This window comes from Copadichromis virginalis, linkage group LG16 (genome assembly GCF_057382275.1).
Source record: "Copadichromis virginalis isolate Kocher_CV1m ecotype Utaka linkage group LG16, C_Virginalis_male_GT1.1, whole genome shotgun sequence".
In the NCBI taxonomy this organism is placed as follows: Eukaryota; Metazoa; Chordata; class Actinopteri; order Cichliformes; family Cichlidae; genus Copadichromis; species Copadichromis virginalis.
Genome location: NC_140633.1, coordinates 72,501 through 143,458, shown reverse-complemented (window position 1 = coordinate 143,458; position 70,958 = coordinate 72,501). Strand labels below are relative to the sequence as shown.

General features: G+C 45.8%; 2 protein-coding genes across 2 annotated transcripts; one reads left to right on the top strand and one right to left on the bottom strand.

The window, feature by feature from the left end:
* The first annotated feature begins 23,911 nt into the window (after positions 1-23,911).
* LOC146690004 (poly [ADP-ribose] polymerase tankyrase-2-like) lies at positions 23,912-43,362 on the top strand. Its single transcript, XM_085434707.1, has 29 exons — positions 23,912-24,143; positions 25,241-25,356; positions 25,478-25,586; positions 26,656-26,751; positions 27,611-27,647; positions 27,977-28,052; positions 28,530-28,624; positions 28,788-28,854; positions 28,953-29,030; positions 29,914-30,022; positions 30,111-30,232; positions 30,362-30,453; positions 30,553-30,631; positions 30,743-30,914; positions 31,284-31,363; positions 31,635-31,780; positions 31,892-32,057; positions 32,182-32,401; positions 34,096-34,205; positions 35,270-35,458; positions 35,554-35,914; positions 36,571-36,646; positions 37,809-37,930; positions 38,360-38,457; positions 38,723-38,797; positions 39,148-39,253; positions 41,390-41,576; positions 41,669-41,825; positions 42,787-43,362. The coding sequence occupies exons 1-29, from the start codon at positions 23,912-23,914 to the stop codon at positions 42,847-42,849; spliced, it is 3,636 nt and encodes a 1,211-aa protein (XP_085290833.1). The 3' UTR covers positions 42,850-43,362.
* A 22,460-nt stretch (positions 43,363-65,822) lies between these two features.
* LOC146690003 (D(1)-like dopamine receptor) lies at positions 65,823-67,148 on the bottom strand. Its single transcript, XM_085434915.1, has one exon. It carries the CDS (start codon positions 67,146-67,148, stop codon positions 65,823-65,825), a length of 1,326 nt encoding a protein of 441 aa, XP_085291041.1.
* Between the last annotated feature and the right edge of the window lie 3,810 nt (positions 67,149-70,958).

Here is a 70,958-nt window from a genome sequence, read left to right as displayed (position 1 = left end):
GACGTGTGGCTGTTGTGGGCGTATTCGATCCATGGAAGCTGTTCACTCCAGGTCGATTGGTTGTGCGAAGCGACACAGCGGAGGGCAGCTTCCAGCTCCTGGTTGGCCCGCTCCGATTGCCCGTTACTCTGTGGATGGAAACCGGAAGACAGACTGACCTTGGCCCCCAGTGCGGAGCAGAACTCCCTCCAAACACGGGACGTGAATTGCGGCCCTCTATCCGAGACGATGTCCTCGGGGATCCCGTGAAGATGGAACACATGGGAGGTGAGGAGCCGGGCCGTCTCCAAGGCAGAGGGGAGCTTCGGGAGGGCGACGAAGTGTGCAGCTTTGGAGAAACGATCGATAATGGTAAGTATGGCGGTGTTACCAGCGGAGGGCGGCAGCCCCGTGACAAAGTCCAAAGAAACATGGGACCACGGTCGGGCTGGTGTAGGGAGAGGCTGCAGAAGACCCGGTGGAGGGCGGTTCGAAAGCTTATTCCGGGCGCAGGTCGAACAGGCCGCTACGTACTCCTTGGCATCCCTAGCCATAGCAGGCCACCAGAAGTAACGTCGGAGGAACAAGCAGGTGCGGAGGACCCCAGGATGGCATGAAAAGCGGGCGGTGTGAGCCCACTGGAGAACCTGAGAGCGGACGGCTGAAGGAACGAAGAGGCGACCAGGTGGACCAGTGCCAGGATCCGGTTCGGTCTCCTGCGCCTCTTGGATGAGCCCCTCGATCTCCCAGGAGATGGCTCCAATTACGCAGGCGGCCGGGAGGACAGGCTCAGGGTCCGAGTCCTCCCCAGTGATGGAGAATTGCCTGGACAGGGCGTCTGGCTTTACGTTCCGTGTTCCTGGCCTGTAGGTGATAGTGAAGTCAAAACGAGCAAAAAACAGCGCCCACCTGGCTTGCCGGGAATTGAGACGTCTAGCCGAGCGCAGGTACTCCAGATTCTTGTGATCCGTCCAGACGATGAATGGTTGTGCCGCTCCCTCCAACCAATGTCTCCACTCCTCCAGGGCCAGCTTGACGGCCAGAAGCTCCCGGTCCCCGATGTCATAGTTACACTCTGCTGGGGAGAGACGGCGAGAATAAAAGGCACACGGGTGCAGCTTACCGTCCAGCTGTTGAGACAGAACTGCCCCAACCCCGGAGTCCGACGCGTCCACCTCCACAACGAACTGCCGTGTAAGGTCCGGTTGCCGGAGTATGGGAGCAGTGGTGAACCTGTCCTTGAGCAGGGCGAAGGCTCGCTGAGCGGCAGAATCCCACTGGAAGGGAACTTTGGGAGAGGTGAGTTTAGTGAGAGGGAGAGCGATTCTGCTGAAATCGCGAATGAACCGTCTGTAAAAGTTGGCGAATCCCAAAAAACGTTGCACTTGGCGGCGATCAGGAGGAGTAGGCCATTCCACCACAGCCCGCACTTTCTCCGGATCAGTCCGCAAGTCCCCCTTCTCGATAATGTGGCCCAGAAAACTCACTGACGCCACGTGGAAATCGCACTTCTCCCCCTTCACAAAGAGCCGGTTCTCCAGAAGGCGTAGCAGGACCTGCCGGACATGGACCTTGTGCTCTTCGAGTGTCTTAGAAAAGATCAAGATGTCATCCAAGTACACAAATACACAACGGTTAACAAAATCACGAAGGACATCATTAACCATCGCCTGAAACACTGCGGGGGCGTTAGTCAGCCCAAACGGCATCACGAGATACTCAAAGTGGCCCCGATGCGTATTGAACGCGGTCTTCCACTCATCCCCCTCCCTGATGCGCACCAGGTGGTAAGCGTTGCGCAGATCCAGCTTGGTAAAGACGGTCATGCCTTGAAGCAGTTCAAAGGCGGAGGAAAGCAACGGCAAAGGGTATTTGTTCTTAACAGTGATCTGATTAAGGCCCCGAAAGTCAATACACGGCCGCAGCGAACCATCCTTCTTATCCACGAAAAAAAACCCAGCCGCGACAGGGGAAGAGGAGGGGCGAATCAACCCTGCCGCCAGCGACTCCGAGATGTAACGCTCCATAGCATCCCTCTCAGGCCGGGAGAGGCTGTACAGGCGGCTAGACGGCAGCGGAGCTCCAGGAAGAAGATCGACGGCACAATCGTACGGGCGGTGCGGGGGAAGGGACCGCGCCCGATCCTTACAAAAAACATCCCGCAGATCATGATAAACCCGCGGAACCATCGAGAGGTCCGGGGCGTCCGACGGCGAGGCCGTGGGTGGGAGCGAAACGGGGGAAGCCGCAGCCCGGAGGCAGTTCATATGGCAGGCCACACTCCAACCTAGTACGGCACCCTTCTCCCAGTCGATATGCGGGTTGTGGAGGACAAGCCAGGGGTGACCCAGAACCAGCGGAGTGAGAGGAGCCTTAAGCGAAAAAAAACAAATCCTTTCTGCGTGATTGCCAGAGAGAGATAATGAAAGGAATTCAGAAACATGAGTGATGTCAGGCAGGCGCTGGCCCGACAGTGCGTGAACGCGGAGGGGGCGTGACAGAGGCTCCAAGGCGATGTTCAGTTTGGCGGCGAGTGAGGTGTCAATAAAGTTCTGCTCAGCCCCAGAGTCAATGAGAACGGAGAGAGAATGAGAAACAGTCCGAACACGCAGAGTAGCCGGCAAAAGAAGTCTGGGGAGAGGGCTTTCACTCGACAGATCGCCCACCAGCACCCTCACGATCACTGGTGAGCGCGCCCTTTTGCCAGCGTTGGGCAGGAGGAGACAGAGTGGCCTTTACGGCTGCAATAAACGCACTCACCGGAGGCAAGACGGCGCTGGCGCTCCGCGGGCGACAGCCGTGAGTGCCCAAGCTGCATGGGCTCTTCCCCATCCCCGGTGTCGGCGTCACACGACCCATGGGCTGCAGTAGGGGTCCCACAAAAGTCCAGCGGGGCATGCCCCGAACGCGCGCGTGCGCTCCGATGTGCGCGCACCTGATCGTCCACCCGCATACACAAAACCAGAAGCACATCCAGGGAGGAAGGCAGTTCACGGAGCATTAGTTCATTCTTTATTTCCTCATTAATATTAGTGAGCAATGCACTTTTAAGGGCCTCTTCCCCCCATCTCGCCTGTTCAGCCAAGGTAGAAAAGTCAATAGAAAAATCAGCCATGCTGCGTTTACCTTGTTTAAGCGCAAGCAAGCGCTGGCCGGCGGTGGCAGTTGTGGCTTTCCTGTCAAACACACCTTTAAACTTAGTAAGAAAGTCAGAAAAGGTGATGTCCGGCTCCGCCTGAAGCGCAGCTTGAGCCCAGGTTAGAGCACGGTCCTGGAGTAACTGGACGATATAAGCGATTTTTTTTTTTTTACTTCCGGCGCCCCCCGTGTGCGGCAGCCTGTTACAGCAGCTCTGCTCATTCTGAGTTTCTTTCTTTCTTATCTTTTTTCTCGTAATTTTTTTTATAACTAACGTATTAGTAATTAGACTCTGCAACCATGTTCTACCGTTTTGTGCTAGTCCTGGTCGTTTTTCTCAGTTTATTTCTACTTTTTTCACCCGTGTCTGGGGACCCAGAGCAGAGATCCTTTGTTTACAGTAAGGATCAGCTGTTAGCGCTGAGTCCTGCAGCGGTACTGCCGGCGGACAGACCCGATATTCCCAGCGAGCTGAGGAGGAAAAGACGGGGGTGTCGTGCTGGGAAGGAGCGCCGTCGCCCGAGAAGGAGACGTTATCGACCATCTCTTCCTTCTGTAATTATTGGAAACGTAAGATCTTTGCCCAATAAGATGGATGAGCTCATGTCGCTAACCTGGTCACAGAGGGAGTACCGGCAATGTAGCATCATGATGCTAACGGAGTTGTGGCTAACATCGCTAACTCCGGACACAAGCGTGACACTACCGGGATTCCAGCTGCTGCGAGCGGACAGGACCAGAGACAGCGGTAAGAGGAAAGGAGGGGGACTGGCAGTTTTTGTGAACGACAGATGGTGTAACCCTGGGCACATCACTGTAAAAGAGCAACTCTGCAGCAGAGACATTGAGCTGTTAGCCGTTAGCATGCGTCCGTACTACCTGCCCCGGGAGTTCTCGCATGTTATCGCGATAACAGCGTATGTCCCCCCCTCAGCCAACGCGGATGCAGCCTGTGACTCTCTCCACTCTGTGGTCAGCAGACTGCAAACACAATCACCGAGAGCCCTTCTCATAATATCAGGGGACTTCAATCATGCCTCACTGGACTCCACACTACCTTCACCCAGTATGTGACCTGCCCAACCAGAGTCAATAAAACACTGGACTTACTGTATGCCAATGCAGAAGAGGCATACAGTTCATCACCTCTCCCTCCCCTGGGCAGATCTGATCATAATCTGGTGCACCTTGTCCCTGTGTATGAGCCCTTAGTGCGCAGGGAGCCACCAGCCACCCGCACAGTACAGAGATGGTCAGAGGAGAGCGAGGAGGCTCTTAAGGATTGTTTTGAGTCGACTGTGTGGGAGGTGATTTGTGATGACCACGGTGAGGACATCGACAGCCTTACTACATGCATTACTGACTATATAAACTTCTGTGTGGATAACACTGTACCTACCAGGACTGTACGGTGTTTCTCCAACAACAAACCTTGGATTACCCCAGAAATTAAAACCGTCCTCAAGCAGAAGAGGAGGGCCTTCAAATCCAGAGACAAAGAGGAGTTGAAAAGGGTGCAGAGAGAGCTGAGGGGACTGATAAGGAATGGGAAGGAGAGCTACAGGCAGAAGATGGAGAACCAGCTTCAACAAAACAACGTTGGTGAAGTCTGGAGAGGCCTCAGAACCATCTCGGGCCACAAACAGCAGAACTCTCTGCCTGGGAGGGATGTGAGATGGGCAAATGAACTGAATCATTTCTTCAACAGATTTGACTCAGCCATGAGGCAGTCTGCAACATCGGCTGCAGACTCACCCACCCCCACTGCTGCTGTTCCACCTCAGACACTTCACACCTCCTCTATTCACCCTGCTCACTCCCCCCCACCCCCAACAACAGCATCCAATACACACTCAACACAAGGCTCCAGCCTGTCTCTCTCAACCACCCAGGTTAGGAGGGAACTGAGGAGGATTAATGGCAAGAAGGCAGCGGGTCCAGATGGCATCAGCTCGAGGGTCGTCAGGTCCTGCGCGGACCAACTGTGTGGGGTGATGGAGCACCTCTTCAACCTGAGCCTGAGGTTGGGAAGAGTCCCACAGCTCTGGAAAACCTCCTGTGTTGTACCAGTGCCAAAGACTTCACGCCCCAAGGACCTCAACAGCTACAGGCCGGTGGCTCTGACATCCCACCTGATGAAGACCCTGGAGCGGTTGGTCCTGGCTCAGCTTCGGCGCCTAATAAGCTCATCACTGGACCCACTTCAGTTTGCCTACCAGCCTGGCATTGGAGCGGATGATGCCGTCATTCACCTCCTACATCGTTCCCTCGCTCACCTGGAGACCGCTGGAAGCACTGTGAGAATCATGTTCTTTGATTTCTCCAGTGCCTTCAACACCATTCTTCCCTCGGTTCTGAAGGACAAGCTGGTGAACTCTGGAGTGGACCATCACCTCACTACCTGGATCCTGGACTACCTCACCGACCGACCACAGTATGTGAGGACTCAGGGCTGTGTGTCGGACAGGGTCGTCTGCAGTACGGGGGCCCCACAGGGAACGGTTCTGGCTCCGTTCCTCTTCACCATCTACACTGCAGACTTCTCCCACAATTCCACCCAGTGCTTCCTGCAGAAGTTCTCTGATGACTCTGCAATAGTCGGCCTCATCACTGATGGGGACGACAAGGAGTACAGAGGTCTGACCCAAGACTTTGTGGACTGGTGCCAGCTGAACTACCTCCAGATCAACGCCAGTAAAACCAAGGAACTGGTGGTAGACTTCCGCAGGCACAAGCATCCTCCACTGCAACCACTGAACATCCAAGGTATGGACATTGAGGCTGTGGACAGCTACAGGTACCTTGGTGTTCATCTGAACAATAGACTGGACTGGACTCATAACTCAGACGCCCTCTACAGGAAAGGGCAGAGCAGGCTGTACCTGCTGCGGAGACTCAGGTTGTTTGGGGTGGAGGGCCCACTCCTGAAGAAATTCTATGACTCTGTTGTGGCTTCTGCTATCTTTTATGGCGTGGTCTGCTGGGGCGGCAGCATCTCTGCTGGGGACAGGAAGAGACTGAACAGGGTGATCCGAAGGGCCAGCTCTGTTCTAGGATGCCCTCTGGACCCAGTGGAGGTGGTGAGTGACAGGAGAACGGCGGCTAAGCTGTCATCCCTGATGGACAACATCTCCCACCCCATGCAGCAGACTGTGACAGCACTGAGCAGCTCCTTCAGTGGGAGACTGCGGCACCCACGGTGTGGGACGGAGAGATTTCGCAGGTCTTTCCTCCCCACTGCTGTCAGACTCCATAATAAAGACTTTAACTGATCAAGCACACACATCCATACATATGCAATAATACTAAGTGCAATAATCCTTTCTGTCATCGTTGTATTTTTACTCAGTTGTATATAGTATTTGTATTTGTATTCTATTTTTATCTTATTGTATATTTATTTTATTTTATTCTACTGTATATAGTATTTTATTTTATTCTATTCTGTACAGTTGTGTACTGTATTTATTCTTATTGTATTCTAATTTTTGCCTCATAACTTTTGCACTGTCCACTTCCTGCTGTGACAAAACAAATTTCCCACGTGTGGGACTAATAAAGGTTATCTTATCTTATCTTATTTTCGCACCATCAGTAGAAAAGGCTTGCAGTTGCTGGCGAAACTGAAGGGCACACTGAGTGAGGAAACCAGCACATTTATCAATCTCTCCCGTGAAAGCCCTGGGAGTGGGGAGGAATCTGTCAACGTGAACAGGTGAGGGAGCAGGTGGCGCGACACTTACTGCTGGAGCTGGCGCCTCCGACGGAGGAGCGGCGACCAGTGGAGCGGCCGGTAGCGGTTTAGCCGGGCCACGGCCTGTGTGAGGTTCGCGAGCTCTGCTCGAAGGTGAATGAACATCTGCCCGTGGCGTGCCAGCATCGCGGCCAAAGTGGCGAGGGTGGGAGTCGAGACCACTGGATCTGCTGAATCCATTTCCGTGGCTGGATGATTCTGTCATGATCTGGTACAGGGATTCAAACGCAGAGCGATAAGGTATCTCCAAGGTGTAGTTTATTTACAGTGCCAGTGCAATATATGTACAGTGAAGGGATCCAAAACTCCGGGGGAATCACAGGGTAACTCGCTCACATCTTCTTCGCTCACACTCACACACGTTCCCGCAGCAGGGAGGTCGCAGGTCCCGGGGGGGGGGGGGGGGGGAGGGAGATCTGAGGCAGACGAGAAGGCAGGTCACCAACTAATCACAAATCACGAATATGAAGCACAAGAGCTGTGAGAACACTAACGTTAGGGGTACAATCATCCAGCGACGAGAGGATCTGTGTTCCAGCCTCAAATAGTGCTCCCGGTGATGATGGGTGAGTGTTGTTAGGTGTGTGTGTGGGCCAAGGGCAGGAGCCCACAGTGAGCTCCGCCCAGGCAGAGAGGGAGAGAACAGAAACAGCAATTGTAGCCTTGTGGGGCCGACCGGGCAGGCACGGAGACCATGACATCTACAGTCTGTTTTTAACAAATTTCAGTAAACCAGGTCTTTAAGACATTCCTGCAGTTTAACTAATTGATGTGCGTTCTCTGCTTTAGGCTACGTGCTTGAGAATTATACCACAGAGTCAAGTACTTCTGGTTTGAGGCCTTAGTTTTCACAGGAGCTACAGTATCCAGAGTTAAACACATTGAAGAAGTAAAATAGGAAACAAAAAACAAGATGGTTGACCAGTGGTTTACTGTCCATAAGGCAAAAATAGAGTCTGTACAGTGCTAATAAGCTTCAAAGTTATTATATGGTTTGAGCACCTTTATTCTTCAGCACTGTCCAAACTCTTTAGGAAAAGTTGTCCAGGCTTCTTGAAGGACATTCAGAGCTGTTTGTATGTTTCTGCCTTTAGATGATCCCATAGTGCTTCAGTAATGCTGAGGGCTGGGCTCTGTGGAGGCTGATCCATGACTGCCCGGCATTCGCAATCACGCCTGCAGAGTTAAAACATTGGGGTTTGTTGGGAGTTTTTGTGGTGTGATGTGCAGCTGAGAGACGAGAGCTGCAGCCAAAATAAATAAAGATGACCCAAAATTATGACCTCTGGACCCACCATGTCTCATTCACACCACAGTCTTCTTGGCAGTCACCCTTCTACTCAGAGCAGTTCTGATGAGGCTCTAGTGAGCAGTAGATCAATCAAATGAGACTTAAAAATATGAGATTTGTGTGTTGAATATCGTGTATAAATATGTTCATAGATATCAGAGTGACATCTATCAGTGACAATTAAAAACAAAAAGATGTTCAGTTCACAGTGAATTCTTCCACAGCATGTCTGTATCCTGTCTTCCTTCTCTCACCCCAACCAATCACAGCAGATGGCCCCGCCCCTTCCTGAGCCTGGTTCTGTCAGAGGTTTCTTTCTGTTAAAAGGGAGTTTTTCCCACTTTCACGAAAGTGCTTGCTCATAAAACGTTTGTCTGATTGTTGGGATTTTCTCTGTATTATTTGTATAATCTTTATGTGATATTCTAAGGTCATTAACTTACAATATAAAGAGCCTTAAAGCAACTGTTGTTTTGATTTGGCACAGTGTAAATGAAATAAAATCTAACTTCTTTTAGAAAGGTTTGAGTTACGCCAGTGGACAAGCAGTACGCTCACCTACCAGAAGAACCAAAGAGTAGCAGTTAGCAGTGGCTAGCATAAAATCAGCTAAAGCAACAAGAAATTGCCCTTGTGTCACTGTGAGAAAGCTGAGCTAGGTTAAGTGCTAAGCACTCCCCCGCCATATGCCTGATATAGAGAGTACTCGTAAAACAGTACAGCCTTCCTGACTTCATAACTCCCTACAACACCGGACACAGCTATGGAGCTGGTGGGTAACAGACGTCTCCGAAAAAGTCAGAGCACTTTTGCAAATATGTGATGTCTTGATAAACAGAGCAGATATTTGACATTTGCACAGCTACATTCTCACCTGAAAATATCTAAAAAGTTTATTTTGTGACGCAGAAAGAGTAAAAAGAGTAATATTAAAACTAAGTAGCTGCCACCATTGTTGGAAACTGGAATTGGCTGGACTGCGATATGAATTCTGGGATATGGTGGGCCACGAAGGACACACCCGACCCATCCTTCAAATTCGGGGAAAAGGAGGACGCATTTGTCGGTCGCATTCGGAGGAGTCTACGAATTTGGACAGCCTTTGTCGCGTCGCTGTGACGTAATCAGCCTAGTAATGCGTCCTCAGCCTATGAATTTGGACACCCCCATAACAAGTTCTTTTGCGGAGCACTTTACAACTTTTCTTCAATGGATATAATCAGACTCTTGCAGATTGAAAGTTGTTTGAACAAGAAGTTGTGTGGATTTACAAAGAATCCAAGACTGCTCCAGTCTGGTTAACCACTACCCCTCTCAAGTATACTTGTTAAACTAGTCCCTGACTCTGATGCAGATTTGAAATTAATCAGAGCTGGTGGACATTTGCATCACAGTGATTATCGAGGTGCAGAGTGTTAACTTCCTATCGTGCTGGTCGGTAATCATCCTGTCACTAAACTGCTCATCAAAGAGTTTGACAAAGAATCGCAGTCAAAAAAGTGTTTGAACTAACCAACCCTGAGAAATGATTTCATATACAAAACTCAAAGAAGTCATTATCAGTGAAGCAAAGCAGCAAGAAGTAAAAGCAGACTTAAAGATAAATCTGAACATTAATCAAATGATCAATCAGGAACATTTATTATAAAAACAGTAAATATTTAAAGTTAGAATCTACGGAAGCGTAGAGCTGCCACCCAGGCAAAAGAAAAATACAAATGTATCACGTTATAACGTGAAAAGTTTAGAATCAGAATCAGAATCAGAATGGGTTTATTGCCAGATGTTGAGGTTTACAACATTAGGAAATTGCTGCGGTGCTTCAGTGCAGACAATAAGAATTAGAGTGCTATGTAGAAAGAAAGATATGTGCATGAGATATACATGAGATATATACATGAGAATAAGAATTAAGAGTGATACGTAGAAAGATATATACATGAGTGCAGGTGGTGATCAGTGCCAAACATGAAATGATGCAGTGACACAGCGTAGGGTCATGTGTTAGTGGCGGGGACAATCATGTGGTTATTGTTCATGTGTCCAACAGCAGAGGGGAAGAAACTGTTCTTGTGGCGAGAGGTTCTGGTGCGAATGGACCGGAGCCTCCTGCCTGAGGGGAGCAGGTCAAACAGACTGTGTCCAGGGTGAGAAGGGTCAGCTGAGATCCGGGCTGCACGCCGCAGTGTCCTGGAGGTGTACAGGTCCTGCAGAGATGGGAGTCTGCAGCCAATCACCTTCTCAGCAGAGCGCACAACACGCTGCAGTCTCTGTTTGTCCCTGATAGTGGCTCCAGCGTACCACACGGTGATGGAGGAGGTGAGGATGGACTCGATGATTGCAGTGTAGAACTGCATCATCGTCCGTGTTGGCAGGTTGAATTTCTTCAGCTGCCTCAGGAAGTACATCCTCTGCTGGGCTTTCTTGATGACGGAGGTGATGGTGGGCTCCCACTTCAGGTCCTGGGTGATGGTGGTACCCAGGAAGCGGAATGAGTCCACAGAGGTGATGGGGGTGTCAGTCAGGATGATGGGGGGGAGTGGGGCTGTGTGCTTCCTGAAGTCCACAATAATCTCCACTGTCTTCTGGGCAATTAGCACCAGGTTGTTGTGGCTGCACCAAGACACCAGACATTCAACCTCTCTCCTGTAGGCAGACTCGTCCCCGTCCGAGATGAGCCCAATGACGGTGGTGTCGTCTGCGAACTTGATTAGCTTGACAGACTGGTGGGTGGAGGTGCAGCAGTTGGTGTACAGGGAGAAGAGCAGAGGAGAAAGAACACAGCCCTGAGGGGAGCCGGTGCTGATGGTCCGGGAGTCCGAGACATTCTTTCCCAGCCTCACGTGCTGCTTCCTGTCCGTCAGGAAGTCAGTGATCCACCGGCAGATGGGATCAGGCACATTCATCTGGGAAAGCTTGCCTCGGAGATGGTCTGGAAGGATGGTGTTGAAGGCAGAGCTGAAGTCCACAAACAGGATCCTGGCGTAGGTTCCTGGGGAGTCCAGATGCTGCAGGATGAAGTGTAGGGCCATGTTGATGGCGTCGTCTACAGACCTGTTGGCTCTATATGCAAACTGCAGGGGGTCCAGGAGGGGGGCCGTGAGGGTCTTGAGATGGGAGAGAACCAGGCGCTCAAATGACTTCATGACCACAGATGTCAGAGCCACGGGTCTGTAGTCATTTAGTCCAGTGATCCTAGGTTTCTTGGGGACAGGGATTATGGTAGAGGACTTGAAGCAGGCAGGCACATGACATGCCTGCAGTGAGGAGTTGAAGATGCCAGAAAACACTGGGGCCAGCTCGTTTGCACAGTGTCTGAGGGTGGCAGGAGACACACCGTCTGGGCCGGGAGCTTTCCGAGCATTCAGACTCTTAAACTGCTTCCTCACATCTGCTTCATGAATATGAAGAGTTGTGGTGGGAGGAGGTGGTGTGAAATCCTCTTTTGTGTGGGGTGAGGGGGCGGGTGTTGCAGGTGAACAGTTTGAAGGTGGTGATGGCTCTATGGAGGGGGGAGAGGTGGGGGAATGAGTGTCCAAAGTGCCTCTATTGTTGGGGTCGTTGGAGGTGTGAAGGCTGCCTGATGGCTCGTCAAAACGGCAGTAGAAGTTGTTGAGGGTGTTGGCTAAGAGCAAGTCATCAGTGGAGTGGGGGGTTTTAGGCTTGTAGTTTGTAATATTCCTAAAACCTTTCCACACAGAGGCCGAGTCATTCTCTGAGATCTGCTGCTGCATCTTCTCAGAGTGCTGATGTTTGGCAATGTCCACTTCCTTAGTGAACCTGTACTTGGCCTCTCTGTAGCAGTCCCTGTCTTATTGTTCTAACAAGATACTTTTCCTGTTTGTACAATATACTATCATGTTTGTACAATATACTTTTCACGTTTGAACAACATAATATCTTTTTTTTTTTTTTTTTTTTTAAACGTATCTCTTTATTTGAATTTTTTGATACAAAACAACAACAACAACAACAAACAACAAAAACAACACAATGTCATGGTTCTGGGTCAGTATTGACCCAGCATTCTGAGTTCTGGGGCCCGTTCTTCGTACCTCGCTAAGTAGGTTAGCTGGATTAGATTGTTGTTGTTGTTTTTTTTTTGTTGTTGTTTTTTTTGTTTTTTGTTTTTTACCCAAAAATATATGTGTAAAAATTCCCAAAGCCCAATTATATTTAGGTTTATAAGTCCTTCAGTATATAGGCTCTCAGGACGAGATACAGTTCAATGGATTCATCTGCTGTGCTTGGTGGAAGTAAGAAGTTCTCTGACATTATAAGGCAACACAAGCTGAAAACGGCTTCATCACAGGTATAAGGTCCTCTCTGTTGACATTCTTGCTTACAAGCATCCACTGCCTCCCGAGAAACCTCTTTCAGATGATCCTGTCCTCCAAAGAGGTGAGGGATGGTGTACATGAGAATCGGACGTCCACTTGGAGCAACTGCATTTCTGCTTCTGCGTATTATGTGGGTGTTCCACATATGTGCAACTTGCTGCAGCTCTTCCTATTAAATATTAAAAATTAAAAAATCTCATATCACTAAAAGAACACATTTCTCTTGGCTAAACATGTTACCCAAAACGGCGCTGGCACGGCTGGCAACCTTAACCCAATTTCCCTCGGGATGAATAAAGTACGAACGATCAATCAATCAATCAATCAATCAATCAATCAATCAATCAATCAATCAATCAATCAATCAATCAATCAAAAGCACCACACAGTGACAGTCGGAAAAACAGAGTTTATCAAAAATACTCAACAACAAGAATAACAGTGGTAGACACGTGATACTTTGGAAAATTTTAAGTAATTATTAAACGTGAATTGTTTTAGACATTTTATGTTTCTGGCCAGTGAAATATGCATTTTTTTCATATCCTGAACGCAGTGATAATAGGGATGGTGCATGGTAGGTGTTAAAGCAAACTTTTTATTCTCTCTCCGTGTCTCTCTTTCTCTCTAACACACACACACACACACACACACACACACACACACACACACACACAATGACTCATTAAAAGAATATAAACATGGTTACATATCTCGATGACGTTCAGGCACGTAAACAATATGAGCTGCTTGTCCAAAAAACATCCAGAAAAGCAGTCATGGTCTTTTAGTTCCTGGAGACGATTTATCCAGTGCTGAGCATGATGTCGTCTCAGAAAGGCCCACCAGCCTTCAATACGCTGATTGTGATTGCTGGATCCAGTAATAAAACAGTTTCTGACGTTCGGATCCATAGTCCAGCGCAAGAATCGTTGCATCTCGGCCATTATGACATTTTCTGTTCCCAAATCAGAGTGAATCCTAGCAGGTGTTCCCATCCTCTTTTCAACTTCTGCTATGAAATATCCAGCAATGACTTTGGGATCATTGTTTGTTGAATAGGCATGAAGCCAAATCATAACTCTCGAAAAGCCATCAATAGCTCCATTTATACAGATTCCAAAAGGCTTCAGTTTGTCATAGGAGTCAACATGCCACATGAAATTTGGTCCAGGATTTACATACGTGCGTCGCATTAGGCGATTTCTGCGTCGTTGCTCAACACCGTAAGGGTCAAGATATTTCAGTAAATGTCTCACAGTACTCTGCGTGACAACATAACCTGCCTGAATGCAGTTCAGGTGGTGTAGTTTGTATCCATGGAGCCTCCCATGTCCCTCCAGTTGATCAATAAGAAATCGTGCCACCTCAATCGGATTGGACTCATTCTTTCTCCTGTACAGTCCCATGCGTTTTAGGTTTCTTCTAAGTGTCCGCATGCTTATCACAATACTGTCCAAACTGCTCAATAACAGCAAAATCTCCCCATGCCTAAATCCAAGCATAAAATAGAACTTAATTAATTCCAATAAACGAGCCATTTTCTCGCACTCTGATCTGCACTGTCACCCACTTCACTATGTTTTACACTTCCGTATCTTTACGGCAATATATCATGCTCGAACAATAAAATATATGTTATAACGTGAAAACTTTATTGTTCAAACAATATAATTATCACGTTCGTACAATATAATATTTATATTGTACGAACGTGATAATTATGTATATTGTAATAACGTGATATTATGTTGTTCAAACGTGAAAAGTATATTGTACAAACATGATAGTATATTGTACAAACAGGAAAAGTATCTTGTTAGAACAATAAACTTTTCACGTTATAACGTGATACACTTGTATTTTTCTTTTGCCTGGGTGGCAGCTCTACGCTTCTGTCAGAATCAACTCCAAGATTCAAATGAAACAAAAGCGCTTCAAATGTTTCAATGAATGCTTATTGATTATCAAATGCAAAAAGTTGGAATGAAAACATTAGAAAATGATTTTTAGATCCACTTGGACTCTAATCTCACATCAGCTGGAAGAAAATAATACAAAGAAAAATCATCACAAGATTAAAGCGTAAATGATTAAATTGTGAACAAATTAAAGTGTTTTTATTAGGATTAAACTGCAGGATCAGTGAAGGCATGAATGACAAAAAGAGCCAAAAGAAAAGTTTTACACACATCTGAATGTTATAGTTTTTCTTCATGTGTAAGATCATCCGCTCTGCTGCGGTACCTGTCTGTGTTTGTGATTGGTCAGATGTCATGTGAACACGCCCCCTAGCCTGATAAACCCTGGGATCACTTACAGTATTGATAGATACCTTCATGTCAGCACTTTGATTGATTACTGATATTAGGTGAAGTTAAACCAGATAACAGAAAGATATCCTGGATATGTTGACCTCACTTTGTAGGTCAGGCTTACAGACACAGTGACATGTAGGAGTTTTTATTTAAGTAGAATCCTGAGTAAACAGGCTCAGAGAATTTGGTTTTGAAGGTGTGAATGTGTCTCAGTTTGTGAGCTGACACTTCATAGCAGGACAAAGTCCCTGCAGGCCAGTCCAGAAACACTCCCAGTCGGGAGCAGCCAGGAGTTGGACTGGTATTTGACTTGGTCTCCTTACTTTGCTGCCCTGCATCGTAAGTTGGTTCTGTGTCCCATTTGAAGCCAACGCACCAGGAGATGTTGTTCCACCCAAAAGCAGATGGATAACCGTCCCCTTTCCGCTGTATTCCTCTGTAGCAAACAGCAGCAGCATGCGCTCCTTTGTTTGTGGCTAACTCCCAGTAACGTTATGTAAAGTATCGAATCTCTCAGGATGGTCAGGATACGACTGCTGTTGCCTTCTTGTTTCCTTCAGACAGGATGAGGTTGAAGTGCGCTGTGTTTGGATCCAGGGTGAGCTCACAGGCATCTGATGGAGAGAACGAGACCTGATCAAGTTCATAATTGATGATAATGTTCTAGACTCCTTCTTAATCTGTCCACTGCAGATCTACAGTCTGTTTTTAACACATGTCAGATCTCTGTGCTCAAACCTCAGCTTGTCTTTTTAAACTCTGATCAAATGAAGAACAACTATGAAGGGAAGATCTGGGTTCTCTCCTGTTAGTTGTTATGATCTTTGTACAAACTGCAGATTCTGTATTTGACAGTGTGCTGTTATCTTAGACAGAAACACTGGATGTCTGTCTTTAACTGCTGGTAATGACTGTAAGTACCATAAATAATAGATCGTACTCAGTGCTCTATTCAACTTTAAATACACAAATATATAAACTGAATTCTTGAAGTTTTAGAGCACCCAGATTCCTCCAGATTTTTATTGACACTCGTGTTTTCAAGCATACGTTCTTGCTCTTTGTTTCTAAGGTAGTTCTGCTTTAGCTTGGGCTTGGTCGTTTTTTCTTTGTTTATTTTTCTGCTGCTGGATGAACCTCAGAATAACCAGGTGGAGAACGCCATGGAGGGCATTTCAAATCTTCCAGGATGTCCCTTACTCTGTTTAACTCACCAACCCAGGATCCAGCAAAACAGCTTCAGTCCATCATGCTTCCTCCTACATGTTTCACAGTTGGTGCCACACACTGAGCCATGTACAAAAATCCTGTGTGATGAACCAAAGATTCAGGTTTTGATTCATCAGTCCATGACAGCATCTTCCAGTCTTCAGTAGTCCTTTGGTTTCAAGACCCAGGCAGGCCTTTTCTTTCTTTTTCTGATTTGTTAGCAGTCTTGTTATCAGTGGCTTTCTTGCTGCATCTCATCCCATCAAACCTGCAACTCTAAGTCTTCTCTTTACACTTGAAACTGAGACTTACAATGATCACTATTAAACTGTGCTTGAAGCTGTGGTACTGTGAGCTGCTATCTCAGAAACGTATCTCCTGATTCTCTTGCGGCTCGTGTTGCGGTGGGAACACACAACAGTGGGAAGGAAAAACTCCCTTTTAACAGGAAGAAACCAGGGTCACAGAGACACAGTCATCTGCAGTGATTGGTTGGTGGTGAAGCGAGGAAGACAGGACAAAAGATATGCTGTGGAAGAGAGCCAGGGATTAATAATAACTAATGATTCAGAGAACTGTATAAACACCCAGTGCATCATGGGAATCCCCAGCAGCCTACGCCTATTGCAGCATAACTAAGGGAGGATTCAGGGTCACCTGGTCCAGCCCTAACTATATGCTTTAGCAAAAAGGAAAGTTTGAAGCCTAATTTTAAAAGTAGAGATAGTGTCTGTCTCCTGAATCCAAACTGGAAGCTGGTTCCACACAAACACAAAGCTGCTCCTGAAGAGTTCCCTTAGGATCCTGTGATGATGATGATGATGATGATGATGATGGATGGGAATTAAAAACATTGCTTGTGAACACTCACATATTTGGCAGGTGACCTTTGTGTAACAATTTAATATTTTTACATGTTTAAAGCTGGAACTGAATCACTTTTATGTTATTGTCCCAACAAAACAGAAGCCTGTCCAAATAAAACAGAAAACTGAAGCACCTGAATGCACCATGAGGCCTCTGTGGCGTGTTGCATTCAAGTTCCTCAGGTTGCAGATAATCAGCTCGCGCGCGCGCAGACTGCCGCACAACACAAACTCCGTGTGCAGAGGCTGGGGACGCTCGATTTAAACCCCTGCGTTGCACGAGTGAGCGGGGTTTCCCCCACAGAGGACAGTTTATTTCAAGAAAACTTTGATTTAAATTAGATTCGAGAACTGGAGCAGCTTTAAAACTGATCTGATTTTCTCCTGAAGAACAAATGTGTGGTAAACCTGCAGGACAAAGTTTCTTAGCCTATCGATTACTCGATTTTGCCCTCTGTGAGGATAAAATCATACAGTGAGACAATGAAACTATACGAGGTTTTTTAAAAAATATAAAAAAATCTTTGAAAGCCCAAACTGTAAAACTCAAATTACTCTGATGTCCTGATTGGTGGGACAGATTGTCTGTGGGCGGGGCTAGAACCAAACAGGAAATCAAGGACCTGAGATGAACTGAAGTTAGTTTGTAGTGCTGTGCGTTGCTGCAAATGTTTACCTGATACCAAAGAAATACCAGGCCAGTATTGCCCATTCCAACAACTTGAGCTCAGTCATCATCATTTTTTTTACATTCCACACAAATCAAATCAATGTGACAGTGAACACAAGAAAGGCTCAGGTATTTTCCAGAGTGGATATTTGAAGCTGGACTTAGAGGATAGAAAGTACTCCAATATCAGTCTGACACCAGTCCCAGTGCTGGTATCATTTGGGTCGAGTTGTCCACCTCTAGTCATTTTTATCAGGAAGTCAAAGCTAACGCTGCATGGAGCACAGGACTGCAACATACATTAAGACCTTGTTCTGAGCACATCAGCCCTTAGTAAATACCTCAGGAAGCAGAAACCCTGAAAAAGAAGAGCAGCAAGGAGATGGTCGACCATCATGGAAGGGCCCTGCATGGTACGTGCCACCGGCAGGTAGAGGAAGCTGACTTCCAGAAGTCCTACCAGAGCTGGACTGAAAGACAATCCTGACTAATCTAAGAACAAGATCGATAGAGGCTGGGGTCTACCACACCAGGTGAGATCCCAGGCTGTGTAAAGATGCCCCTGAGACAATCAGCACATAACAGCAAGATGCTAGCAGGCAGGACAGACATGGAACTCCATGATATACGTTTCTGTTTAAACAAACCTTCTGTTGAGGTTTTGTTCTAATCTCAAACTTTCATTTACATTTAACCTTTTTGTATCGTCCATATTGTCTGTTTTGGTTCCTAACTTCTTGTTTATTGTAACCTTTGTGTACAGCGCTTTGTGACTGCCTGTCTATGAAAAGCACTCAATCAATATAACCTTCATTCCACCTTAAACAAACACATAACATGTTCAGTATTACATACATATATCACGTTCTGATCCTTTAAGTGCTGGAAAAGATCATTATTATTATTATTATTATTATTATTATTGGTGCATTGAGACAGTAGCTCCGCTCGCTCGGCGGAGCCTGGTAGAAAATTTAAGCTCTTCTTTGTTCTGGTTGGGGGGGGTCTGCTGTCGGTGCTTGAGCTGCGGGGTTCACGGCGTTTGTAGCGGCTCTGCTTCTCTCTGCATCCACACACCGCGCTTCCGGAGGCGGAGGAGGATGGAGGAGTCTTCCTGTAAGCCGCTGAGGGGAGCTTCATCCTGCCGTGAGCAGCTCTCACATCCCGGAACATCAACGTGAGCGCGCAGGGTGAGTGCTCGGAGATCTTTTTAAAATGTGTTTGTTAGAAGCGTCTTCGTGAAAATCCCCGCGTGGATGGATGTGGAGGGTCGGTCCCGCTCGGTTCTGTCTCCGCCTCTGAGCATCTCTCGGTCTCACCGACGCTCGTGCTTCTTTCCTTTCTTAAAAGCCAGGATTATTCCAACCTTTCGGGTCACGTGACCCACTTTGTTCTTCAGGTCCGTTTGTACACGCAGAAATCCCTCCACGCGCCTTTGATGCTTTCAGCGGCTTATATTACGCAACCCCCGTGTCATTGTTCTCCTGCTGTCCTAGCGTCAGTGAGCAGGTGAGGACTTCTCAGAAGATGTTTGACATGAAAAATGTTTAATGCACTATCCGCCCCACGTGATCATCAGTGGGTAGTGAAAAACATCAGTGCATCGTGGATGCTCCTAAAAGCCTGTTTAATATTAATGTGAGAAAACGCGCCATAAATGATCTTCCAGCTTTTCCCTTTTTTCAGTCATAGTTTGGAAAAGTGTGTTTTTGCACATTCAGATGTTCAGACTGATTCCAGGAGAATGTTTGTGCAGAAAGTCTGAGTCAGTGTGCAACACTTCAACTGAACTATGCAAGTCCAGAGGAAGTTTGGTTTCACAGGATCTGTCGTCTGTGACTTTAGGGCGATCGTGGCTCAAGAGTTGGGAGTTCGCCTTGTAATCGGAAGGTTGCTGGTTCGAGCCCCGGCTTGGACAGTCTTGGTCGTTGTGTCCTTGGGCAAGACACTTCACCCTCTCCTCAGGAGCTCTCTCTGCAGGAGGGGGAGATACAGGAGAGGTGGAGGAAGATCTCAGCCTGGGTGTTTATTGTCTTATGTAGTCTGGAAGATGAGTGGATGGTGGGGTGGGTGCAGTTTTCTCTGTGGTGGGGTTGGGTGGACTGTCCTGGGCTCTGTGGGGCCGGGAGGCGCTGCTGCACTGGGCCCCGGTCTGGATGGGCCTGGGCCCCCTTTCCCTGGCGGGTCGCAGAGTATGGGGGTGCCTACTGGGGTCAGCGGGGGAGCTGGCCCCAGGGAGGGGTCACTTGCCCCTCCCTTCCTTCCCTCCCCATCTCCAGCTGCCTCCCTCTTCCCGCTCCACCACAACCACCCACACATGCAGGACCTTGGAGTAGGGGTATGTCACCAGGGTGCAGAGGAGGCTACCCCCCCCCCCCCCCTTCTGGCTACCTCTGCCTCAGTTTTATCCCACAACTTAGACATTCACATTACTCACACTCTCATTACACATACATATAGGATCTTGGGGGTGGGCACGATACACGGAATCCAAAGTACCATCAGGGTGTACACCTCACCCCTGGCGTCGTTGCCCACCTCTCAATGTTAAATACACGTAGACATTGAGGGCTAGCAGGAGGGACCATGCGCTTACCTGCTGCTCTCTGACAGGTAGCTCCATGCCCTCCTGGGTTGTAAATGCACCTTAGAACACACATGCATCAACACTACAATGAGCGAGTGGAGGGAGGTTTGGAGTCTTTTCTCACCCCCATTCTCTGCGACCTGCTGGAGCGGGGGGGCTAGGAGGAGGAGTTGGCCGTCCGACTGCGGTCTGGAGTGTGGGGCCTCCCTGCTGCTGCGGAGTCGGGGCGGTCTGCCTCCCCCCACCGCAGGGAAAAGGGTAACACCACCTGGGTCTGGGTGCAGTTCCCCCCTCCAGGGGCAAGGGTACCTAGACCCGGTTCGTAGAGTACGCTTGGGGAGTGTGATCGTGTGTACAGCGTCTCTTTATGTCTGTCTCCACGTTGGTTGAGTGTGGAGTAAGTGCATATGAGAGCATGAGGGTGGGAATGGATGTTTGTTCAAGGTTCAAGGTTCAAGGTTCTTTATTTGTCACATGCATAGTTATACAAGTATAACACACAGTGAAATGTAGCCTGACACGCTCCTCGACATGTGCAAAAAAAAATTGGGGGGGGGGGTGTAGAGGAAAAACATTATATATATATATATATATATATATATATATGTATATATATATATATATATATATATATATATATATATATATATATATACACTCAACAAAAATATAAACGCAACACCTTTGTTACTGCTCCCATTCCCCATGGGATGGACGTAGAGACCTAAAATTCATTCCAGATACACAATATAACCATCCCTCCCAAACAGTGGTCACAAATCAGTCCAAATGTGTGGTAGTGGGCACATCTGCTATATTGAGATAATCCATCCCACCTCACAGGTGTGCCACATCAGGATGCTGATCTGACATCATGAGTAGTGCACAGGTGTACCTCAGACTGCCCACAACAAAAGGCCACCCTGGAATGTGCAGTTTTGTCTCACAGCAGAATGCCACAGATGCCACAAGCAATGAGGGAGCGTGCAACTGGCATGCTGACAGCAGGAATGTCAACCAGATCTGTCGCCCGTGCATTGAATGTTCATTTCTCAACCATAAGCCGTCTCCACAGGCGTTTCAGAGAATATGGCAGCACATCCAACCTGCCTCACAACCGCAGACCTCGTGTAACCACACCAGCCCAGGACCTCCACATCCAGCAGGTTCACCTCCAAGATCGTCTGAGACCAGCCACCCAGACAGCTGCTGGAACAATTGGTTTGCACAACCAAACAATTTCTGCACAAACTGTCAGAAACCGTCTCAGGGACGCTCAACTGCATGCCCGTTGTTCTCATCGGGGTCTTGACCTGACTCCAGCTCGTCGCCGTAACAGACTTGTGTGGGCAAATGCTCACATTCGATGGCGTCTGGCACGTTGGAGAGGTGTGCGCTTCACGGATGAATCATGGTTCACATTGTTCAGGGCAGATGGCAGCTGAGAATGTCCCAGTTCTTGCATGGCCAGCATACTCACCGGACATGTCACCCATTGAGCATGTTCGGGATGTGCTTGACCGGCGTATACAACAGCGTGTACCAGTTCCCACGAATATCCAACAACCTCGCACAGCCATTGAAGTGGAGTGGACCAACATTCCACAGGCCACAATTGACAATCTGATAGACTCCATGCGACGATGTGTTGCACTGCATGAGGCAAATGGTGGTCACACCAGATACTGACCGGTTCTGGGTCCCCAGACCCCCAATAGCGCAAAAAACTGCACATTCCAGGGTGGCCTTTTGTTGTGGGCAGTCTGAGGTACACCTGTGCACTACTCATGATGTCAGATCAGCATCCTGATGTGGCACACCTGTGAGGTGGGATGGATTATCTCAATATAGCAGATGTGCCCACTACCACACATTTGGACTGATTTGTGACCACTGTTTGGGAGGGATGGTTATATTGTGTATCTGGAATGAATTTTAGGTCTCTACGTCCATCCCATGGGGAATGGGAGCAGTAACAAAGGTGTTGCGTTTATATTTTTGTTGAGTGTATATATGTATATATATGTATATGTAGTATATACATTGGGTGAATGTGCAGTAGTAGCAGCAAGCAGGTGAATTCTGTACATTAATATGAATAGACATCTCACAATTTTACAGGATAGACAATATAAGCATATTTAAAATTAAAGGAATTGAAATGTACATTGTGCCTTGGTTTGTATATGTGTGTGCCTGTATTTCTGTGTCTATATGTCAGGTTGGGTGTCAGACGCCACCTCTCTGGGGACATCTTAGGCCCTCCAAGGTTTGGAGGCCTATCTCCCCCTACCACAACTTCCCCTGCCAGTGGCGGACTCCCTCAGGCATCGGTGCGTTGGTGGTTCTTTGTGTCTGAGGATGGGCGTCCGGGTACACGCCGGCTCACTCCTTGGCGGCCGCATATCGGGGCCTGGAGCCTGGGGCTCGCTCGGGCCACTTCGGAGGTGGGGTGCCCCCGGCCTCTCGGCAACTCCCCCGGGCTTCTGCTCCGCGGCTGCTGAGTGAGCCCTCATCTGGGACTCTCCTCAGCTCTTTCTGGAACAGTGGCGCAGCTGCCCCTCTGTTGGTCTTCCTTGGTCTCTTGTGTTCTGGGGGCCTCTGGATGTCTGGAGTTTTGATCTCCTCCATACCTGCTTCATGCCCTGGAGGACGGGGCTGTGGCCCCCCCCACACCCTCTAGCAGATCATTACATGAAGGAACCTTTTAAAAAAACAAAAAACAAAACAAGCGCGTCCATGCTCACAGGTGTACACACGGGTGATCACACCCACAAACTACACCCTTTTTGGCTCCTACCTCAAAGCACACTGTGTTCTGTTGATCTTATGTGCTGCACAATAATGTTTAATATTTAGTATTTACTGTCATATTCCCATATATCATTGTGATGCTGTTTATTCTATTACTCTTGTTCTCTTCTGCTTGTTTTCTTTTTTCTTTCTCAGCAGGTGATCCAGGTGATTGATATATGCATTTTTTTTCTTTTTTCTTTTTCTGCTCATTCTGTTGGTTTTTGTCTTTTGCCCTTCTCCCCCGTCCCTCTTCTCAGCTGTTTCTCTTTCCCTCTTTCTTTCTCCCCTTCTTTCCCCCAGTCAAGTCTGTCCTGTATTCAGTAAGTGAAAATAAAATAAACAATAAAAGGTGAATCAAATGGACCATTACGGCAAGGCTGGGATGGTCAATTTGGTAAAGTAAATCCATTGGGCATCTTTCTTTGCCTTTAGACAACAATTCTGATGGCAAAAGAGCCAAACGGGACAGGCAAAAAAAAAAAAAAAAAGACACTTCACCTGTTGCCTACTGGTGGTGGTCAGAGGGCCCGGTGGCGCCAGTGTCCGGCAGCCTCGCCTCTGTCAGTGCGCCCCAGGGTGGCTGTGGCTACAATGTAGCTGCCATCACCAGTGTGTGAATGGGTGGATGACTGGATATGTAAAGCGCTTTGGGGTCCTTAGGAACTAGTAAAGCGCTATATACAGTAAATAAAGGCCATTTTAAAGTAAAACCGGTGAAGTCGTGACAGAAAAAGATTTCTCAGCTTCTTGGTTGTGTTTATTAATTCTAACTCCATCTGCTGCACAGACGCTGAAGCAGTTCTTCATGGTTTCCTGGGTTTGGGGCCTTTCAGGTACCAGGACTCGTCGTGCTGCATGGCCTCGGTGGCTGCGAGGTTCTGGGGTCCGTCCGTTTGCTGCTCGCAATCCAAACTCTCAGGAACTAGCAGCTTGAAACTGGGAAGAGGCCGCTCTCCTCCGCCCATGTCGTCTGGCCGGAGATGTTCAGGAGTGTTGGGTCTCGGGGGCGGAGCCGTGTCTCCGGGGCCCGTGGTGGTGGAGGTGGCAGAGCCGGGTACCGGTGAGGGCCACAGGGAGCTGTTCGAGGCCTGTCGGAGCGGAGACCTGGAGCGGGTTCGGAAACTGGTGACGGCCGAGAACGTGAACAGCAGAGACACGGCGGGCCGGAAATCCACGCCGCTGCACTTCGCTGCAGGTGAGACGCTCAGGCTTGATTAACCTGTCAGATAACAGCATGTCTGCCATCTTCTTTTTACAGTGTTATGGTCTTTTCCAGATTTCAAAATAAAAAAAAAACATAATATTAATAATAATTATCTCATTATATACTGATGACGTCCTCGTGTTTCTGCCAGACGCTAACACGACTTCACATTCATAAGTAGCATGAATGGTTTAAAGCATATAATAATAATAATGGATTGGATTTATATAGCGCTTTTCAAGGCACCCAAAGCGCTTTACAATGCCACTATTCATTCACTCTCGCATTCATACACTGGTGGAGGCAAGCTACGGTTGTAGCCACAGCTGCCCTGGGGCAGACTGACAGAAGCGAGGCTGCCATTTCGCGCCATCGGCCCCTCTGGCCAACACCAGTAGGCGGTAGGGTAAAGTGTCTTGCCCAAGGACACAACGACCAGGACAGAGAGCCCAGGGATCGAACCGGCGACCTTCCGGTTACAGATACGCTTCCCAACCCCCTGAGCCACGGTCGCCCCGTAAATATGTAATGTTATTGTATGTCTAATTGGTTTAAAACAATATAAACAGCTGTTAGCACACAGAGAGCACAAACCCAGGCAGCTCAGTCTCCTTGTGATCTTCATCATTTCTGTATATTCATGTTGTTTTCTTTGTTCTTTTGAAATGTACTTTAAGAAGTTTGTACTGCAATAAAAAGAAGTGCAAGTTTTATGCTGTTGTTATTTTCCCCAGACTTGGGTGGAGGGAAGCCGGATCTGTGTGGATGGTTATCATGACCTCGCTCTGCAGCTCTGCAGAGTTTCATCAGCGTTCATTTAAAACTTGGAGCGGTTGTGTTTTTCTTTGTCAAACTGACTGCAGTGATGTTTCCGCTCACAAAACTCTCCGTGCATCTCTTCTCCCTTGTGATGATGATGATGATGATGATGAAGCTGCCTCCTCCCTGTACAGCCCCGTTAGCTCGTTGCCGCCTCGCTCTGAATAATTTATGGTTGTAGAATGAGAGGAGTCACAGAGGTGTTCAAGGGCTCAGGCAGCAGAGGAATAATGAGCCTCGTTCATTCGTGTCGCTCTCTGCGTCTCCAGGCTTTGGCCGTAAAGACGTGGTGGACTTCCTCCTCCAGAACGGCGCCAACGTCCATGCCAGGGATGATGGCGGTCTGATATCGCTCCACAACGCCTGCTCCTTCGGCCACGCCGAGGTACATCCATGTGTTCCGTATCCAGAGCTGGAAAGTGGAGACTTTTCCCCTGAAACTTCAGAAACTCTGCAGCCTTGTGTGTTTTTTTTTTTTTTTTGTGTGTGTGTGTGTGTGTGCGTAGGTTGTGAGTCTGCTGCTTCACCACGGGGCGGACGCCAATGCCAGAGACAACTGGAACTACACCCCGCTCCACGAGGCAGCCATCAAGGGCAAGATCGATGTGTGCATAGGTACAAAAGCACCCAGATGTTCAAACATCTGCAGGACACAGAGTTACTGCACACACACACACACACACACTGACACACAAAAGGTTTCATTTGAATTCAAACCAAATTTGACTTCAGGCAAACAAAACGTTGCTGAAATGATGTTTTGTGTTAGAGATAATTCGGGAAATATGTTGTAATGAATGAATTATCAGCAGCTTTGATACTTTTTATGTGACTCGCTCTGGTAACTGAAGCTAACCTGTGATGCAGTTTGGTTTGTTCGCGTGTGTTGTGAGTTGCTTGTGTTGTTTCTGTGTTTGTCTTCCTCCTTGTCTTGTGTACATGTCAGTTCCTCTTGTGTTCCCGTGTCTGATGTTATGTTTGCTGTGAGTCGTCTTGTCGTGGTGTTTTTGGTTACTTCCTGCTTTGGTTCACCTTCCTTTGCATCATCGTCATCGTTTGCTCCGCCCTCTTTGTCTCCTCCTGCTGTCAGGTGCTCTCACCTGTGTCCTGTTCCCCTCCTGGTTTGTTTGCTGTCCTGATTTTGCTCTCCGTGCTCTTTGTTCTTACTTTTGTATTTCTGCTTGCTCCCTAATCCCTAATAAAGTTTTGCATTTTGTTCATTTCTGTCGTCTTCTGTGTCTGCATTTGGCTCCTGCTGCTCCTGTCCTGGAAAACTATTTGTGGCCATATACTGTATATAAAAGATGGACATAGCCACAGTAAATAAGCTTTGACTTCTGAGTTTTTGAAACCAAACATATTGAATATAATGAGGCAGCTGCACCCTGCACCAGCTTTACTGTACTAGAGGCCGAGACCATGAAGTCACCAGGAAGCTGTCACTGAGCTCAGAGCAGCAGGACACACATCACACAGTTCCTGCAGTGTCAGTAGATCATGTTGCCCAATCAAAAAAATTCTAATTTATTAAAATAAAAACTGAGGAGCTCTTTTTGTTGGTTATTGCTCTATGTAAGATTTGAGTCACCTGCCTCACTAAAGAGCACCTGAGTCACCGCGTCCTGTTAAACTCTGGACGCATTAATTAATTAAAGTGTGTGTGTGTGTGTGTGTGTGTGTGTAGTGTTGTTGCAGCACGATGCTGAGCCGACCATCAGGAACACCGATGGTCGAACCGCTCTAGATCTCGCTGATGCGTCCGCCAAAGCAGTCCTGACAGGTGAGCTGGACCTCACGGGGACATTTGCAGGTGTTAGAGCTCACCTGTTTGTGACGAAGTTTGGACGAGGCGGTCACACCCCCGTCTCGATAAATTCGGTTTATTCAGCTGTGACCATGAACGTGTATCAATAATCACACTTTCAGCACATCATGTCCTTTCCTCTGATTTTAGTCCGTCTCACTCTTCTGCAAACACACATGAAACAGTAAATCTGTCTTTTTATGGTTTTTATATGGTTTCATGCAGTTATGTGGTTTTGTTTCCTGGTTTTTGTCATATTCCTAAAAATGTTGTTTGTGGTGTTGATAGATTTTTGCTTTTGACACTTTTTAATCTTTGTTTAAAGTTTGCTTATTTGTCTGACATATGATCTCACTGTGTTGGATGATCAAATGAAACCTCTCCGTCAGCCCATCACTTAGCCCACAGTGATGCGCTGACTGTAATTCCTGAGGGAGAAACCCTCACATTGCTCCGTTTACTCAGTTTCTGCAGATCTTTGCTACGATTACGATGAGCTGACATCAAACTCACTTTACGATAAATAAGATAAATCAGGCAAAGCTTCTCTAGTCGAGACTCTGCACAGAAACAAAGACAATGAGCAGAATAGTTTCGTTTGGTATTTATGGCAAATACACTCAGAAAAAGGTAAACATAGCTGCTAAACATTAGCATGTTAGCAAATTGTTAATTTCATTGAGCTTTGTTTTACTTTTTTTTCACATTAGCCTTTACTTTGGTTGTGGTTCATATTAAGACTGAAAGAAAAAGAGGTCAGAGGTCAAGTTTAGAGAAACATTTTATCAGCTTCTTCCTGTGTTTTTTGTTTTTTTCTGTTTTCTTTTGTTTGCAGGTGAATACAGAAAAGATGAGCTTCTGGAAAGTGCCAGGTACAGTACTCTGTAATTCTGTATCACCTTGTTTGGTTGAAGCATAAATGTTTAGATGTTACAGCTGAACTGAACAAGTGTCATTTTTAAAATTAAAAATCCCCAAATTTCTCTTTTCTAGCTGCTTAAATGTGAAGTTTTGGATTTTTGATTCATTTCTCAGAAACATAGGAAGTGAGAGTCTGTCAGCGCTTGCTCTCGTTTCAGTAGATTCTGACATTCATGAGAAAACACATCAGCAGATTTTTCTGAAATTGACGCCTTGAATATAATTCATTAAACTCAATTAAACTCCAGCTTGGTTGAACGTGATGCCGATGTCTCCACAGGAGCGGGAACGAACAGAAGCTGATGGCTCTGCTGACGCCGCTCAACGTCAACTGTCACGCCAGTGATGGGCGAAAGGTAACGAGGAGGGTCTGAATTTATATCAGACTGAGCTGAACGCTTTTTTCTAAGAAGTGTGTGATGCCTAATCAGTTTAATCACATTTTGGGGCACATGGGAACCACAGGTGCCCCCCCATTTAGCTCCGCCCCTGATAACTGGTTAAAGTAAACTGAAAGTTATTGAGTTAAATATAAAGAACAGATACATGGTTTAAATATTGCTAACCAGCACAAATAATGCAGAAATGAATGAAATGGTTAAAATAACAGTAAAATATCTAAAAAATAAATGGAGACAGAACCTAAAAATCGTGGATCTAGCTCCTTGTGTTTAATGGATTAGTGGTGGGTCATTGGTGAGTGTGGCTCACATGAATAGACTCATGTAGAGAAACTCTCCGTGCCGGTCATAACTCTGACAGCAGGGTGGAGGCTTGTGTCGGTGTGTCCCTGTGTTGTAACACACCACTGGGTGTTGTTGTTGTTGTTTCAGTCAACGCCGCTACACCTCGCCGCTGGTTACAACCGTGTGAAGACGGTGCAGCTGTTACTGCAGCACGGTGCTGACGTACACGCCAAGGATAAGGGGTAAGTGCTTGTGTGGAGCTTCCTTGCCCTTTCCTTTGTCTGTAAGGCTCAACAGAGGCCTGCAGTCTGTGGATGGTTTTCTTTAACACGCAGTGCTCCACCTCGGCTGTGACGTGTTAAACGCAGCAGCAGTTTTGACCGCTCGCTGTTGTGTTTGTTTCAGGGACCTGGTTCCTCTTCATAACGCCTGTTCGTACGGCCACTACGAGGTCATCGAGCTGCTGGTGAAGGTATCTGTCACTTTATCAGGCTCGAGCAGAACGGGCACTGTGCACATGGTGGGGGTGGGGGTCATACCCATACTAATCCGTCCCGTCTCCGTGTGCAGCACGGCGCCTGCGTGAACGCCATGGACCTGTGGCAGTTCACGCCTCTGCATGAAGCTGCTTCCAAGAACCGCGTTGAGGTAAAACACACACAAAACTCACTACAGCCAATCACAGCGCACCCTGGAGCTCAACACCTGCAGGACACCATTCATCAACAGAATTTTCAGGATGGAAAAACTGAAGATTTGCATTTTAATTAAAATGCAAAGTTTTTTCCTTAATGCAGCTCTTACACTCAGAGCATCCTCGAGGTTGCGGTTTTTTTTATTTGGTCACTAGATGGCGCTGCAGTGTGTCGGATATTTGCGCCTTCATTAAACATGTTTTCTCCCTGTTGTTCCCGACGAAACCTCACTGTGATGCCAGTTAGGCTTCTGAAATGACACCGTGTACGCTCTTTCTCCTTAAAACAGCTGCTTCATCCAAATAACCAATAAATATGAAGCAGATTATTGCGGGCCACACACAGACTGCTTTGATCTTAAGTGCTGGTGAAAAAGTTTAACTGCACATTTAATCCCTGAGAAATCTCAATGTAAGAAAAAGAAGTGCTGCTGCGGAGATCTGTCAGCTCCACTCTTTGGACTTAATCTAAAAAAATAAATGTGTAAAAGTCAACACAAAATAGAAACATATATTTCTACTGCACATTTAATTGTCTATTACTTTATAACTCTGCGTTTACTTTATACTATGGCTCTGTCTTTATCAGCAGGACAAGCTATGAAAATCAAGTTAAAGTCCATAATCTGTGTCGTCTTTTAACTTTTCCAAAAATGTCCAGTAGGCCAGATTGGAGTCTTTGCCGGGTTGATTCTGGCCCTCAGGCCTTATGTTTGACACAGTAACTCTGAACAGTCACACAGAGCACAGCATCATGGGCACCGGAACTACTTTCTGCTGTAGAAATAGTCCCTCCTCCCCCGTTCTTACTCAGGTGGCCTTCGTGTGTTTGCACAGGTGTGCTCTCTGCTGCTGAGCTACGGCGCCGACCCCACCTTCCTGAACTGTTACAATAAAAGCTCCATCGACCTCGCTCCAACCGCACAGCTGAAGGAGCGGCTCGCCTGTACGTCCTGTTTCCCTGTTTGTAAGAAAATAAGTCAAACAGTCATTAGCAGATTAGCGTGCACATCGAGGATTTTCTGTTTTCTCAGATGAGTTCAGAGGTCACAGCCTGCTGCAGGCAGCGAGGGACGCCGACATGGTTCAAGTGAAGAAGCATCTGAGCGTGGAGACCATCAGCTTCAAACACCCGCACACTCAGGAGACGGCGCTGGTGAGGCGCCGTGTTCAGACCTGTGCAGTCGCCCCGAGTTACTCACGCAGATTTTAATGGATTGACAATTTTCAGTGTTAAAAACAAGCGTGTGTGTGTGTGTGTGTGTGTGTGTGTGTGCGCTCTCAGCATTGTGCGTCTGCCTCTCGGTACCCAAAGAGGAAGCAAGTATGTGAAGTTCTGCTGAGGAAGGGTGCCAACGTCAACGAGAAGACTAAAGAGTGAGTCCCGAGGTGTCAGAGCGTTTTACTTCCTGTTTAAGTGATGTTTGTGATGTCACACAGTTCCTGATCTTTTTGTGAGGTCACTGTTTCCCTCAGCCTGCAGACCCCGCTCCACGTGGCGTCAGAGAAAGCCCACAACGATGTCATTGAGGTTCTGGTGAAACATGAAGCGAAGGTGAGCGAACGGCAGCTGAAATGTGTGGTTAATCCCAAGCACGTTCATTAGAAAGTGTCGCTGCAGCATCAGAAACACCTGAGACGAATCCCGCCTGTCGTTTCCGTCCAGGTGAACACGGTAGATCATCTTGGCCAAACGGCGCTGCATCGAGCCGCTCGCTGCGGCCACCTGCAGACCTGCAGGCTGCTGCTGACCGCCGGCTGCGACCCGCTGCTCACGTCGCTGCAGGGATTGTCACCATCACAGCTGGGCAACGAGAGCGTGCAGGAGATACTGCAAGGTGACGGAAATCATCACGCCTGCTTTTAATAGTCAGTTTTTTAACTGGAAGAAGGAAAGCTGGTATTAGAAACACTGCTGCACCAAACACGTGGATGTTTGGAATACAGTCATGTTTTTCCATTTATTTAACCTTTAACTTGGTCCTAACTGCGTCCTATTTTTAAAATCCATAAACTGAAATGAAAGGTGGGTGTGGCTTAAGTGCCTTAAACCTGCTGTCATTCTAATTACCAGCAGAGGGCGACGTCTCTTGTTCTAAAACCAAGTCATGAGAAAATGAGCCGCCTGCTCACTTGTTTTGCCACTTTCACGTCACTAGTTTTAAACCTTTGTTGCTCATCTGTGTTTCATTTGTTTGTCTCTGCAGAAGGATTTCTGATCGGGAACTCTGAAGTCGACCGACAGCTGCTAGAAGCGTCCAAATCTGGAGATGTGGACGTCGTCAAGGTTAGCCATGTTAGAGGACCAGTCTGATTTCTAAAGCCAGGAACACATTCACGCCATCAAAATGTTCAGTGCCTGCAGTTCACTAGCAAAAGCTAGGAGCTACAGCTGCATGACTCACTGCTGGAGCCCCTGCTGGACATTAGAGGAACTGCAGGTTCTGTTGGTCCAGATGTTGCTTCATTGTTGAACTTAAAGTTACTGAACAAATTAACTCTTTCCCTTTTTCTCTGCTTTCTTTGTCTCTGCACACCATATTCATCGGCATCTGCAGAGGCTCTGCACAGCACAGAACGTGAACTGCAGGGACGTGGAGGGTCGGCAGTCCACGCCGCTGCATTTTGCTGCCGGCTACAACCGTCTGGCAGTCGTCCAGTTCCTGCTGCAGCACGGAGCCGACGTCCACGCCAAGGATAAAGGGTGAGGAGGAGGACTGCGTGTCTTCAGACTGGAGCAGAAGAAATGTGTCAGACTTCATCTCTGTGTGGTGGAAAAATGTGCGCTGAAGTCGTGGTTCTGTCTCTGCTGCAGCGGTTTGGTTCCTCTCCATAACGCCTGTTCCTACGGTCATTATGAAGTCGCAGAGCTGCTCGTTCTTCACGGCGCTGTGGTCAACGTGGCTGACCTCTGGAAGTTCACACCGCTGCACGAAGCTGCCGCCAAAGGCAAATACGATATCTGCAAACTCCTGCTGCAGGTACACACAGACACACACACATGTTTTAAATGAATAAACACTTTAAGGATAGAAGCAGCAGCACCACACAGCTCACTGAACATCAGAGTCGAACTGCCAGTTTCTGGTTATTTCCTGGCTCCAGCATGGCGCCGACCCAACCCGGAAAAACCGGGACGGTAACACCCCTCTGGATCTGGTGAAAGATGCCGACACGGACATCCAGGACCTCCTGCGGGGTGACGCCGCCCTGCAGGACGCCGCCAAGAAAGGCTGCCTGGCTCGAGTGAAGAAACTCTGTACTCGAGACAACGTTAACTGTCGAGACCAACACGGGAGGCACTCCACGCCGCTGCACTTGGCCGGTACATAAATACACACACCTGAAACACCAGCGCCTACATTATTCATGCAGGTGTAGTCTTAAAGGACAGTCCGTGTTACCTCCACTGTGCAGCGCCCCCTGGTGTGGAGCTGTTTATGTGGATAGTTTTGTTACATTTGTAACAAGTTAGTAACAAATTAAAGGATCCAAAACATTTTTGCAGCTTATCAGCTGCACATATATATTAGAAGTTTGCATGCAGTAGAGACGCCCCCTGCTGGCCAAAGAATGCAGGTTTAAGTGGTTTCACTTTAAGATCCTGTTTATATAATAGTATTTACAGTCATGACTAGCGATGGGTACCGGTGTCCGGTGCCATGATAGCACCGGTTCTGACATAAACGGTAGTAACCAGACCGAAAAGCAGCGCACATTTCGGTGCTTTATTTCGGTGCTCTTTTTTCCTGAGCTGTGATACACTTTAGATTCTAGCCAATCATTTTACGTTTCCGAGGATAGTAGGCGGGGCCAGGTACGTACGTTCTGTTAGAGCAGAGCTACAGATTAAAAATGACCAAGGCAAAGCGGTCAAAAGTCTGGCTGTACTTCACAGCAAAATATGCAAACTCAGCAGCAACAAGTGCTTTAAGCTGATACTGTGATACTGTCAAAGGAGGTAACACCTCGAATCCGATGAAACACCTGGAGACGTATAGCGTTTTTTTTAAAAGCAGAGAAATGCGCCGTATTTGATAGCTTGCTGCGAGACCTCACACCGAGCGCATCTACTGCCGGTGTGGTGCCTGTTATCGGAGTTAGCAACATCCCCAAAAACCCAAAGAGGAGAGTCCTGGCCCCTAGCCCTGCCAGTGTAGCAGAAATGATGAGGATGATGATGCAGCAGCAGCCGTTCTTCTCTGCGTGAGTAGCTTCATGTTGTTCGTGTGTAATTTACGTTGAGTAGGCTAACCACGTGATTACATTAATGCATGTAAGGTGAACTAGCAAACATCATCATAGCTACATGCGGCTGTCCTCTTGTTTGATGGCAGATACTCCCTTCACCCTGGCCAAAAAGGCTAAAATGACCAAAGAAAAAGAGGGAAACAGCTAAACATGAGAGGTTTTTGGACAAAGTTTGTGTTTTTTCCATTGTTTAAGCACTGCTTCCAGCCAAGAGTGATACCATATATGCCCCATAGCTGCAGAAAAGGCTAACATTGTTATCTTTTTACAAAAAAAACAGCTGAACATGAGAGGTTTAGGACAAAGTTTGTGTTTTTTCCATTGTTTAAGCACTGCTTCCAGCCAAGAGTGATACCATATATGCCCCATAGCTGCAGAAAAGGCTAACATTGTTATCTTTTTACAAAAAACAGCTGAACATGAGAGGTTTTTGGACCAATTTTGTGTTCTCCATTCTTTAAGCACCGGTTTGAGCACTGTTTGAGCACCGGCACCGTTTCAAAAGTACCGATTTGGCACCGGTATCAGATAAAACCTAAACGATACCCATCCCTAGTCATGACAAAGTGACGCCTGAATGCTCGATGGCAAAGAGGACTTGTTTTTGTGATATCTAGTTTCACATATTTGATTCCACATTTAATTTATATTTTACATCCTGCTAAAGTTGAAATATTCTATTAAATGTTAAATTATTCTCTTGCATTATTAATTTCTCCAACATGCTGTCATACATATGTATACGCATATTTTTCTTTGTGTGTATAGCGGGCTATAATAACTTGGAGGTGGCAGAGTACCTTTTGCAGCACGGAGCTGAGGTCAACTCTCAGGACAAAGGTGGACTGATCCCTCTGCACAATGCTGCCTCGTACGGGGTGAGTCGGGGATAACATTCACATACATCGTTAGCTCTGAACCTAAAACTGACTCCTAAAACCACGTCTGAACTCGGCCAGAGGGGCTGATGGTGCGATATGGCAGCCTCGCTTCTGTCAGTCTGCCCCAGGGCAGCTGTGGCTACAACTGTAGCTGCCTCCACCAGTGTGTGAATGTGAGAGTAAATAAATAGTGGCATTGTAAAGCACTTTGGGTGCCTTGAAAAGCGCTATATAAATCCATTTTTTTATTATTATTATTATTATTATTATTATTATTATTATTATTGTTGTTGTTGTTGTTATGAACTCGAAACCAGCTGAAGCTTTGCCCTGTGATGAGGAACAAAAGTCCTCACTTTCCACAAATGTCTTTGCTAGATACAAGAAAAAGATTGGTCCTCACAAAGATAGACAGACAGGTACACACACACACCTAATCCAGCTTAGGACTCTAACCTTAAACACAGTCTTTATGCTAACATGTAATTATCTCCCCGAGGAGGAAAAAAAGAGAGAAAGTGCCGGTGTAAACAGATTTCTCTCCACAACATCAGAATCGCGAAGACAGACACACACCTGACAAAGCAAACAAAAAGTGTGCGTCTGAGAGATGTTTCAGTGTGATTGCTGAAAGGTTTCTTTAGTTGAAATCACAGGAGAGCCTGAAACAGGCTGATAAACTACACCATTGTAGTTTTTTAACTGACCACATGGTGGTGCCATTGTGTCTAATGTGGCCTTATTGTGCTCTATTGTGTGTGGCAGTAATAAAGGCTTTAACTGAGCTTTTGTTTTTTCCCCTGTGGCGCCCCCTGTTGGTTTAAGTGCACCAAAACACACAGACTGGTGAGCTGGAGATGGAGTGTGAACAAACACACTTCAGTGAGGAGGAGGGAAATGACACAGTTAGCGTGCGCGTGTGTGTGTGTGTGTGTGTGTGTGTGTGTGTGTGTGTGTGTCTTCACATCTCACAAACACGATTATCAGAGGACATAAATCAGTTTTTATTTCCTTTCACAATAAAAGCCTGCTGAGTGTGAACATTGTGCCATCTCTTCTAGCACGTGGATGTGGCGGCTCTCCTTATCAAGTACGACGCCTGTGTTAACGGCACTGATAAGTGGGCGTTCACGCCACTGCACGAGGCCGCTCAGAAGGGACGCACGCAGCTTTGTGTTCTCCTATTGGCTCACGGCGCTGACCCGACCCTGCGGAACCAGGAAGGACAGTCGCCTCTGGACCTGGTCACAGTCAGTCTCACACTGAGTTAAAGGGACAGTCCACCATAAAACAGCTTGTGGTTATAAAACATATTGATAAGCTCCTCCTCCTCTTCCTCCTGCAGGCTGATGATGTCCGGGCCTTGCTAACAGCGGCGATGCCTCCCTCTGCTCTCCCTGGCTGTTACAAACCTCAGGTCATCAGCGTAGCGGTGTCTGCCTCCGGTGCTCCACCTGTCACCGCCATCCCACCACTCCTCTCCTCCAACCCTTCCTCGTCATCCGCCTGCCCCACACCTTCTCTCCTCCTGTCTTCTTCCCCTTCCACCTCTTCCTCCTCCACATCTGCAGCAGCGACCAGTAACACAGCCGCTGCTGCAAGCCTCTCGTCTTCGCCACCGCCATCATCATCCTCACCATTTCCTGAGATGTCGGCCCTGCTGTTGGCTGTGGAGGGATCCCCAGGCACAGAGAAAAAAGATGAAGGTCAGTGAGTAAAAAAAACCTGATGTGAAATCAACAGCTAACCTGCGCTGAAGGTCTGACAAGTGAGGCCCGAGCTGAAGAGCCCTAAACTGGCCAGCAGGGGGCGACTCCTGAAGTCCAGGAGATAAAAAGCTTCCTCTTGCTTTCTTTTTACTACTTTATTATTTTATTATGACTGAATAAAACATGATCTTCATTTTGGAAGTTTTGGTCCTGTTAGAGTCAGAGTTTAGGGTGAGGCTAACTTTTCAGCCACTACAGGGAGCATGACATATGGTTTCAGAAAGCTAAGGTGCTAAGGGCAAAAATGCTCAGTTCTACATCAATCCCAGGATCACTGTAGTATCAGTTAAATATCTTCCGTGAGGTTTGAACTACAGCGAGCCAAACGCATCACCAAAGAAGACGCCACCAATCCGATCAAGCTGTGACAACCAGGACGTATCCTGCCCGAGTGTTAGCTGCAGGGATAGTTGGGTTTCTGTCACAGACGGTGTGAACCGTCCAGTTTGGTAACAGGCCGAGCGATGTTCTACTTAATTGCTTTTTTCCTTTTCCCACTGCGGTCAGTCGTATTCCTGTGGATCGCGTGCCGAGAGCCTCTGGATGAACGCCGTCTTGTTTTGGTTTCTGAACTGATTGTGTTTGTTGTTCAGGGACTGAGCTCAGCATCTGTCAGTTCTTGGAGAACCTGGGGTTGGAGCATCTTCTGGAGATCTTTGACAGGGAGCAGGTGAGAACTTTGACACCGGCAAACTACTGGCAGGTTTCCCGTGTGTAAGGAAACAGTGTCGGCAGGTACAAGAGCATTAGCTGCACCGACTTTCATTGAAGAATTTCTTTATTTAAATATGAGGAAACTTTCCATCCATTGAAAGGACTGATGAACAACAATTATTCCTGCTGTTACTGTGGAGAGACTTGAAGATCACAGATATCCAGTGATATCAACAGGAAGTGCTAACACATGATTCAGCTGCTGTTAACACCTTTAATTTGGCTAAAATTGTAAAAAAAAAAAATCAGAGCTTTGTTTTCTTTGTCTTCTTGGCTCATAAACTACTTATTGGCATTAACATGTTCCCATTTCAGCACACAGGGCTGATTTTCACTTTAAAAGATTTACTTTAAAAACTGGGACATGAAAGTGGAAGTGAGTTAAATTACAGCTCATTTTCCTGACAAATGTGAGCTCACTCCAGGAGTGGAGATGGTGAAAACTGACTACCATCCTCTGCAGATGGGACTAAAACCACTGACCAGCACAGGTAACATTGAAATCACCACCTCTCACACAGTCACAATGTGCTGCTGTGCTTAATGGACGAACACGTCCACTTCAGTCTCGCCTGTCCAAAGGACGTTGTCCCAGGAGTCTTTGGGTTTGTTCAGGTGCTGCTGTGCCGCCATGTTGTTTCAGAGAGAGGCGGCTTTCTGCTGCAGCCCTCCCAAACAGCCAATGAACTCTGACCTTTAACATGCTAACTGAGACCTGTAGAGTCTGCCTAAACTTTTATATTCACGTGTTGATCATCAGTTTATCAAAAGCCTCTGATTAGCAGCACCTGGCAGTTGCGCATAATGTTTCACATGAATGCTGATAAACCTCCTAAATGAATGAAAAGTAAAACCGCTCTGCAGCAGCTGTGAGAAGCTGTAATGACCTTTGCTTGGTTAGTTTGGGTGACAGCCGTCGCGCTTCATAAACGATCTGTTTCAGAGTCATTTAGTTTCAGTGCAAATAAAAGAATCAAGCAAAGGCCTGCAGATGGTTTCTGACTCAGTTTTAAGCTTCTGGTTCGTTTTTCTTTGGACCCAAGAAATAGGTTGTGTCACTGAGTGTCACTGAGTGACACACACAGTAAACGTGTGTGTGTGTGTGTGTGTGTGTGTGGATCACTCTAGACGTTCTGGTGGAGATGGGTCATCGCGAGCTGAAGGAGATCGGCATCAACGCCTACGGACACAGACACAAGATCATCAAAGGAGTGGAGAGGCTCATCAGTGGGCCGCAGAGTGAGGACACACACACACACACATTTAAACTGGAGTTATTCTGCTCATTGTGCGCTCTAGATTTGTATCATTGGACTCTATCAGAGCAGCTTTGTATGATTCCCAACACTAAATAATCTTTATTTCTCTGATCTGAGCATGATTTCTTAGCTCCTCCCCCTTTAAGGCCCCTTGTTTTGTTTGACAGGACCCCCTCCTCTTACTGATGAGGTTCACGAGAGCCAGGGGTTAGGTCTCCTCCACCTAATGACTGAAACACATTCCAATCATTTCATGAGCTTTAATGAATGAAGAGAAAACACATGTTATACCAGCAGGTGGACCGAGGCAGGTAACCACGATGACTTCGACTGTTTGGGTCGGGGTTGGCATGCTTTAAGCTTTTTTCCATCGTATCTGAGAAACTCCTGATTTGTGTGTTTGTGACAGGTCTGAATCCGTATCTGACGCTGAACACAGCCAACAGTGGGACGATCTTAATCGACCTCTCGGCCGACGACAAGGAGTTCCAGTCGGTGGAGGAGGAGGTACTGACTCATACCTGATGATGAGACCTGCAGGTTAACTCTGAAACTCTTGATTTAATTCATCGCTGTGAAAGAGCCAGCTGTGAGCGATGCTTATTTCAGGACACACAAACGTGTCGTGTGCACAGAATAAAGTACACGTACAGTGAAAGTGTGGAGAAGCTAAAGCAGGTGGCAGTGAACACAGAGAGGACGTTTGCTGAGATTAAAGGCCTAACAGCCTACCAGGCCGCGGTCCTAATGTGGTTTTGTTTGTGTTGGTCAGATGCAGAGCACCATCAGAGAGCACCGAGACGGCGGCCACGCTGGAGGAGTCTTCAACAGATACAACCTGGTCAAGGTAACTCGCTGCGAAGACTTGGAGGGCTGCGTCTTTGCTGCTGCTGGGTCATTTTCTGAGCTGCGGGCTGATTTGCTTTCATAGATGAAGAATCTGAAGCCGCCCTCTCTCACGTGTAGCACATGACAGGAGATCATTTTCATCATACGAGTTCTGTTTTGTTTGGTTTAGATGAGAATGCAGGTCTTACACACGGCCGCCATCACAGACTTGGTGCTAAGATGCAGGACGTTGTGACCCAGCTCCACGGGACGTTGTTATTCTCACATGAACATCTGTTGGGCACGATGGTGGTGGGGTCAGAGGTTAGAGGAGGTCACTGTGTTGACTCTCAGCTGATTGTGTTTCAGATCCAGAAGGTCTGCAACAAGAAGCTGTGGGAGAGGTACAGCCACCGCAGGAAGGAAGTGTCTGAGGAAAACCACAACCACTCCAATGAGCGCATGCTGTTTCACGGTCAGAACACCAAAGATCATGATATAGGAACAAGCAGCAGAAGTGTTGTGATGGTAGCAGGAGAACAGTCAACAGATCTAACCTCTATAATATCAGGTGTACCAGTGTAGAGCAGTGGGGGAAGACTTGCATGATTTAAACTTGGCCACGTACATCGCTGGTTTTCAGCACAGCTGCCATTCTTAGATCCCTCGGTGGAAGTGCGGCTGTTTCCCCTTCTCCTCTAAACCTCCTCGGGTGTGTCGAAACACTGATGCTTCAACACCATCCATCCATCTTCATCAGCTTTGTCCGGGTCCGGGTCGCGGGGGCAGCAGCCTAAGCAAAGAGGCCCAGACCTCCCTCTCCCCAGCCACCTCCTCCAGCTTATCCGGGGGAATACCAAGGCGTTCCCAGGCCAGCCGAGAGATATAATCTCTCCAGCGTGTCCTGGGTCTGCCCCGGGGCCTCCTCCCGGTGGGACATGCCTGGAACACCTCACCCAGGAGGCGCCCAGGAGGCATCCTTGTCAGATGCCCGAACCACCTCAGCTGGCTCCTTTCGATGTGGAGCAGCAGCGGCTCTACTCTGAGCCCCTCCCGGATGGCCGAACTTCTCACCCTATCTCTAAGGGAGAGGCCAGCCACCCTTCGGAGGAAGCTCATTTCTGCCGCTCGTATCCGCGATCTCGTTCTTTCGGTCACTACCCACAGCTCGTGGCCATAGGTGAGGGTAGGGACGTAGATCGACCGGTAAATTGAGAGCTTCGCTTTTACACTCAGCTCCCTTTTCACCACGACGGACCGGTGCAGCGTCCGCATTACTGCAGCTGCAGCCCCAATCCGTCTGTCGATCTCCGGCTCCCTTCTCCCATCACTCGCGAACAAGACCCCGAGATACTTGAACTCCTCCACTTGGGGCAGGAACTCATCCCCGACCCGGAGTGGGCACTCCACCCTTTTCCGGCTGAGAACCATGGCCTCAGATTTGGAGGTGCTGATCCTCATTCCCGCTGCTTCACACTCGGCTGCGAACCGTTCCAATGCGAGCTGGAGGCCCTCACCCGATGAAGCCAACAGAACCACATTATCTGCAAAAATCAGAGATGAGATTCTGAGGCCACCAAGGCGAAAGCCCTCCGCCACTTGGCTGCGCCTAGAAATCCTGTCCATAAAAATTATGAACAGAACCGGAGACAAAGGGCAGCCCGGCGGAGCCCATCACCCACCGGGAACGAGTTCGACTTATTGCCGGCAATGCGAACCAAGCTCTTGCAACGGTTGTATAGGGATCGAATGGCCCGTAGCAATGGGCCAGACACCCCATATTCCCGCAACACCTCCCACAGGACACCCCGAGGGACACGGTCGAATGCCTTCTCCAAGTCCACAAAACACATGTAGACTGGTTGGGCAAACTCCCATGCACCCTCAAGTATCCTGGAGAGGATAAAGAGCTGGTCCAGTGTTCCACGGCCAGGACGAAAACCGCATTGTTCCTCCTGTATCCGAGGTTCGACACGATTTTGATTTTCAGGAAGTGTCACAAGTGAAGATGTGTTGGTGTGGCTCAAAAACTCAAAGCCAGCATGAGATGGCATCTGCTATGTCTTCTGCTCTGATGTTTGCCTGTGAACGGTGGACTGTAGACGGACACCCAGCTCTCATCGCCGGCGACGATCCAACAAACACAAATTCAGGTCAAAGTCATAGAGTTGTCTGTGATCGGGGTGATCTCGCAGTGCAAGGCCTGGAGTTTATTTTCACGAGTCTGCCGCGTTCTGAGTGACGGTCCGTGCACGTCTGCATGCCTGCCTGCTTCATGTGACCACGTGGACTCATCTCCAACCACACATGCGCCCAACATGGCTGTGAAGCAGATCATAAAGAAGTACGACAGGACTGAAAACTCAGCCGTCAGGTCTGCAGCTGTTTGCCCTCTCGAGGCTTTAGAGGACATGAGACGTTCAGGGACAGATGTAAAAATGGCAGCTGTCCTGGGATCTGTGCAGATGTGCTCAGAGCTTTGTTGGTCACCTCTCACAGGTAGATAGTGAAGTAGAGACTTGTTGGGACAGAAGCGTGAATCATACGAATCATGACATGAAACAGTAATGTTAACGTGGGCGTTGATCGTACTGCATCGATTTCCTCTCAGGCTCGCCGTTTGTCAACGCCATCATCCATAAAGGCTTCGATGAACGCCACGCGTACATCGGGGGGATGTTCGGCGCCGGGATTTACTTTGCAGAGAACTCGTCAAAGAGTAACCAGTACGTCTACGGCATCGGAGGAGGGACGGGCTGTCCGCTCCACAAAGACCGCTCCTGCTATGTCTGCCACAGGTACACCACCTGACCTCCACCCTCCACCCCCAAACACACCTGTGCTCAGACTACAGTGGAGCACCACTCTCACGCTTCTTTGTTCCTCGCAGGCACCTGTTGTTCTGCAGGGTGATTCTGGGTAAATCCTTCCTGCAGTTCAGCGCCATGAAGATGGCTCATTCGCCGCCGGGTCACCACTCCGTCACCGGCAGGCCGAGCGTTAACGGCCTCGCTCTGGCCGAGTACGTCATCTACAGAGGAGAGCAGGTCAGAAACACCTCGTCATCCTTAGAACTTTATTTTTGGATAAAGTCTGTGGTTTGGAGTCTTAGAAACATCAAATATTTTGGGTTAATTAAGAGTTTTGAAGAAATAATCATGAATTTTATTAAAGGTTTAACACAAAAACTCGAGCGTGCTAAATACCGATCTCTGTGGAGCTTTGTTTAAATCTGCAGCACGGCCGTGTTGGCTTCAGCTTTCCTCTGAAGGGCGGACGCGTCTCCTACACAAACAGCCAGATGACAGATAATCGTTGAATAAGTGAAGAGAGCGGCTCGTGCTCAGACAGTTGGACATTTTCTAATGTCTTGTGCCAAAACCAATATCTTCTCAGAAGTGGCACTTCACAAAGCGGCATGAATACATGTCCACTCGAGCAATCAGCCACATTACAAGTGTGTCGCATTACATGCAGAGGTCTGCTTTAGTGCTGAAAGCAGCAGCCTGAGAGGACGAGAAGGAAGTGGGGACGTTAAAGTGTCAGAGTGTCACATTTACTGTCGTCTTCCTGCAAATGCAAACAAGCAGAGAGGTGCCTGTGGGCTCGCGTTGAAACATCTCTCATTGTTTTGAGTTTAAATTCAGTTCCAGGCCGACCAGCAGCTCCTCACAACAAACTGAGTGAGAACGAACTGAGCTCAGAGCTAGTTTGGGGGGTTAACTCGGTGTTGTTTCAAGAGAAATCTGTTTTCATCAGCCTCGTGTGCATGAAAAGGTTTCAAAGCTTTCTGTGAATATAAATGGAGTTGGTGATGAACAGCTGCAGAGTTTCTGTGAGTGTGAAATCGTCATGAAACCTTTTATGAATAGCACGTTTCATATACACCAGCTCAAAGTGATTGTAGAAAAAAATGTAAATGAAAGAATCAGTTTTTAGTTCGGTGTAACTGGGGAAGGTTGAGTGTCTGTTACAGAGTGTCAGTGAACGCCTCTCTGCCGCCCACAGGCCTACCCCGAGTACCTGATCACCTACCAGATCATAAAGCCTGAAGCCTCCGCAGACGGATGAAGATGGAGTCAGGGAAGGAAAACACGAAGAAACGCCAGAATCTTCACTAACTGCATGCACAGAGAAAACTTTATTTATACCATGTATAAAACATGTAGGTTTTTATCAGATGACTGTTTTTTTGTGGTTTTATGCACTTTATTGTCTTCCGTCCTGATGTGATGTGACTGTTGATTTCATCTTCTTGTCGTTAAAAATGTGTTGTTCACATATTTCAGGTCATTTTTCAAAAACCAAATCCATGTACTTGACCCACGCGACATGTTGTTGATGTTTGAACCCATGTGATGGGAAGTTGCTGTAATTGGCAGATAAATGGGTTCATTGCTCCCCGTCTTTGAAAACGGCAACGTAACGGTGAACGGTTGCTCGCTGCAGACAGAACAGTCAAAACAACCCTACATGTTGCCTGGCAACCACCTGACGAGATGAAGAACTGGATTGGTTTCATGGAGATGTTACGTGTATATTTATTTTTTGTACAAGCATGTCAGTTTATTAATATTTATGAAGTGAAAATATCGTGTTGGTTTTTAAACACCAGGTTTTCTCTGAATCAGCCTGAACGAGCTGCAGTCTCTGATTGGCTGGAGTTATCACACAGTTCATGAAAACCTGAATCTGATTCATCAAACAAATATTATTTACCTGCCGCAGACGTACCTGAGCAGTCATAGCCTGACTGCAGATCTCTGACTGATTTATTTAGTTCATATTCCAGCTCAGTGTTTTTATCCCAGGTCAGAAAAGCTTTTTATGATTCAGTTTTTAAAAAAAATACAGCCCTTAACAAATTTATTAGACAACCGGTTATAAAAACAAGGGAACACACATTTTTTAGAAACAACTTAATTAAAAACAACTTCACCTTCTTTTCAGCATTTTTGTGAAAACAGTAAATTAGAAAATTCAACAACAATATTTACATTTTAGCATTAAAAAAATCAATGTTAAAGTTTTTACACTTACTGGTGAATTAACATTACAGAAAAATCTAAAATGATTTTGGTCATTTTGTTTAAATTTAGGGCCTCTGTGGCGTCAGATATAAATTTGTTAATCACTCTTCATGTTTATGTGATGCTGACCTCTGTCAGACAAACTGCTTCAGCTCCGGACTCTAAGCCCCGCCTCTCGAAAAGCTCAATTTTTATCTGACTGGCCAAAATAAGGAAGCCTTCCGAGGGGCAGTGTTTGTACTTTAATATATTTAAAAAACAAAAAACAGGGACCACTTTGATGCAAGTTCATCAGATTCTTTGATATTTAATCCAGACATCAAACATAACTTAAAGCTATATTTGATAGAAAATAACAAAAAGTGATCATTTAAAAATATTTCTTGTTTTAAAAACTGAGCTGATGTTGGACTGAAGAGTTTTGAGTTTAAGGGTTAGCGTCGCATGCCTTCAAACAAACAGCTGCCCAGATGGAAAGTTAAACTGTCAGATCTGTTTTATAGCTGAAATGCTAAGCTAACATGAAATTATGTTTGAAGCTGAACAAAGCAACAAAACACACAACGTCACTAATTCTTATTCATTTATTTCCTTTCTAGAGTCCAGATTCATTAAGTTTTCATTTTTCTGAACTCGGATTGAAGCGACGGCTGTTAGCTTAACTAAGGTAATGTAGGTGAACTGGAGAGAGTGATCACATCAGGAACTGTGTAAGTTTGCAAAAACAATCAGCTCTGAATTTTATTTTGATGCAGACTGATCGGCTCTCTTTTCTGTGAAACGAGAAATATGTGGAATCTCCTCCTGCGGGCAGCATGAGAGCGTTCAAATCACTGTTCTGATCAGGTCTGTAATCCACATGCAGCAGAACAAAGATAATGAAGCTTTAAACATGTTCAGAACGTCCTCGTGGTGGCTGACTGCTCGCCCACTGTTAGCTTACAAACAGGAAGTGCTGATAGAAAGTTCAGTTTTCCTTAATGACCCAAATGACTGAGAATGAGAAGATTTCTGGGCTAAAAGCTGGACTCACATTAACAAGCTTTCCAAAAAGGTTTCCCTGTTGGGGTTTTTTGCTTTGCACCTTTTAACACAGTGCTATGTTTCACACTGAGCTCATTCAAATAGTAGAGCAGGCGAATGCTCAGCAGACAGGTTTAATAACAGAAGTTTGCACCAAAACAGGAGGTCATTTTGTGGGCAAGAGGTGAAAAAGCCTCCCATAGAGCTGATACTGGTTTAAAATCACTGAGCATGTAATGTGTTTTTTTGTTTGTTTTTTTTTACAATGACTGCCGGAGAGTGAAGTCTGGAGCGTGGTTAATCATGTTCATTTGCTCAAACCTGAGCTGTGGGGGGGGGCGGGGTCGCTTTCCATCCATGAGTTCAGATTCATAACCTAAATCATCTTGAAAAGTTTTCTTTTTAGTCCTGCAGAATCGAAACTTTCAACCCTGGAAATCAAAGAACAGTTGGATTTTTTCAGACTGTAAAACCTGCAGGGTGAATGAGCTCCGACTGTTCTCTTCTGTGTGTGAATGATGCATGTGGTGCTGTCTGACTGGATACGTGGAAGCTGCTCGTTGTGCCCGTTTCAGTGTTTCGGTGCAGACTGGGAAGAAACCAGCAGCTGACAGTGAACGCCTCATTGACTCTGGACCAAAATGGTGCTAATTAAAGGATTCATCGGGTTTTTGTGGCATTTTCGAAGCACATTTCTCACCCTGGCTGTTTCCTGTGTTTGCAGCGACTGTAAAGCATATTTATCTGAAGTTAAAGCTGTTGGTGCTTTATGGTTTTTACCTGTTTCTCCAATCCTGTACTTCCAAGTCCACGACTGGATAAAGTCCCCAGATTTCACTGAGAGGGTGGAGCTCTCAGCTAAAGCCAGCACACTTGGTTGGAAAGGTGGATGTGTGATCATTTGGACTTTGATCGGTCGAGATGTGTGAAACGGATCAGCTGTGTCCTCGCCGCTCTCTGGGCTGGTTTCCTCTGTTTCTGCTCTGTGATTGGCTGAATGAGGACTACAGCTGGGCAGTGAATCCTTAATGACCCTGTCTGTGGTTTTCCATGTTTCATTTAAATCTCTCTACACTAGCGTCATCGTGTCAGCTCTTTTCTGTTATTACAATAAAATACTGCAGTGATGGACCGAGTACTAACTCTGCCTGAAGTTTACAGGTTTATTATTTAATAACTTTGTTGTTCAAATGTCACGTTTGTAGAAAGTGAAAATGACAAATGTGCGCATGAATAAATAAATGAAAAGTTCAGAGTGTGAATAACACACTTTGATTTTGAAAACTGACATAAATGAATTCTGTAATATTGATTTTACATCGAGTTTTTCTACTTGATGTAGATCATAGCTCAAGAGTTGGCAGTTCATCTTGTAATCGGAAGGTTGCCAGTTTGAGCCCCGGTTTGGACAGTCTCAGTTGTTGTGTCCATGGGCAAGACACTTCACCCGTTGCCTACTGGTGGTGGTCAGAGGGCCCGGTGGCACCAGTGTCCGGCAGCCTCGCCTCTGTCAGTGCGCCCCAGGGTGGCTGTGGCTACAATGTAGCTGCCATCACCAGTGTGTGAATGTGTGTGTGAATGGGTGGATGACAGGATGTATAAAGCGCTTTGGGGTCCTTAGGGACTAGTAAAGCACTACATAAATACAGGCCATTTACCATTTTACTTTTCTTTATTGCAGAGTCTCACACAGATCCGGGCTGATGATAGCCTGGATTAGATAATGATGTCAAATGTCTCAACACACCCCACGCCCGTCCACAGGATGTGGACCTGTGGCTGAGGCGAGGCAGCGACACTCACCCCGAATCCACCAAAACTAAATGTAAGGCAGAGAAAGTTGCAGATGTGGCCATACAGCTATCTGCAGGATTAGTGATCTGGTATGTTATTAATAGAAAGGAACCAAAAGAGGGAAAAACAGACACTGAGACTTTGTGTTTGCAGAGGCTCGGATCAGAGGTAACACCTCCGAGTCTGAAGTCCACAGATTGGTGGACTGATCCCTCTGGGTTGGGGACAGTCCATGGGTTAGTGGGTAAAAGAAGCTTCCTGAGATGGTTTGGGCTGATGAAGATTTCTCCTGCAACTCCTAGGTGGGAGGAGATCCAAAACTGATCCAGCAGGCAGATTGACGGGTGTAGAAATGCAGAAATGATCAGTTCTCCAGCTGTAAAAAGGGGAAATGTGTGCAGAAACTCCGACGTGGAAAAGCGTTTGATTTGGTCGTCGCTGCTGAGCATTGACATACAGACATTTCCCTTCCTGACCTTCAGTCTGTCCCTCCAAACGTCACAGCCAAACTGTTCTGTCGGCTCGCTGGTTCCTGACAGTCGTCCTCCGTCTGAATGTCAGAGCGAGGCGTCGTTGTGAGTGGCAAACCTGTCAGTCGTGACGAGGGCAGCGCCGATCGTTGGAACGCGTGTCAGCTCAAGTCAGCGTCTCGTGGTCACGGCTGCTGGAGTCATCTGAACTGGATCTGCCCCGTGTGGCTCTGTGAGCAATCATCTCTGCTGTTCTGGTTGGCACATGTCATCACATTCATCTTTAAGACTTTCTGCCTTTCTTTTACCCTCTGCAGCACCATCTGCAGAACTCTTACATCGAGTTTGTGGTTCGTACTGATTCTCATTTCAAACATAGTAAATGTAAGAAAAACTTAGTTTAGTTTATTTGTGCCCTACAACAACCAGCAGCCTGGAGCAGCGTGATGATGTCCATCTTTCACGTCTCATACATGTGAGGGACGCACACGTCATGAGTACAATGTTTTAAAGTTCCACGCAAATCCTTTAAATCATCACTCTGCTTTAAAAACAAAAGCTCGTTATTTTGTCTTTACAAGAAGCTTCGAGTTCTTAAACTACTCTCAGCAGCTTCATGAGTAGAAATTGTGAAATTTCAAGTTGGGGGTAGATCGCGGTGAAATGAAACATTCAGACTGAAGTCCTGTGAAAACAGGCTAATGTGACTCCCAGCTTCATGCAGATCTCCAGCTATCCTCAAACACCTCCCACACTGCCACGATCACAGCGTCAGAAAGTTTGTGACTAAAGCATCTGCAGTCCTCTGTGATTTTCCTTTATCGAAGCAGCGAGCCACAGGCGAGGCCTCCGAGCTCGAAACAGCAGAGCCGCTTCTGGGGTTTCACTGTTTCACTCTCTGCACTCGTGTTTTCAGCAACAACCTTCTTATGAATGAATGTGAAAAACCCTGCAGTCACTGTGTGGGTGATCTCAGAGGTTCACATCAATCGGTCTAAGAGTCTGAGGCATTTTACAGGTCATATGAATTCTGGTTGAATGATAAGACATGAACGTGTTCTCAGTGTTAGTTTTAATGAATCCTCATTGAACCTTTGGACTCTCAGCTTCAGGCAGATCTGGAGACTCGCTGGGGTGAATGTGCTTGAAGGTATCGTCAGAGTATTTGGAGTGGGACAGGACTTCTGCTGCTCGCTGGTAGCTGTTTCTTGATTGGACAATGTAGGATGCAGGCAGGTACGGCAGCTCAGTCGTGCTCACCGGCACCTCATCAGTGTTCCAGACGCTGGCATCCGGGAGGTGACGAGGTGTCCACCCTCCCAGGTAGAACAGGGCAGAAGGCCCCGCTGCAAGCTGTTCATCCCATGCGAATGCTGGATTGAATGGGGATGATCTGTAGGAAGCAGAGTTCCCACCACTACCAGCAGCATATCTGACTCCACGAGGGGGCAATAAAGCCTCGTAGACCGGACGGGACCTAAACACCACATGTGGGCGTCCACTGGTTCTCAAAGCTGACCGAGGGTTCACAGAGACGCTGGGAGGTTTCCTCACAGGTCCCAAAGAGCTGAACCAGGGGCCAGGAGACTGAACTTCAGGAGGACTGGACTCATCTGAGCTGGAATCGTAAGTCACAACAAACTTTTTTGGCTCGTACATGGGTACAGAACGTGGAGCTGGAAGGGAAGCTATCGGACTGCTTGGAGACTGGCTTCCAGCATGAGAACCACAATGTTCAGGGGCATCTTCATACATCAGGGACACCAAGGGAGAGTGAAAAGCTTCAGATTGAAGGTTTGATAATCCAGAAGACTGTCCACCACCTGGGTAGGGATACCTGTAATCTGAGAAACACAGAGTTCAAATTACTAAACAGTTTAAGCACAAGTTTAAAATGATCACTTTAAGGACTACTGAGAATTATTGTACCCCTGTCCTAACCACCGCGACACATCCAGGACCGTCCCAGAGAGCAGCACACGGCCGAGCACTGGTTCAATAAGCAGAGTGGAAAAGGGAAGCCAAAAGGAATCACCATGGTAACCAGTAAATGAAGAGGAAAGCTGTGAGCCGAGGAAGGCGGATGTGTTTCACGGTGGACGGTGAGTCTCAGTTAAAGCAGAGAGGGGAGAGTGGAATTTAAATCTGTCCACTTGTTTACCCACCTTCATTTTTCCAAAATTAATATTGAAGCTGAAATCCAACAAATTTCACCTGAATCAGCTGCAGCGTTACAGGTACAGACGGGTGATTAAACGCGTCCAATACACATCAAACCTGAAAGACTGTTTTGGAGCTGTGACAGGACGTAGACCAGGAAATATAAACTATTATTTTAGAGTGGAAAAGATGTCGAGGGTCGAACTCAACTCCTTTGTTAGAGCGTTGTGCATTTCCAAATATTGTCTGACAGAATTTAATGATTCTGCATTCAGAACTTTAAAGCCTGAACAATGAGATCATGTCCAGAAAAAATTATTATTGTGTGTGAATGTGTGTGTGAATGGGTGGATGACTGGATATGTAAAGCGCTTTGGTGCCCTTAGGGACTATTAAAAGCGCTATATAAATACAGGCCATTTACCATTATTATTATTATTATTATTATTATTATTATTATTATTATTATTATTATTATTATTATTATTATTATTATTATTATTATTATTATTTATAAGCTGTAATTTGTTTAATATTTGCTACATCCAGCATTTTTTTTCAGAAACTAATGATGTAAAAGTCTGAAAACTAAAGTCATTTCCTGCTCAGAGGGAGTTGGAGGAAACACCTGCCAGGGAGCAGATTAGGACCAAAGAGTCTGTTACTATGGTAACTGACCAGTCTCCCATCGATCGGTGTTATCCAACTCAGTTTTCACTAAAATTGTAAAGTGCATTAGAAATAAGTCCATGTTTGATTTAGCAAAGAAAAACTGGAAGTAGAACCAAAGGAATCAGTTTCATTTAAAACAGAATAACCACAAAAATAGTGAAATATTAGGCCTTCAGAGACTGAGCCCTACCTGGTGCAGGGAAAGTACAACCAGTGCCTATCAGCAGGCAGATCAAAGGAGCTCTGCAGGACAGTCAGACACGATTAAACGGAGGTTCAGCTGTGACTCACAGTATACATGACAATGAAAACAGATGATCAGCTGACCTCAAAGAGAGTCCCAACACCATGTTTGACTCAGAACAGCAGGTCATCTACAGCTCTGTCGGGTGAAGGCTGGCTGCTGATTGAAGCTGCTCTAATGTAGGAGCTCGGCACTCATCATGTTCATTACAGACACCTGGAGACCCGAGGTGGTGCTGGGACAGAACTTCATCCAAACTTCAGCTGCGTTTCTGCAAGAACACACGAGCTGTGAAAGTTTCTTTGTGATGCTCAAATGGCGTGAAATGAAACTGCATTTGAAAACAGATGGACGGAAGTACTCAGACTGGCTCTGATGCCACACAAAATCCCCCCAAACAATCAGAAAGTGTTTTTGTGATTTGAATCCACAGAGAGGAGAAAATCGTGAAGTACAGCAGCACAGCTCAGAGGCAAACATACTCGGGTCTTTACATCTGTATAAGGTAAAGACAAAATGTTGAGAGTGGGAGTGGTGGAAAATAATTATTAGTTTGGTGCCATGTTCACCTTTTGCATCCATGATGCGTTCAAGTCACATCATAGGTCACAAACCACAGACTGTATATTAAAGATGGCGAGGCGTAATCACCGTCATATATCATGCATTGGTTTGTAAAGTTTCACTTTTAAAGCCTCCAACTATCTTTGTCATCAGCATCTTAGCTTCTTGGAAACCAGATGTGATACCTGTATGTGACTGAGGGACACTTCAAGTTCAACTTTATTGTCACTTCAACCATATACAGTTTAAAAATACACAGTGAGGCGAAACAACGTTCCTCCAGGAACCAAGGTGCTACAAGACAAGTTAGTGCAAAAAAAATAATAATATATAATATATCTAGTAATAAACAGGTCAGGGTGGCCTCATCCTAAATCATCTCATGTTTCAGGTTCTTAGCAAAATAACCATCAGACTCTAGACTAGCTCCCAGAGAAAGATTATTTTTGAACTGTCATTCATGCAAAGCTACCCTAGTAGCTTCAAATAAACAGAATATGTCCCCCTTCACCAGCTCTTCAGCCTCTTCTTTGCTCTTCTTCGGTTCTGAATGAGCTAATCTGGAAATTTAAAAGTGTGATGCTGGCATTACGCTCCGATAAGAAGGAATGTCATGCTCACTTTTAACCTTCAGTCTGCATTTGTCACTTTATCAGAAGCACAAAGCAGTATATGTGTTCTTACACTTGCTGTGAGCCTAATATTGTAGGAGGAGCTATTTGATTCACCTCATTCCCTTCAGCATCTGAGACAAAAGGTAGAAGAGCCATCTAAGATATGGTTCATAAACCTTAAACCTTCATCTTCTATCCTGTCTTCCTTCTCTCACCTCAACCGGTCGCAGCAGATGGCCCCGCCCCTCCCTGAGCCTGGTTCTGCTGGAGGTTCCTTCCTGTTTTTTTTCCCATTGTTGCCAAAGTGCTCTGTATGTATTATTGTAGGGTCTACCTTAAGCGCCTCGACTGTTGTTGTGATTTGGCGCTGCATAAATAAGACTGAATTGAATCTGCTGCTGCTGCTGATATTGTTAGCATGTATGTAAGAGCTCTGGACTCCATCTGCACCCTTCAGGCCGGGCTGCATTTGGAAATTTGCATGAAAAGTAGAATAATAAAAGAACAACTCTGTGCAGCTTTAAGATTTATTCTTTATTATTACTTTGAGGGTTTTGAAGAATCCTTACAAAACATGAGAATACGTGTAGAAGATTATATTATGGTCTGAGCTCAGCTTGACTGGATAATTTCACACTCACTGTCCACGGTTACGTCTCCCACTCAATCCAACGGTCTTTCAAAGAGGAGATCAGAAATGTTCAAAATCTGAGCTGAACTGAATGCAGCATTAATCAGTGACTGACTGGGACCAGGTGAAGTTCATTCTGAAGAGGCAGAACACAAATATAAGCACTTAGCACAGAGCTTCTGCTGATAGCATCTGTCAGACTGTTACTTCTGACCTGTTGTAGCTGAACTGTGGTGCAGTTTGAGATTTAAACATGGTGCTTGACCTGTTTCTCAGGTTAGTTTTGAGCTTTATTGTTTAGTGGTTTCGTTTGCGTACTTGTACTTATAGAGAACTTTTATCTTAACAGGGTTTCTTGGGTTTGCTTCCTGCTGTTCAGCAGAGCAGCTTGTTTCCCTACAGTTATTCAAGGCAAGTGTCTATGATAACTGGTCTGTAGCTGCAGCAGGAATGTAGATTTTGAGGTCTTCTGAAACAGTTTTACTTGATAAAGCCTTTATTTCATTTCTTGACTTAGACTTTAAAACTTGGATTTTCTGTTTTTAAATTAAAAATTAAAAGAAACTGTGTGAAATCTGTTTCTAGTTTCAGATCAATTTGGTGATGACTGGACTTCTGATACTGGAGGGGTAGGGACTAGCAGCTTCGGAGGTGGAGGGGATGGTGCTGGAGGCTTTTATGGATCCTCATTTCTTGGTGGCGTTCCTTGGGTTACTGCTCCTGTAGGAGGAGCCCTTTCTCTCGATTCTCAGAGATGGCTGCCATCCAAGTCTTTCCCTGACTTCAGTGGCTTGTATACCTACAGTGTGCCACTGGGCATGGTCGCAGCACCTCCCATATTTCCTTCATCGTACATCGTCCAGTCTGGGAATGGCTACCAGCGGGGAAGAGAAGCCCTTTCTTTCTCTAAATACTCTGATGATATAGTTGTTCCTTTTCCTCTGACACAGTATCTAGGGTTTCCCTGAGACTGAGTTTCAAGAGCTGCGGATCTGAGGTAAGGGGCTACTTATAAGCATCTAGCACTTGAACAATCAAAACCTGTGTGGTAATTTTTCTTTGTTTCTGCAGGTGATGCTGACCCTCAGCTGTGCAAGAACTGATGTCTTCAAACATTAAACATAAGAAAAATTGCATTGACTGTCAATCATCTTGGTTTTAGATGTTGCAGTGTGCCGCTAACTCTACGGACAGTGAACCAAGTCTTCTAAATACAATAATGTTCACTGAATAATGGGTATCATGGCCTGTAAATAAATGCAGCAGGATAACTGGGTGCCAAAATTTTACTGCTAGTGAGCTGAAAATACATTCCTGTGTCTAAGCTGCTCCCCAAGTAACACAAAAACATTGCTGGCATGAGTAAACCCATCATATGTTCCTACATCAGGTTTCTTACAACTGTGTATGGAACAGTAAGAAGAAAGTCGAGTTAGTTTTGTTCACTTTTTTTTTTTTTTTTTTTTTTTTTTTTTTTCCCCCCCCCCCTGATTTGGTGAACATGAATTTCCTGAATAACCCATAACTATCTCGCTGGCTGACGAACCTTGCCAACCCGTTATCTGCAACCACAACACTCAAGTTTGAGCTGAGCTAACATTAGCTGGTTTTGTTGATGCTGTAAGGCTTCAGATGTGCAACCGTAAATGTCCTATGAATTTTTAGCACAACATTGACATAGCTGTAGGATTTAGATATACCAATATGAGGTATATTTTCAATGCAAAGTCAGTGCTATATTGATCATTCATTTTTTTACATAATTAACCTCTGTGCTCATGTTTTAATTCAACAGTCCAGTGTTTGGACTGTCACTTCATCTTTGTTGGTGTAACCCTCTGAACAAACTGTTCAAAAAGCAAGTCTTGCAACTCCACAGCCATCTGAAATGCCTGGAAACATAATCTAAATTAAGTTTAAGTGTTCATTAAAACATAAGAATTGTACATTCAGAATCATAGGTCATATCTATGGAGGCTTGTTTCCTGCACTGGGAAAAAACAAAAGTATAAGTCAGAAATGTTTTTTAAAAATAGCTTTTATGTTATCTTAGATTTTCAATTCATCCCAATATTTCATTTTTAAGTCAAAGTTCCACAATACTAACCTGAAGATTTTGACATATTGACTGTTTGAAAAAAGAAAGAAAATAAAAAGCAGGCAGTATATAAACAATATAAGATTAGGTTGACAACCTGTTCCCCTTGGAGGGTTACACTCATTTGCTCCTAACTGTTCAGTAGATAGGTAAAACACTTCCAAGTTGCAAGCTAAATGCAGGTTTTACCAGGTGTGGCTAATCACTGTAATTGTAACTACACACCAGAACTCTTACATCGAGTTTGTGGTTCGTACTGATTCTCATTTCAAACATAGTAAATGTAAGAAAAACTTAGTTTAGTTTATTTGTGCCCTACAACAACCAGCAGCCTGGAGCAGCGTGATGACGTCCATCTTTCACGTCTCATACATGTGAGGGACGCACACGTCATGAGTACAATGTTTTAAAGTTCCACGTAAATCCTTTAAATCATCACTCTGCTTTAAAAACAAAAGCTCGTTATTTTGTCTTTACAAGAAGCTTCGATTTCTTAAACTACTCTCAGCAGCTTCATGAGTAGAAATTGTGAAATTTCAGGTTGGGGGTAGATCGCGGTGAAATGAAACATTCAGACTGAAGTCCTGTGAAAACAGGCTAATGTGACTCCCAGCTTCATGCAGATCTCCAGCTATCCTCAAACACCTCCCACACTGCCACGATCACAGCGTCAGAAAGTTTGTGACTAAAGCATCTGCAGTCCTCTGTGATTTTCCTTTATCGAAGCAGCGAGCCACAGGCGAGGCCTCCGAGCTCGAAACAGCAGAGCCGCTTCTGGGGTTTCACTGTTTCACTCTCTGCACTCGTGTTTTCAGCAACAACCTTCTTATGAATGAATGTGAAAAACCCTGCAGTCACTGTGTGGGTGATCTCAGAGGTTCACATCAATCGGTCTAAGAGTCTGAGGCATTTTACAGGTCATATGAATTCTGGTTGAATGATAAGACATGAACGTGTTCTCAGTGTTAGTTTTAATGAATCCTCATTGAACCTTTGGACTCTCAGCTTCAGGCAGATCTGGAGACTCGCTGGGGTGAATGTGCTTGAAGGTATCGTCAGAGTATTTGGAGTGGGACAGGACTTCTGCTGCTCGCTGGTAGCTGTTTCTTGATTGGACAATGTAGGATGCAGGCAGGTACGGCAGCTCAGTCGTGCTCACCGGCACCTCATCAGTGTTCCAGACGCTGGCATCCGGGAGGTGACGAGGTGTCCACCCTCCCAGGTAGAACAGGGCAGAAGGCCCCGCTGCAAGCTGTTCATCCCATGCGAATGCTGGATTGAATGGGGATGATCTGTAGGAAGCAGAGTTCCCACCACTACCAGCAGCATATCTGACTCCACGAGGGGGCAATAAAGCCTCGTAGACCGGACGGGACCTAAACACCACATGTGGGCGTCCACTGGTTCTCAAAGCTGACCGAGGGTTCACAGAGACGCTGGGAGGTTTCCTCACAGGTCCCAAAGAGCTGAACCAGGGGCCAGGAGACTGAACTTCAGGAGGACTGGACTCATCTGAGCTGGAATCGTAAGTCACAACAAACTTTTTTGGCTCGTACATGGGTACAGAACGCGGAGCTGGAAGGGAAGCTATCGGACTGCTTGGAGACTGGCTTCCAGCATGAGAACCAGCTAATGTTAGCTCAGCTCAAACTTGAGTGTTGTGGTTGCAGATAGCGGGTTGGCAAGGTTCGTCAGCCAGCGAGATAGTTATGGGTTATTCAGGAAATTCACCAAATCAGAAAAAAAAAATGGTGAACAAAACTAACTCGACTTTCTTCTTACTGTTCCATACACAGTTGTAAGAAACCTGATGTAGGAACATATGATGGGTTTACTCATGCCAGCAATGTTTTTGTGTTACTTGGGGAGCGGCTTAGACACAGGAATGTATTTTCAGCTCACTAGCAGTAAAATTTTGGCACCCAGTTATCCTGCTGCATTTATTTACAGGCCATGATACCCATTATTCAGTGAACATTATTGTATTTAGAAGACTTGGTTCACTGTCCGTAGAGTTAGCGGCACACTGCAACATCTAAAACCAAGATGATTGACAGTCAATGCAATTTTTCTTATGTTTAATGTTTGAAGACATCAGTTCTTGCACAGCTGAGGGTCAGCATCACCTGCAGAAACAAAGAAAAATTACCACACAGGTTTTGATTGTTCAAGTGCTAGATGCTTATAAGTAGCCCCTTACCTCAGATCCGCGGCTCTTGAAACTCAGTCTCAGGGAAACCCTAGATACTGTGTCAGAGGAAAAGGAACAACTATATCATCAGAGTATTTAGAGAAAGAAAGGGCTTCTCTTCCCCGCTGGTAGCCATTCCCAGACTGGACGATGTACGATGAAGGAAATATGGGAGGTGCTGCGACCATGCCCAGTGGCACACTGTAGGTATACAAGCCACTGAAGTCAGGGAAAGACTTGGGGCTCAAGCTTGTTTTGAAGTGAGTAGTGAAATTTAATGCTGTCTGATTTAGTAGTTTATCTACAGAGACTTGTTTGTTTTTTCACAGGGTTTCCTGCATTTGTTTCCTGCTTTTCAGCAGTGGATCTTGTTTCCCTCAAACAATGAAAGGTAAGCTATTCCTTCAACTTCAGAATGCCTAGAAGCTTAAATTAACTTGGCTTTACAAGCTTACATTTAGTTGAAATCTTTTAATTCAGGGCAAACTAGTCCAGCTTTAACTGCCAGTGCTAGAAGTGCTAGCAATAAAAAACAGAACTGATCGTTAACCCAGGCCTTTACCGATCTGGTATGGGGAATCTCATTCATTTTTATACATTTCAACAAATGCAGTTTCTGATCTTGTGTACCCTTGGCAATTCCACCATCTTGAACTCTACAAATTATACTAACTCTTGGGTCAAACTTCAGCTGATGTGGAAAGTGTGTATAGTCTGTTTTGTTTTTGTTTTTTTGTTGTTTTTTTGCTTGCATTAAAAATGCAGGAAAGCATGAGGCTTGGAATACAGAGACTTCCCCTATCATATGGAAGATATAGTAATGATAGGCATAGTCTGGCTCGTCTGTTATTCCAAATGAATTTGGTGCGTATTATTTTTTTGCCTTTGTGAAGAAGTCATATGGAGGACTAAGAGGAATGTTTACGCGTCCAATCAGAGATTGGCGGCATAGTCCATCAATTGATTCAACAACAGAGTTGATTGTTGGAGCATGGTTTGCATGTGCCAAATCATCTATCTTTGGAGTGGATTTTTCTTATATTTATCACACACACACACACACTAGACGGGTAAGACTGTCTCTGGCAACTTGAATGGGTGATTTAATTCTCTGAGAATGTTTAAAGGATGGCTGATTTGGATTGACTAATTTTATACCCAGAGATGTTGTAGGGTAAATTGTTTTGAGTAGCTGGGGAACTGAGCTCTTTAATTTGGACAACATTAAAATGTAATCTGCTCTCTACAGCTTCATGCTGGTTTTCAACGACAACTTTATCCTCGGTAAATTTAGAAAGGCCAAGCACTACCCCCTTACTGCTCAGTTCTTGACTGTACTCCACAAAAAAAAAAAAATATATACACACACACACACACACACACACACACACACACACACACACACACACACACACACACACCATTTGTTTCTGGTTTGATGCACTTAAGGTTAAAAATGAAACACGAGCACTATCCTAATTCTCACCTATTTGGGGCAATAAGGCCTTTGACCCTGGTTGGAAAGATTCGGGTTTTAAAATGTGGGCTGCCAGAGGTTTGTGCAAAGTTGCAGACCTATTTGACAAGGACACCCTAATGTGCTTTAATGACTTGACATGGAAATTTGGCATTCCAACCAAACATTTCTTCAAATTTCTACAGATCAGAAGCTTCATTTCAAAAATCCCTAACACTGCCCACTCTAAACTCATTAAAGGGCACAGCAATAAACCATCAGCTGAAGAAGGGTTTAATATCCCGTCTTTATAACAACCTCAGGGACAGCTCTCAAACGTCCTCAGAAAAAAAGATTTGAATGGTGTCAAGACTTAAAGTGTAGAATAACCACAGCGGAATGTCAAAAAGCCTACTTGAAAGCCCAAACACAATCTATAAACACCCAATTTAAACTAATCCAGTATATATTAGAACATATATCACCCCAACATTATTAAACAAATTTGACCCTAACGTTCTGGACACGTGTTAAATGTGGGGATAAAGGTACACTGATGCATTGCCTATGTGAATGTCCAGAAATCCCAAAATTTTGGACAGAAGTTTTAGATGTATTAGTGCGAATTACAAGTGTTAAGCTGAATCCATGTCCTAAATCCTAGCGATTTTCCCTACTGAGCAAAGTTCACCAAAAACCACAATCATCTGCCTGTTGCAGGCAAAATATAGCATAGCCAATAGATCAATAAATAAATAAATATTTTGGAAAAAATGCAGGAAAACTCTTGATTAAAAGAGCATGTTGACATGCGGCGAGTGCTACGCTGTGGGCTCTTGCTGAATGAAGCTAGGACAGCCACTGATGTTTCTTCATTAGTGACAGTTTTCTTGCGTCCACATTTTGGCAAATCCAACACTGAACCAGTTTCACGAAACTTAGCCAGCAGTTTGCTAACTGTAGCATGGGAGATGGGTGGTCTCGTAGGGTGTCTTGCATTGAAATCTGCTGCAATGACCCGGTTACTGCGTTCACCAGATATCAACACAATTTCGATCCGCTCCTCACGTGACAACCTCTTCGACATGTCAATGGCTGTGAACAAAGAGAAACTTGTAAATAACTCACGAAAGAATAAAGTTACGTTGAAACAAAGCACATCATTGTTGTTCTTGTGACATTACCAATAAGTTTCATGTTTCACATGGCCCTCTTCCTATTGCAAAAACAAAAGTTGTATCCAAGATGGCCGACTTCTAAATGGCCACCATGGTCACCACCCACCTTGAGGAGTTTGCCCCTCACATATACTAATGTGCCACAAACAGGACTTTAATATCACCAACCATTCCCATGTTATTACGGTCTATCCATATAAATGGCCCACCCTGTAGTATTACAAGTAGGAGCTCAGTCTTCTTCTTTATATTATTTATTGGTGGTTGGCAAACAGCAAAACGGTGCAATACTGCCACCAACGGGTTTGGAATGTGAACCAAAATGTTAACAAAATATATAAATACATTTTTCAAAAAAATTTAAAAACCTCCCAAACAAATGAGTCTGCCATAAAAACCAAATATGGTCTGATAACTTTCCCTTCTCGAGTTCTTATGAAACAAATCAACCAAGCCCAGTTTCACTTTCATATCACCAAGCATATCAATTCTTCTCTCTGCATCATATTTCTGACAATGCATCAAAACATGTTCTGTTGTTTTTTCTTCTCTATTGCAGTCAAACTTTCCTGTGCGGGGTTCAGTATTCTTTCTTTCTTACAGTTATATTGGCAGTTGGCAAACAATTGAAAGGTGCAGGGGTTCGGTATTGTTCAGATTCCAGGCTAAAAAGAATGCATCATTGACTGGGGAGTGATGGGCACCAGGTGAAGTGAATGAATTTAACGAGAGCTGCTAGCATGTTGAGCACCAATATAAGCCATGCATTTGCTGCCAGCTAGTTAACGGACACTGAGTTGATCTGTAAGCAGCTGGCAGCGTGTTGGTACTGACCTGCTGTAGCTGACCCTTTTGAGGCTTAATCATGGTGCTTGTCTTTATTCTGAGGTTAGTTGTGCTGTTTGATGCTTGATGTCTCTTTTATATTTTAAGTTTTTTATTTTTTATATAAAACATGTTATATCTTTAACAGGGTTTCCTGGATTTGCTTCCTCCATTTTGGCCGAGGTGCTTGCCTGTTTTAGTTAAAGGTAAGTCTTCCTGTCTAACCTCAAGAGAGTTAGTCTTGGAAATCTAGCTGTAGCAGAACTGAACTACCCTTTTTTTTTTTTTTCTTTTTTTTCCAGAAAACTGTAATTTTATACTTGACTGAAAAGCTTGGTCTGCTAAACCAAGTAATAGAAGGGTTTTCTTTCAGTGCTACTCAGAGCAAAATTTTCAAGAGCTTCATTGCAACTTGACAAGCTCAGTTTCAGCAAAAACTCTGGAAGGGTTGGTATTGGTGGCTTTACTGGATCCTCATTTTTTTTGCTGGCTTTCCATGGGTACATGCTCCTGTAGGGGGAGCTCCTTCCTCCTTTGACCCACAGGACTGGATGCCCTCTCAGACCTATCCTGACTTTAATGCCTGGTATACCTCTCAAGTGCCACTTGGCATGTTTATGGCTCCACCTGCATTGCCTTCATCCTACATCATCCAGAACGGCAATGGTTACCAGCGAGGAAGAGAAGCCTTTTCTTACTCCAAATACACTGACGATGTCTACAGCCCCTTCCCTCTAAGCCCCGTGCTGCCACACAATCCAGAAAGTGTCCCAGTGGCTGATTCTCAAAGGATAAAGGTTTGAGATAAGGCACAGTTACGTGTGTGTGTATCAGGTCAACTTGATGAGCTGGGCCTCCATGCATCATGTGGTCATTAAATACACTATAACAACAAAATCTGTTCTCCAGTCTTTTACTGGGCAACCAGTCATTAGGTCAGCTTTAGGTTTTTGTGGACAATGTCAGACACTTTGACGTTTACACATTCAGCATAGCCAGACTCTGCCTTAACTGGCTGAACCTGACACCATCACGGTCAGAGGTGATGGGTTACAACTTTCTTTAAACTGGCTGATATGCATGGACACAAAGGTTGTCTTGCAAGTCACGTGACTCTGTCACATTGGATGAATGATGATGAAAAGCATAATGAAGTGAAAGGCAACACTATAGCAACTACAACTCAAGACTTAAAATGGTGAGAATAACTCAAATGTACTGAAAATACTCAACCAAGACCCCAGATCCCAAAGTCAAACCATGGACTGACAATTAAAGCTACAGTGTGTAAAAGTTTAACAGATGTCAGCAGCTTGCAGAATTCTACTGAATTACCTCCAGAAACGTATTTGCGTAAGCCTGGCTACAGTGGCTAGGATAACTTATTTTCATCTGTCAGAGACAAAACCTTAAATTTCAACTGTAGAAGGCAGTCCCACTGTTTACCTCAGCTTTCAATGCCAGGTGAGACACAGTTGAACGATTTATCAGCAGGAAAGCGACTGTTAGGGCATTGGAGCCTAATGTTAGCGTCTAACTGGCTGCTGTTATTTAGCTCTTGTCAGCTTTCCAGAGATGAGGGTCACGTGTCTGACCTGGGAGCGTGTTTTTGTGTTAGAGCACTGACTTAAATGAAGACATTTTAATAAGATGCCAGTGGCGTCCTCGTTCCTTGTGTTTGTGTGAAGGGGCTAAAATGTAGGGTATGACTGTGCAGAAGTGAATCTAAATGTACCTTCACGCAAACACCTTTGACTTCTTTCTCCTTCGGTTTGCACATTGCATCTCCGCTCTCTAGCACCACATACGTAAAACACCATTAGTTGCAAGGCAGATGTCCTTTCCCTCCACTGTATTCAGATATAGTGGCTTTCACAAACTGCCAACCCACTGATATTTATTCTAGATTAATTATATGGGTCAGGTTAATGGAAGATGTAATTAGACACTAATCTGTATATTTGAGTACAGTATCCTTTTTACTAAGAAATTACTGATTTTACATTATAATTTTTGTTATATCATGAAGGCAGAAGAAATGAATCAAATCTACTCTATTTTATTCTAATTCTAAGCGCTCCGATTTTGAACACATTTTGAAATGGGAGTTTCCCCTATCGTTGAATTTGTTGGTTTCTTCTCTTGTTTTCCCTCCATGTGGTTGTATGTGTTTTATGCAAACACTTGAATACCTCGGAGAAGATGAACACTGTTAATCTTCTCTGGCGATTCACCTGGCTGTCATTGAAACGCCAGCATTGGCACTGAGTGACTTCAGAGAGCGAATGAAAGAAGGCATGAGCACAATCCTGGCCGCTTTCTCCTGGAGATGAAAGAGTGTGTGTCACAAAGAGCTCTTAAGTGTGGTTGTCTGTTTCTCTGTGCAACCTTTCACCTCTGCTGCTGCTGTGGCTGCAGCAACATTTCTACATGTGGAACAAAAGCTTCAAACAGGGGAAGCTAGTGCAATACTGAGCACTTTTTCTGTTTATTTAACAAAATGTTATCAAAGAAGGCACTAAGCTGACCAATGAGGTGTCGTAGTCACATCTTCATTATGTTAAACATAAGCATAGTGATGCGTGTTTGAGTGCACAGAGCTCTGAATGTAATGTGACAGAAGCACCTTCATAACTGAAACGTTGAATCAGCATTATGTATATAATAAGGGCCTCAATACAGAACCTTGTGGCACACCATAGGTGAGGGAAGTGGAAGATGACTGTACTTAAAACCTCAGCTTGGATAACAGATTCTGGTTATCATACTTCTCAGATTAAAATATATTACAGATATAAAGTTATATGCAGACGACAGCGTTTCATCGTGTCATCCTGCTGATTTATGAGCACAAACTTGGATAAATTTGTGATTTGCTCAGTTGCCTTGATGCTGCTGCTATAAACACTCAAGAGGTTTCACATAGTCCTGAACCTGATGGAGACTCCATATTGATATTGGGAACAGTGGAGCAGTTTTCACTGACTGAGTGCAGACTAACAACTGTTTAGAGCAATCTGAAGCCAACACAAACATCTGAAGGGTCTATTGCATATTGAAATGGAGTTTGGAATTCTGGCACTTCATCGCCTGGAAGAAGTTTTACTTCTTCAATTATCCGATTCAGGGTGCTTGTTAATTGTGCATATTACTATTAAGATATTTCTCTCTGATTTCTGCCAGTGCTGGACCCACCCACTATGCATCATATGCTTTATTTCCAGAAGTTTCTGATTGGAGCAAATTCCAACTTCACAGCCTGTACATGGCTGATTACTGCAGGGAATAAGTGAGATTTGCGGGCATGCACTGGGCTGAAAATCAAGTTGTTGATGCAGTGGTTGAGCATTACACAGGCTGCAATAATCATGATCATGTGACTGTGCAACATGGTTTCTCCGCTTGTTTTTATTACGTGTCTGCCTCACACATGTAACATTTCAGTCTGAGCTGACTGATGTTCATCGGGTAGAAAGAGCTGCAGTTTTATAAAAGAGTGAAACATTTCCATAATGGCACAAACAGATTTCTGTGTTTGCTGTTAATGACCTGAAAAGTTTGTGGTTAATATGATTTTTGATTTTCAGCTTTTCCTGTTGTACATGTTTGTGAGAGATGGAGCGCCACACTTTCAGCGCCATGCTGGACCCTGGTGTGCCGGGATTGGCTGCTGGGTGTCTGTCAGTAACAGTCAGAACAACAAACGTGGTGAAATCTCTGCAGCGATTTCTTCTTCTCTGAGTTCATGTTTTCAGGATCAGTGAGAGAGACTCCAGAGGACACCTGCAAGCTGCCTCGGATCACCCAAACTTCCTTTCTCAGGGCTCTCTGTGACCTTCATCCTTGACTCTGAATGCTAATCAGCTCTGACCTCTCCATCTGGATCCACTCAACATCACAGTGCTCCACCTGTTCCACATCTCCACCCAGGGACATTTTTGGGGGGGACATTGAAGCCAGACTTGAGTTTGGTTGTTGAATTTCCTTTTTTCTTTTTTGACTGTTGATGAAAATTTGCATTTCCCCCTCAAATCTCAGTATTTTGGAAGCGTGGTGATGCTGCTGCCTTCACCTTTGTCCTACATTTAACATTAAAGTCGCTGACTTGTCGGGTTCCTGTGCAGTAAAACAACAGTCTGGCTCTCCCTCACCTCAACACAGTGAGGGAGATTTACATGAAATACTGACATTAATCTTGAACTGACCCAAAGCTTCAAACAGCAACATGACAGTAACTTTAAAGTGCAATTATTGTGCTCAATTTCATTCTTGGACTATGCTAAAGGAGCTTTGCATGATCGCGGTTTGTAATAATCCTTTATCTCACAGTTCCTGCTCCGTCTGAAACGAGCTGTTAGAAAAGGTTTTCAGTCTCTGTGAGTCTGCAGAGCTTTGCCTCAGCTCACCGACAACCAGCAGCCCAAAGCTTTCCAGCAAACTCCATCGTGGAAACGCTCATCTGGCTTTTGTTCAGCTTCACATTCAATTTGCATGTACAAACGCCAACAGCCTGCAATTACCTGAAGGGCCAATTAGATGCCAAAATTAATGATGTAATTGTTATTAATGATCTGTCCTCCATCTTTACCATATCAAAGGGAGGTTCAGTCAGTGGGTCTGAACACTCAGATCAAACAGCTTTCAATCTGTGGGCATCAAGTACAAGTCAGGGCTTAGGTTTAAATTCAAACCACCATCGATATCCGTGAGTTTAAGGTCATTTGTATTACATCACACAACTTTATTAGTTTATGTGTGATGATGTGTGCCATCCAGACAGTGTCACTAACGAGAGCAGAGAACAATCAGGACGGATTTTCCCCTCATTCCCGACATTCAGCCTGTTAGCTTGGTGCCATTTAAAGTCTCTGACAGACACTCCTGACGTTCCTGAGATATTTAACCTCATTTGTGTCTGTTGTTAAGTGCACAGTATTGTTGTTCAGCAGCTGCAGATTCAAACAAAGATGAAGGATTCTTGAGCAAAGAATCTTTGATTAAATTGATCTGCTAAAGGAAAGAAGTACCTTTAAAGAGTTATCGGTTTAACAGTGAGAGGAAAAGCCTGTGAACGGTGCTGTAAACACAAGTTTACATTTTACTATAAACTGAAAACTCGGCGACAGAAAAATCTTGTTTTTACAGTGCTGATGTAAACTCACACAGGATGAATTATTTTAAAGCTTGTTTATCACTGTTTGGTGTGTGGGTTTTATTTATTTATTTATTATTATTATTTTTTTGCTATGACAAGAAGAGAGGAAAAAAAGTCACGAACATATAAATTGTGTCTGTTTCACTTATTTCATTACAAAAGAAAACCCTGAACTCCCTGCGTGGGCTGTAACACGCAAACACGTCATCAGAGCCACGAAGGGGTCCATGCAGTGTCTGAATACTGGACACCAAATATATCAGTAAAAGTATATGTCATCATGTCGTGGTAGCAACAACTGATTGGTTGTTAGTCTGTGTGATCAATCATGAAGTTTAACACTGAAATCAGGATTTAGAAAAGCAACTCAGTGATCATAAAGCAGGATGAGGTTTGTTTTTAAAATTCAGATTTGAGCAGAATTCCAACAAATGTGCAGTGACATTTGACAAACACACAACTGCCTGTTTGACTCAATGGATCATTTTGGATTTGTGCTTTTAGTCAGATCTTCTCAAGCTTCACGTGGTGGTGGGGAAAGTACCAGAGGAACCAAAACTGTGGAGGTTTGGTCCAAATGAAAGAGTCGAAGTGAGTCTCAAGCAAAGAGTTTAATGTATAAAGAGCATTAACAGGAAATGGTAAGGCGTTCCAGTGACTCGGACAAACTCTGTCATCTGTTTTTATGTCCAGATGTTGGAATATTGGGAATGAGCAGAACAGAGCTCAGAGTGACAAACACAGAACGACCTCCTGCCTTCCATCTGAAGTCGGGATGATGATGATGATGATAATGATGAGTATCCATTTTTTTTTTACATCCTCTCAAATGTTTGATGGAAAAATCGTCCACACTTAAATGACCTGACAACAGGAAAAAAAATCCTCTCCTCTCGTTTAAAGTCACAAGCAGAAGGTCAAAGGTCAATCCCGGTCTGCTCACAGGTCCTGGACTTGACCGGGTATCACGTAAAAGTCTGCCGGTGCATCGTGTCCAAAGGGCATCATGTCCAGAGAGATCTCGGCCTCGCACTCGTGCCGCAGGATGGCGGGCAGCAGCAAGTTCCGGCGGTTCCTGGAATCACCGGAAATGGCCGAAACTTTATCGAAGTCGCGCTCGAGCTCCGCCGGCGCAGCGCACACCTCCTTCTGCAGGGTGGTGTCGTGGTGGGACGCCAGCTCGTTACTGAAGTCCACCGCCTCCACCGCCGAGGTGGCGCAGTAGCGGCTGCAGCCCAGGATGGTGGAGAAGGCCTTCCGGAAGTCTGCGTTGAAGGCGTAGATGACCGGGTTCAGGGACGAGTTGGCCCAGCCGAACCACACGAACACGCTGAACGTGGTGTCGCTGACGCAGGGCGGCGCGCCCAGGCGCTCCAGGCGGCAGAAGGGAACCATGCAGTTGAGCACGAAGAACGGCAGCCAGCAGAACACGAACACGCCCATGATGACCGACAGCGTCTTCAGCACTTTGGTCTCGCGGCGGAAGGAAGTTTTCAGAGAGCTCTCCTCGTGCGCGGAGGCGCGGGGCCGCCGGTGCACGGCGCGGCAGCCCCTCTCTAGCGACGAGATCCGCCGGATCTGCGTGCGCGCGATGCGGAAGATGCGCGTGTACGTGCCCACCATGATGAGCACGGGGATGTAGAAGCTGATGAGGGAAGAGGAGATGGCATAGGTGCGATTCAGGCTCGCGTTGCAGTCCCCCGGGTCCGTGGCGTTCTGCGCGCCCGCGCGGTGCCAGTTGAGCTGCACGGGGATGAAGGAGATGAGCACAGACAGCGTCCACGCCACACCGATCATCACGCACGCGAACCTGCGCGTCATCCTGCGCTCGTAGCGGAACGGGCTGGAGATGGCCCAGTAGCGGTCCATGCTGATGATGCACAGGTGGAGGATAGAGGCCGTGGAGCACATGATGTCGAACGCCACCCACGTGTCGCAGAAGCGGCCGAACAGCCAGACGCCGGCCACCTCGGACACGGCCCTCCACGGCATCACTAGCACGGCCACGAACAGGTCGGACACGGCCAGAGAGATGACAAAGGCGTTGGTGACTTTGGAGCGAAGGTGGCGGAACTTGATGACGGCGGCGCACACCAGCGCGTTCCCCAGCAGCGTGGACACGATCAGGACGCACAGGACGCATCCGGTGAGCGCGCGGAGGCTGAGGTCACTCCCGTGCGCGGGGCTGTCCGCTGCCGCCGTGACCACTGGGTGCTGGCTCTGGTCCTGCCGCTGGTTCCGCGTGTGGTTGTAGAAAGTCTCCATGGACACTCGGACTGTCCCTCCCTCCCTCCGGTATACTCAATCCACGCGAGCTCAGAGCTCTTCAACACTTACATATAGCGCACGTGAAACGCACACTTCAAATGTTTCGGTCTGTAAAAGAACAACCAAAAAAACAACAACCCCGAAACAAAATCACCTCCAGGCTGAAGTGAAATATCTGAACCGAAGCGTGGAAAGTTCACGCCGAGTTCGTTTGCTTCAGTTTCTTTATGTTTTTAATGTGCCAAAGACGTCTGCTCTCGTGTTAACAGGTCACGGGAGAAACAAACACTTCCACCCACTGTTTAACAAACTTTGGAAACAGCAGTTTCATCAACGAGTGATCCGGTTCTCAGGAGCAGACCCCGGCACCATCTGGACATGTCTCCACCCGTCGCAGGGCTAACAGGTGCACCAGCCGACCCGACGTGTGTGTCCCACTGTGGGAGGGTACCTGCAGAGAGCCACAGACACTCTAGCCGGGCCCGGAACCCCTGCTGCTGCTGCGCACACCTGTCTGTGCCTGTCAGGGTCTCTCAGGTGTCCGTCTGCGTTACCTTTAATGGACCCGCGAGCTCCTTCCGGGGATCAGCTGGAGCAGTAATTAAGTTCTGTGTTGGTTTCTTTGACAGAAATCTGAAGGTTTCCCGTTTTTCTTCAAGTTCAGGTGTGTCTGATGTGGATCCACAGCAGCTGCTTTCAGAGAAGAGCTCCTCGGAGTGAGGAGGAGGAGGAGGTGCAGCTCCTCGCTGCTGCAGAGCGAGCGCACTCACGGAGCCGCACGTTTGATGAAAGTGAGTCTGAACTGAGCTTTCCTGCCTGCAGGTCGTGAAACAGTTTGTTTAGACTTCCTCGCTGTGTGTCGCTCTCGGTCCTGCACAGCTTCAGTCTTCGTCTCACAGAACCTTATAAATAAAACTGCTTTTCCAGCTGCTCTCGGTGACCTTCGGCGTTTATAAGAGTTCTTTAAAAAAAAAACAACTATAGTTTTAAAATAAAACATCATCAGCGGATTATAGGAAAAAAGTTTATCGTACCAGACAAAGAAAAATTAACTTACAGGTTTCGTTTCATTCATATATTTTTGTGGGCGCGATAATTAAAAGGATACGTTATAAACTCGTGTTGTTCGTTCTTTTGTTTTTCATTTACATATAAAAGCCATTCAAATATTTTGCATGTACACAGGCTGAATTCTGAAGAATGTTTTTTTTCTTCCTTTATTGCCATTTTTGGGTTGTTGTTAATAATCAGCACCATAATAATAAAACGTGGGACACTGAGTCTGCAATGAGACGTAAGCTGAACTTTAACCTCTGTCACAAAAGAAAACGATATGAATTAAAGGAGATGTGAACACCTCTGATGGTCCACCAATAACACGCGATAAATTAGTTATCAATTAATTATCCAGATATTAGGAAGAAAGCAGAAGCTCGAAACATGATCACGTGTTCAGTTTTTAAGAGTTTGGTGACGTCACTGAAGCTGTCAGGTGTCTTTCTTTCCTTCAAAGCTCAGGTGCCTCAAAGGCAGTGAAACTCTGCCCTCTGGTGGACACACGTCACCGTCACAGCCTGGCTTCCTGTTTCCTGTGATGCTGTCAGTTTTCACAGGAGTCCTGGGCAGTGGCGGTCCTAGCCTGTTTGGCGCCCTGGGCGAACCCTCCCTCAATCATAATTCGTTGTACAATGAGAAAAGGACAAATTGACAATGATTAATTAATATTGTGCTGGAAACAGTCCAAAAGATTCAGTCGGCTACATCAGTGTCTACTGTTTACTCTCATAGCCAAGTGGCTTACAAACATAAACAGACGTTTCCACTATCCCTGCTAATTAATGTTTTCTTGTTGTATCTCTGTGGTCAGTGCTATGAGTGGTTGAGGGTCACAGATGCCAACAGACTCCATAAACTGATCCACAAGGCCAGTAATGTTGTGGGGATGGAGCTGGACTCTGTTAAGGTGGTGTCTGAGAGGCCGATGTTGTCCAAGATAAGGACAATCATGGAGAACACCTCCCACCCACTCCATGACGTACTGACTAGTCACAGGAGCACGCTCAGTGAGAGACTGAGGTCACCAAAGAGCACCACTGAAGGACACCGGAAATCATTCCTGCCTGTGGCCGTCTCCCTGTACAACTCCTCCATCGAACACACTGTGGACACTGCAATAGTTACACCCTTTTTACACACGCTTTTTACTGCTCTGGAATATTCTCGTCAATCACCTCTGTTAATCCTTGATATTTATAATTGAGTGATCTGTATATATTAGTGCTATTTCTTACATGTGTAAATACATATTTGGAGTTTAATCTGTTGCTATTTTTACCATTTCTTCTTGGAGCAACTGTAACCCACATAATTTCCTTAGGGATTAATAAAGTATTCTGACTCTGATTGGTTCAGGATGAGCTGCCATTATCCAATCACACATCTACTTACCTGCATCTTTTGCTCGTTTATCCTGCTTTTCTATTTTTTCTAAACTGAGCACCTGATGGCTTTGAACTTTTCTTGGCCGTCTTCCATATGTTTTAATTTTGCACTCCAGTATGAACACTCATCCCCCAACCCGAGGATCACCACAACATGACCTAACAGACCTACACCTTAGTTCACAGATTCAGTTTGTCTAAGGTGTATTTCTGGGATTTCGCACAACCCAGGATTCAGATTATGAATACATGATGGGCTTGGATTTACAACATTATGAATGAAATATTGTGTGTGAGACTTTAAATCGTCAAACTGTAAATTTTAAATTGTTATTGATCCCTTTACCCTTGATCCTATTATCATTATTGATCCTAAAGTGTATATTTATTTCCTTACTCTTCTTATAGTTATTGTTTGTTTACTCGCACTGCTGTAACTGGAGTCTCGTCTCTCTATATACTGGACTGCAGGGGTTGGCAACCCTGGGCACGGCACGCGAAGGGTTAACTGATGATGCGACCATAGCTGGTCATCAGGCATACCGGGCATTTGCTCGGTGGGCCGATGGTGATTTTTTTTTTTTTTTTTTTTTTTTTTTTATGGGCCGATGATTCCCCCCCCCCCCCCTTGTAACGGCAGAAACAATCAAAGGCGGTGGATTGGCCAGTTGCTGGCCAATGTGTAAAAACAACTCAGTTGTTTGGTGGTGGCTGTGGCGGAGCTTCCACAGAGGCCAGCAGGTGGATGAGGGAAAGGGGAGGCAGGAGGAGCAGACACCCGAGGCGGTGAACTCTTACTCCAGGTAAGAAGTTATGAGCTGCAGTCTATCTGGGTCAGATATAAACCAAGTTTAGTTTATTTTCGTTGTGCTGACTTTTTACAGTCAGTTACAATAACTCGTACTGCGTGCTAGCTAGCATGACGGAGAAAAGGAACAGTTTGTCCCGGACTTCAGCTGGAATGGAAAAAAGACACAAAGCTGAAGTTATTCTGTGTTTACGCTGCAGCTGCTTCTTCTTCTCTCATCCAAGGTTCAAGGTTCAAGGTTCTTTATTTGTCACATGCATAGTTATACAAGTATAACACACAGTGAAATGTAGCCTGACACGCTCCTCGACATGTGCAAAAAAATTGGGGGGGGGGGGGGTGTAGAGGAAGAACATGATAGATAGATATATCTCTATCTATCTATCTATCTATCTATCTATCTATATATATATATATATATATATACACATACACACACACCTCATATATATATATATATATATATGAGGTGTGTGTGTGTGTGTGTGTATATATATATATATATATATATATATATATATATATATATATATATATATATATATACACACACACACA

What these genes read in the sequence shown, in the direction of transcription:
- LOC146690004 (XM_085434707.1), top strand. Translation starts at nt 23,912, where the DNA reads ATGTCGTCTGGCCGGAGATGTTCAGGAGTGTTGGGTCTCGGGGGCGGA. An exon ending in TCATCGAGCTGCTGGTGAAG is followed by an intron (nt 28,855 to 28,952) that starts GTATCTGTCACT and finishes CTCCGTGTGCAG; the next exon opens with CACGGCGCCTGCGTGAACGC. An exon ending in TCCAGTCGGTGGAGGAGGAG is followed by an intron (nt 38,458 to 38,722) that starts GTACTGACTCAT and finishes TGTGTTGGTCAG; the next exon opens with ATGCAGAGCACCATCAGAGA.
- LOC146690003 (XM_085434915.1), bottom strand. Translation starts at nt 67,148, where the DNA reads ATGGAGACTTTCTACAACCACACGCGGAACCAGCGGCAGGACCAGAGC.